The following is a 72,089-nucleotide window of genomic DNA, read 5'->3' as shown; positions in this document are numbered from 1 at the left end:
ACCTCAGGAGGCTGAAGAAATTCGGCTTGTCACCAAAAGCACTCACAAACTTTTACAGATGCACAATCGAGAGCATCCTGTCGTGCTGTATCACCGCCTGGTACGGCAACTGCTCCGCCCATAACCGTAAGGCTCTCCAGAGGGTAGTAAGGTCTGCACAATGCATCACCGGGGGCAAACTACCTGCCATCCAGGACACCTACACCACCCGATGTCACAGGAAGACCATAAAGATCATCAAGGACAACAACCACCGTGCCACTGCCTGTTCACCCCGCTATCATCCAGAAGGCGAGGTCAGTACAGGTGCATCAAAGCAGGGACCGAAAGACTGAAAAACAGCTTATATCTCAAGGCCATCAGACTGTTAAACAGCCACCACGTGTAAAAAATGTATCACTAGCCACTTTAAACAATGCCACTAAATATAATGTTTACATATCCTACGTTACTCATCTCATATGTATATACTGTACTCTATACCATCTACTGCATCTTGCCATCTTCATGTAATACATGTATCACTAGCCACTTTAAACAATGCCACTTTTATATGTTTACATACCCTACATTACTAATCTCATATGTATATACTGTACTCGATACCATCTACTACATCTTGCCTATGCCGTTCTGTACCATCACTCATTCATATATCTTTATGTACATATTCTTCATCCCTTTACACTTGTGTGTATAAGGTAGTTGTTGTGAAATTGTTAGGTTACATTACTCGTTGGTTATTACTGCATTGTCGGAACTAGAAGCACAAGCATTTCGCTACACTCGCATTAACATCTGCTAACCATGTGTATGTGTCACGTTCCTGACCTTGTTTTCCTTTTATATTGTTGTGTTTAGTGGGTCAGGACGTGAGCTGGGTGGGCAGTCTGTGTTGTTTGTTCTATGTTTAGTGTCAGGTTTAATTGACCTTGTATGGCTCTCAATCAGAGGCAGGTGTTTTCGTTTTCCTCTGATTGAGAGACATACATAGGGAGGTTGTTTCACATTGTTTGTCGTGGGTGGTTGTCTCCTGTGTCTGTATGTATGTTCGTGCCACACGGGACTGTAGCGTTTGTTTGTAGTCGTGTACCTGTTCGTGCGTTCTTCATGTTGTATGTAAGTTCCATGTTCAGGTCTGTCTACGTCGTGTTTGTTATTTTGTAATTTTCAAGTGTTTTCGTGTTCATTTCGTAATTCAATAAATATCAGTTATGTCATCATACCTCGCTGCACATTGGTCTTCAGATCCCTCTCTCCTCTCCTCGTCCGAGGAGGAGGAGGAATTAGAGAATTGTTACAGTATGTGACAAATACAATTTGATTTGATTTGATGTGTAGCTAGCTATCTAGCCAATCTGTGTATGGACCCTAAAACGTTTGGTATACATATTAGTTCAGAACCTAGCTATGAACCTCCGCTATCATAGCCAGTTGTATCAACTTCAAAACCGTCTGAATGACATAAATGAAGCCTATGGATTGAGCAGAGGATGCAAGTCGTATAGACATGTAGTTATTACCATGCATGAGATCCCCACACTGCAGCCTGTACATTTAATATATTCACTGATCATATTCTCTTCTTTGGCAAATAAAGGTGCAGTTCAGGTATGAATGTCTGTGAGATTATTTTTCAGTCATATCCAATACCAGGAGTATCAAATTCCYGTCTTTGAATGATGCTGTGTCTGCATGTACAGTATGTATTACAATTATACACTTCAAAAGTGTTTATCAATCTTGGTCCTGGGACATCAATGGTTACACATTGTAACTATGCAATAGACTAGAAACATGATTTAACTAGATAAAGTCGGATTTGTAGTTCAAATATACAGAAATAGAATTTWAAAAAACAGTACACTACACTTCCTATGCATCATGTAAATACTCTAAAACTGGTCCATCTCAATATCTAATTTCCTTCATCTGCATTGATCTGATAAACACAGGATAGGTGTAGTATTTCATCAAATGAGAGACTTAATTTCAACCATTAGAGAATGTGAAACGCTTTATTGAAAGAAGTTTATTTTCCAAGTGTTATAAATACATAGCACATGCATTATACATATAATTGTAATATTATAAATACAAGTTCAATCTGTAGTTCAATGCACATCTGTTGTGCATTATAAAAACAAAGGGAGAAAGAGGTAATGAGAGAGGTGTAAAAAACAGAAAGGGAAAGAGGTAAGAACATAGGAGCAGGGAAGGCAGCATATGATTAATGAATCCCAGTGCAACCTTAATATTCTCTCAGTTCATCAAAATTACATAGTGTCTCTAGTGGTGTCTCCTAACCAGCCTTGGGCTCCCAGTCGGCCTGAAGGTTATCTTAAGAGCGGGTGAGGTGGCGATGACGGGACTGGGGGTTGGCATCCTCTCTCACATCAAAACATACCTGCAGACGAGAGACAGATGGAGAAAGAGAGAGCATGTTTAAGCCTTGTGTTTTTTCTTTATTCTAACACTGTCAGTCATCAATCATCAGGAGGTGAAATGAAAAACTGACCTTGAATCATTAACTCTGGGACTAATGCATCTCTATCTGTATTTCAATGTAAAGCATCTCTTTAATAATACTTCCTGTTGACCTGTACAAGTGACCTCTGATCATGCTGTTCCCTCTATGTAGCCAGTTCAGATGCGGGAGGGGTTCACCGACACAGCTGATATACTATAACCTAGAGGATTTAGGGAGAAGGGGAGAGAGGGTTGAAGTGAAGGAGAGAGACCATTATTGAGAAAATAAGTTAGTTAAAGAGACAGTGTTCAACAGGAATCTGTGTGTATGGCCTCACCTGGTGTCCACACTAAGTGGCTGCAGAGTACTTTATACTGAAAAACATGCACAAACACACGAGGACAAACAATATAGCATAGTTATAGAAATAATAAAGTGTCTTACTATTCTCCATGGTTTGCCCTCTTGCCTATTCTTTGAAGGTGGAAGGAGCCACAGTTTTACACATCCATCAATCAGATTGATACATGTGTTTAAGTGTGGGTTATAGGGTGTCTAATTGTTCTAAATTTTTTCAATATGGGTGACTTTAAATAGCCTGTTTTGTTTTTGTACAGACATCACACCCTTACCTAAACAGCACCCTCACCTGAGAAGTTGAAGGAAGAGAAGAGAAACTTCAAAGGAAGAGAAACTGGGAATTTAATAACTGCAGTTGACATAGCTAAGTAAATGTAAGAATACTCTTATTGCAATGTGGATGGCTCTTAAAAGAGGCTTTGGTTGTGCATAGTGTAGTCTATGGTGTTGCCAGGGAACAGCACCCTCTTCGAAAGAGGTAGGAGGTGAAGCTCTCCCGCATACAGATTGCCTCTCTTGCTGCGTTGTTGGACCCCATCCTTGAAACATCCTGCGATCTGCAGATCCCATCCTGGTCCTCGTGTCCATCCTCATGAAGTTATGTTCCCCGGGCGCCAAAGACGGGGATGTCGATTAAGGCAGCCCCCCGCACCTCTCTGATTCAGAGGGGTTGGGTTAAATGAGGAAGACACATTTCAGTTGAAGGCATTCATTTGTACAACTGACTAGGTATCCCCCTTTCCCTTTCACACGGCTGAATTCCCCCAGGAGGCAGTCCCAGATGGCCCTGGTCACCCAACCTTGCAGTGCCCTACACAGTAACTGTAGGCAATTGTTTTGAAGGAAATCTGCAGTGACAAGGTATATGTAGGAATATGGAAGATAATGTCATTATTAGACTTTTACATCACCAGGTCATTGTGGATTACTAAAGTATAATATCCCTTATAACAAATCATGATAACATTGGATTGATAGATGCATGGGCACACACACGTGCATGTGTAGCATGTGACAATAGCAGGATCATATCAAGGATAGCATCACAAATACCACTTGAAGCTTGATGATGAGTTGATCATTTGAAACAGCTGTGCAGTGCTAAGGTAAAAACAAAAATGTGCACCACTTTTAGTCCCCAGGACCAGGACTGAGAACCACTGCTCTTCATTGTGACCTCTTCATCTGCAGACAGGCTTCCACAGCTCTCTGTATCTGCGGACAGAAAACCTCACAAGAAACAGACTTCGTTATACTTAAACTAGACCGCACTGAAAATTATGATAATATTACATCCGTCCTCACTTCTAGGGACTGGAACTACACAAAAGTACTTGCTCTCTCACTTTGATAGTTGGGGCTGCTATCCTTTCACCCTCCTCCATGGTTGTTAGCTAGCTCCGTACAAATGCATTTGGCAGTGATAAATACATCAAGATTGCTGCTAATATGAAGTTAGGTAGCTGGTGACATTTAATTCACTTAGCTAGCTATCTATACTGTCACGCCTGCTCCAGCTCTGGCTCCCCAACGTTATGCACTCCTGCCACCATCATTCCCCCCGTCACGCACATCAGCGATTATTTGACTCACCTGGACTCAATGACCTCGGTCATTATCTCCCCTATATCTGTCTGTTCCCCCGTTCTGGTTTCCTGCTTCAGCATTGATTGTCATATGTCCTTGTATTCCCGTGTGCTGACGCTGTTCCTGTCTTGTTCCATGTCTGTTCCGATTCAATGTTTGACTCCCCGTACCTGCTTCTCTACTCCAGCATCGGTCCTTACATATACAGTATGTAAAGTTGTCTAGATAGCTAACTAGCCACGTTAGCAGCTCATTTGAGTTAACATGCACTGTAGCTAGTTAGCTAATAATAGATAGTAGTTTCTTACATTTTAGAAATGTATTTACTTACTTGAATAGGTTCTCCCAGCCATGTGGAAGATTCGAAACAAGTTTGTTTGTCACCAGAGTGTTTTAGAGCATATTACTATTTAACTATTTACCCATTTAATAACCAGACCTTAATACAAACTTGCTATGCTGAATTCTTGATGCACAATCCAACATGCTGCCATATGTTGCCAGCACACCCACAAGCAAGCCACTCTGGAAGGCCTAAGAGGTACGCAGCAATTTACTGTGTGTGCTATTGAACACGAGTCGTACCTGCAAGGCACCCAACCGCAAGGCGCGACAGAGGTTGGTGAGTACGGCCTAGTACATCACTGGGGCCCACCTCCCTGTCATCCAGGACCTTTATACCAGGCAGTGTCAGAGGAAGGCCAAAAAATCAAAGTCAAAGACTCCAGCCACCCAAGTCATAGACTGTTCTCTCTGCTACCGCACCGCAAGCGGTACCAGTGCACCAAGTTTGGAACCAACAGGACCCTGAACAGCTTCTACCCCCAAGCTATATCAAGGCTGCTAAATAGCTATGCGAATGGCTACACGGACTACCTGCAGTTACCCTTTTTTTTTACGTACTCTCTTGCACTGACTCTATGCACAAACAGTTGTCACACTCACAGATACTTACACTGACACCCCAACACATACGTTCACACTCACCACATATGCTGCTGCTACTGCTCCACATACGATGCTGCTACAGCTGTRTATTATCTATCCTGTTGCCTAGTCACTTTACCCCTACCGATATGTACATACAGTTGAAGTCGGAAGTTTACATACAGTACATTTAGGTTGGAGTCTTTAAAACTCGTTTTTCAACCACTCCACATATTTCTTGGTAGCAAACTATAGTTTTGGCAAGTCGGTTAGGACATCTACTTTGTGAATGACACAAGTCATTTTTCCAACAATTGTGTACAGACAGATTATTTCACTTATCATTCACTGTATCACAATTCCAGTGGGTCAGAAGTTTACGTACACTAAGTTGACTGTGTCTTTAAACAGCTTGGAAAATTCCAGAAAATTATGTCATGGCTTTAGAAGCTTTTGATAGGCTAATTGACATAATTTGAGTCAATTGGAGGTGTACCTGTAGATGTATTTCAAGGCCTACCTTCAAACTCAGTGCCTCTTCGCTTGACATCATGGGAAAATCAAAAGAAATCAGCCAAGACCTCAGAAAAAAAATTGTAGACCTCCACAAGTCTGGTTCATCCTTGGGAGAAATTTCCAAATGCCTGAAGGCACCACGTTCATCTGTACAAACAATAGTACACAAGTATGAAAACACCATGCAGCCGTCATACCACTCAGGAAGGAGACGCGTTCTGTCTCCTAGAGATGAACGTACTTTGGTGCGAAAAGTGCAAATTAATCCCAGAACAACAGCAAAGGACCTTGTGAAAGTGCTGGAGGAAACAGGTAAAAAAGCATCGATATCCACAGTAAAACCAATCCTATATCGACATAACCTGAAAGGCCGCTCAGCAAGTTTGTCACTGCTGCAAAACCACATAAAAACACCAGACTACGGTTTGCAACTGCACATGGGGACAAAGATTGTACTTTTTGAGAAATGTCCTCTGGTCTGATGAAACAAAAATAGAACTGTTTGGCCATAATGACCATCGTTATGTTTGGAGGAAAAAGGGTGAGGCTTGCAAGCCGAAGAACACCATCCCAACCGTGAAGCACGGGGGTGGCAGCATCATGTTGTGGGGGTGGTTTGTTGCAGGAGGGACTGGTGCACTTCACAAAATCGATGGCATCATGAGGCGGGAAAATTATGTGGATATATTGAAGAATCATCTCAAGACATCAGTCAGGAAGTTAAAGCTTGGTCAAAAATGGGTCTTCCAAATCGATAATGACCCCAAGCAGACTTCCAAAGTTATGGCAAAATGGCTTAAGGACAACAAAGTCAAGGTATTGGAGTGGCCATCACAAAGTCCTGACCTCATGCTATAGAAAATGTGTGAGCAGAACTGAAAAAGCGTGTGCAAGCAAGGAGGCCTACAAACCTGACTCAGTTACACCAGCTCTGTCAGGAGAAATGGGCCAAAATTCACCCAACGTGTTGTGGGAAGCTTGTGGAAGGCTACCCGACACGTTTGACCCAAGTTAAACAATTTAAAGGCAATGCTACCAAATACTAATTGAGTATATGTAAACTTCTGATCCACTGGGAATGTGATGAAAGAAATAAAAGCTGAAATAAATCATTCTCTCTCATTCTCTCTACTAATAAATCATACTCTCTTCTGACATTTCACATTCTTAAAATGAAGTGGTGATCCTAACTGACCTAAGACCGGGAATTTTTAGGATTAAAATGTCAGGAATTGTGAAAAACTGAGTTTAAATGCATTTGGCTAAGGTGTATGTAAACTTCCGACTTCAACTGTTTATCTTGGTATATATTTTTTTAATTTTAATTTCTATTATTATTATTATCATCATTATTGTGTTTTGTGGTTGAGGGGTGGGGGGAGGTTGATGGGGATGGTGGAGGTGCTGGGGGTGTCCTATTGAGGGTGAAGAGACCTATTGGGGAGGGGATTCTGCATGGAATGCAGGGGTTCCAGCAGGGTGTGAGTTTAAGTAGTCAAATCAGTCATAGTTTTGTTTATTATACTTTTTTTTTTCCAATAATTCTAACAGTTTACTGTGATTATGGATATGCACTCATGTTGACTTATATATTTGAACTTTCTTTTTCGCCCAGAGTACAAATGTTTGATTTATTATTGTTATTATTACTACTGTACCTACATTCTTAAAAACTAAACAGAAAAAGTGTAAAAGGAAAAGCCCTAAGAGGGAAAATCACGATGGGATGGAGGTTTSAGGGATAGGTAGAGAGAACAGTAGAGGGCTCTGAAAACTATTACTGCTGAAATAACCACTTCCTTTTGTGACGAGAGTCTAATAATATAGCCTTGCCAAAATCACCCCCCTCCCCCTTCTAATTTCCTTAATTTTGTGGCTAGAGTCAAATACTTTCTATTGAACCAACTTCACGTCAGGATAGGCAACAGAAATGAATACTTAATGTATGTGTGTTATATTAAACATAGAGGGAGTAAAATGTAGGCAAGCAATAAACATTTCAGAACAACTACTAATCGAATAAGACATGGGAGAGATGACGAATTTTGGCAAAGAGATTTATTTATAGACTTATACACTTGAAACAAATAGCTAAACCGAAAACTGCCGACATTACTAGTGCCTCCCCAGCTATCAAAACGGCATAAAAAATGTAATGAAACGCAGCCAAACATGATCAGAAATCTCAACTAGCAAGCAAGTCGCAGCAATGAAGAATTGAGTGCGTGCGCGTTCACGCGAAGATGGGGGGGAATTTTTCTTGTTGTGCGGGATTGTTTTATGTCATGTTCGGTAATGTTGGTGACTGGTTATTTCGAGGGGTGCTGTTTCTTGCCCGTGCGTAAAAGTTGATGTTTGTGTGTTTGTGTTTGGGCAAGTGTATTGTTTTACCTTGCACCAWTCCTTATTCTGAGTAAAGTTACATTGCTCCCAATTCTCTGCTCTCCTGTGCCTGACTGCATACACCAGCTACACCCACCATTCTGACAGAATCCCGCACCTCTTGAGGATATGAAGTCAGCAGGAGCAGACAACCCCGTATTAGGGGTCGAGGAGCGCGTCCAGCAGCATGCGGCCATGCTGCAACATCTCGGCACCGCCATGGATCGAGTCCTGCAGACGATGGATCGCTGGGAGAGAAGAGGAGTGCCTCCAGCGCCTCCGCCTACACCACAAATGGCATCACTAGCCACCCCTCCTTCACCTGATCCCAGTGGGATTCGGCTCGCTCTTCCGAGGGAGTATGATGGGACAGCTTTGGGATGTCAGGGGTTCCTACTCCAGCTGGAGCTTTACCTGGCAACCATTCACCKYGCTCCCTTTGYGCCGTGAGAYCMTGTCCGCCCTTGTCTCCTGCCTCTCAGGGAAAGCCCTGGAGTGGGGGGAAGGTGAAGCGGTGTTGGACCAATTCAAGGAAACGGCTTTTCACCTTAGCCAGGGGACGAGGAGCGCAGAGGTGTTTGCGTTGGACTTTCGGACCCTGGCCGCCAGCGCGGGATGGAACGACAGGGCCCTGATCGATCACTAGCCTTGTAGTTTGCGTGAGGACGTCCATAGGGAGTTGGCCTGCAGGGACACCACACTCACCTTTGACCAGCTGGTGGACATGTCCATCCGGTTGGATAACCTGCTGGCTACCCGCGGACGTCCAGATCGGGGTCTGTTGGATCCATCCCCCAGCACCATCGCTGCAACGCCCATGGAGCTGGGAGGTGATGCACTTAAGGCGATCGGAGGAGGGGCCGTTCCATGCACCATCTGTGGCCACAGAGGGCACACTGCCGGTCGGTGCTGGGGAGGTTCCTCTGGGAGTCTGAGTGTCATCCCAGGTGAGTCGGCACCAGGCTCACCCAGAGGCCCCTGTTGCTCACATGCTTTTGTTGATTAATTTTCCAGATTTTTCCCCGCATTCCCAGCATAAGGCGCTCATAGATTCAGGCGCAGCTGGGGATTTTATTGACAGATCATTTGCCCATAGTTTAGGGATCCCCATTGTTCCTGTGGACATGCCCTTCGCTGTGCACGTCCTAGATAGTCGACCATTAGGATCAGGGCTAATTAGGGAGGCCACCGCTCCACTGGGCATGGTTACGCAAGAGGGTCACAAGGAGAGAATCAGTCTCTTCCTTATTGATTCTCCTGTGTTTCCCMTGGTGCTGGGACTACCCTGGTTGGCCTGTCATGAAACCACTATTTCGTGGCAACAGAGGGCTCTCACGGGGTGGTCACGAAAGTGCTCGGGGAGGTGTTTAGGGGTTTCCGTCGGTGCTACTACGGTGGAAAGTCCAGACCAGATCTCCACCGTGCGCATCCCCTCTGAATATGCCGATTTGGCTCTCGCCTTCTGTAAAAAGAAGGCGACTCAATTACCACCCCATCGACGGAGGGATTGTGCGATAAATCTCCTGGTAGACGCAGCACTTCCCAGGAGTCACGTGTATCCCCTGTCGCAAGAGGAGACGGCGACTATGGAAACATATGTCTCCAAATCTCTGGGGCAGGAGTACATTCTACCCTTTTTTGTGAAGAAGAAGGATGGTGGTCTGCGCCCGTGCATTGACTATCGATCAATGCAATCAAATCACGGTGAGGTACAGTTACCCGCTACCTCTTATCGCCACGGCGATTGAGTCAATGCACGGGGCACGCTTCTTCACTAAACTGGATCTCAGGAGCGCGTACAACCTGGTGCGTATCTGGGAGGGAGACGAGTGGAAGACGGCGTTTAGTACCACATCAGGCCATTATGAGTACCTCGTCATGCCATACGGGTTGATGAATGCTCCATCAGTCTTCCAATCCTTTGTAGACAAAATTTTCAGGGACCTGCACGGGCAGGGTGTAGTGGTGTATATCGATGACATTCTGATATACTCCGCTACACGTGCCGAGCATGTGTCCTTGGTGCGCAGGGTACTTGGACGATTGTTGGAGCATGACCTGTACGTCAAGGCTGAGAAATGCCTGTTCTTCCAGCAGGCCGTCTCCTTCCTAGGGTATCGCATTTCCACATCAGGGGTGGAGATTGAGAGTGACCGCATTTCAGCCATGCGTAATTGGCCGACTCCAACCACAGTAAAGGAAGTGCAGCGGTTTCTAGGGTTTGCCAACTACTACCGGAGGTTTATCCGGGGCTTTGGTCAGGTAGCGGCTCCTATTACGTCACTGCTGAAGGGGGGACCGGTGCGTTTGCAGTGGTCGGCTGAGGCGGACAGGGCTTTTGGTCACCTGAGGGCTCTGTTTACCTCGGCTCCCCTGCTGGCGCATCCGGATCCCTCTTTGGCGTTCATAGTGGAGGTGGACGCGTCCGAGGCTGGGATAGGAGTCGTGCTCTCTCAGCGCTCGAGTACGCCACCAAAGCTCCGCCCCTGTGCCTTCTTTTCGAAGAAGCTCAGCCTGGCGGAGCGAAACTATGACGTGGGGGACCGGGAGTTGTTGGCTGTCGTCAAGGCCTTGAAGGCGTGGAGACATTGGCTTGAGGGGGCTAAACACCCTTTTCTCATCTGGACTGACCACAGCAATCTGGAGTGCATCCGGGCGGCGAGGAGACTGAACTCTCGTCAGGCAAGGTGGGCCATGTTCTTTACCCGTTTTGTCTTCACCCTGTCCTACAGACCAGGTTCCCAGAATGCTAAGGCAGACGCACTGTCCCGGATGTATGACAAAGAGGAGCGGTCCATGGATCACACTCCAATACTCTCGGCCTCTTGCCTGGTGGCACGAGCGGGCGTTACATGCAGAGCCCACTCCCCTCCAGTGTCCAGCTGAGCGTCTGTGCGTTCCGTCTGCTGTCCGCGACCATTTGATCTATTGGGCCCACACGTCACCCTCCTCTGGTCATCTGGGCATCGGTCAGACAGTGCGCTGTCTTAGTGGGAAGTACTGGTGGCCCACCTTGGCTAAGGACGTGAGGGTTTATGTTTCCTCCTGCTCGGTGTGTGCTCAGTGCAAGTTACAACCCTTACCCGTTCCACAACGGCCGTGGTCGCACCTGTCGGTGGACTTCCTAACGGATCTTCCTCCCTCACAGGTAACACCACGATCCTGGTCGTTGTGGATCGGTTTTGCAAGTCCTGCCCTCTCCTCCCTTTGCCCGGTCTCCCTACTGCCCTGCAGACTGCGGAGGCTCTGTTCACACACGTCTTCCGGCAATACGGGGTGCCTGAGGACATAGTATCTGATCGAGGTCCCCAGTTCACGTCAAGGGTCTGGAGGGCATTCATGGAACGTCTGGGGGTCTCGGTCAGCCTTACCTCAGGTTTTCACCCCGAGAGTAATGGGCAGGTGGAGAGAGTGAACCAGGATGTGGGTAGGTTTCTGCGGTCCTATTGCCAGGACCGGCCGGGGGAGTGGGCGGCGTTCATACCCTGGGCAGAGATGGCCCAAAACTCGCTCCGCCACTCCTCCACTAACCTCTCCCCCTTCCAGTGCGTACTGGGGTACCAGCCGGTTCTGGCGCCGTGGCATCAGAGCCAGATCGAGGCTCCTGCGGTGGACGACTGGTTTAAGCACTCAGAGTAGACATGGGACGCCGCTCATGTGCACCTTCAGCGGGCAGTGAGGCGTCAGAAGGCTGGCGCAGACCGCCACCGCAGTGAGGCCCGGTGTACGCACCGGGGGACCGGGTCTGGCTCTCGACCCGAAACCTGCCCCTCCGCCTGCCCTGCCGGAAGCTGGGTCCGCGGTTTGTGGGGCCATTCAAAGTCCTGAGGAGAATAAACGAGGTGTGTTACAGGCTACAGCTTCCCCCCGATTACCGTATTAACCCCTCATTTCATGTGTCTCTCCTCAGGCCGGTGGTGGCTGGTCCGCTCCAGGAATCTGAGGTGCGGGAGGTTCCTCCGCCCCCTCTGGACATCGAGGGGGCTCCGGCGTATGCAGTGCGGTCCATACTGGACTCGAGGCGTCGGGCGAGGGGCCTTCAGTACCTCGTGGAGTGGGAGGGGTACGGGGTACTGTCACGACTTCAGCCGAAGTCGGTTCTTCTCCTTGTTCGGGCGGCGCTCGGCGTCGCCGGTCAAATAGCCAACACCAATCCACTTTTCATTTTCCATTTGTTTTGTCTTTGTTTCTACACACCTGTTTTTCATTCCCCTAATTATMGTTAATATATTTAACCCTCTTTTTCCCCCATGTTGTTGTGCGGGATTGTTTTATGTCATGTTCGGTAATGTTGGTGACTGGTTATTTCGACGGGTGCTATTTCTTGCCCATGTGTTTGTGTTTGGGCAAGTGTATTGTTTTACCTTGCACCATTCATTATTCTGAGTAAAGTTACGTTGCTCCCAATTCTCTGCTCTCCTGCGCCTGACTGCATACACCAGCTACACCCACCATTCTGACACCCACCCGTTGTATTATATACACAAAGACGATGTACCAGCATTGACTTATTAAGACAAAAAAATAAAGTCAAAATAATGGTTTATTTCTCCCGACAGGATCCGCAGAGAGGATTTGGCCTTCACCTCAGGTTTATGAGAGAACTGCCTTACCCCCCTATGTTCATCATTTAGGACATTTCAAGTCTTAAATGGGCGAAAAGGGCATTACCTTTTTTGGTTAAATGAGGTTAAAACGAGATACCTGTCTGGTGACATCAGTCTATTCCAACCATTAATTTCTCCAATCCAAAAACATCAGGGCACCTGTTTTAGAAAAATTAAGATGTCTTAGCATAAATTCAATCATCAATGGTTGGTTCCTATATCTGTTACGATTGTCAAAGGGCAAAGTGCAGTAGTGCACATCCTTCACAGCCATTTTAGGTGTGTTTGCTGTCCTTCAGACGAGTGTTTTCCTCTCAACAGGTCCAGAGCCAGCCTCTGTCCCCCAGATATGGCCACTTGTGGAACAGGCACTAGTAGGTAAAGAGAGAAAGGGAAAGGGGGATACTTAGTCAGTTGTCCAACTGAATGTATTCAACTGAAATGTGTCTGCCGCATTTAACCCAACCCCTCAATCAGAGAGGTGTGGGGGGCTGCCTTAATCAGAGTGGGTCTCAAGTCACTTGTCATGGCCATACTCACCTCACAAGGTCTTTCACATGACCACTTGCACAAGCCGTCCTCTGTCCCTTTGCATTTGATATGTGCCTCAGTGAGTAGACAGAAAGCTGTCAGAACACATCTTGAACTTTTAAGCACCAGTTATGAAGACGTTCAGCTGCATGGCAAATATCAAATTGTGTTCCTCCTGACAGGATCTGCAGAGAGGATGTGGTCTTCACTACAGGTTTATGAAATAACTGCTCTACCCTGTGTTCACTATTTACGACACATCGGGTCTTAAATGGGCAAAGAAGGTTCTTGTGGTGTCAGCAATACCTACATCACATGAAATTGTATGACTAGACACCACGTGACTGTAAACCATGGGATTGGTTATGCCATACTGCTGAACAAAATCAAATACTTGACATTCCAACCAGAACTTAGTCAATATCTCATGCGTACCTGGGCTGGGCCATAATTGACTAGTAACTGTACTGAATGAATGCACACTGACTCTGACAGGTCAAAGTCATTCTACTGTGTGGTCAACCCATAGACATAGACCTTATAAATAAAGGGTCAACCAGCTGAATGCTTGCAACATTGTAGAAGTTCACGTGTCGTGCACAGCACAGCTGGGGAAAATCTCTGATAAAAGGATCCAGCAGACAAGCATATCAAGACACCGTGGCAACCATTGACTGAAACATTTGCAGATATGGCCGTAACGATTAACGAAATCAAATATTTGTGTATGCCTAATTCAGCTGCTTCAACTGGCTACCCTTCTTCACACAGTTCTGAAACTTCTTCTTCGACATTGGGTTGGCGGATCGCATCCAACTTTTAAGGTGCATACACCGCCACCTACTGTACAGGAGCGTAAGGCCAGTCAAGGCCTACCTACATTAAATTCTCTTCATGAGTCCTGTTCCTTTAAGAAAGTGAAACAGATCCCTAAACACCACTTCCCTCCACTTTCCTCCCCCCGTTACATCACCCAAACCCCGTCACACAATCTCTCCCTATCAACGTCATACAGTTCACAAAATATCAAAACATGCTCCATCGTTTCCTCCACTAAACACTCATCATACAGACCTGCTTCATGTCTCTCTATCATCCACAACTTGGCATTCAAACCTGAGTGCCTAAACCGTAGTATACTCCACACAACTTCCTCTCTCGTACATCCCATACTCCCTGCCTCTTCCTTAACTGACCGGTGCACGCAATAAAATTGCCTCCCCTTACTACTAGTATCCCACTCCCTTTGCCAAAGATAGAGCCCTTTCGCCCGGATCAAGTACTTGACTTCCCTGCGGCCCAACAGGACCTGAATATCTACCCCCTCTCTTCTCACAGCACTCTTAGCCACCACCTCAGCCTTCTCACTACCCTCCACACCCACATGGACGGGAACCTAGCAAAAGCTTACCACCATTCCTGTTCTCTCCAGTCCCATTAACATCACCATCATCTCCACAAACAAGTCTCCCCTATCCGACCTGCCCGTATTCACATTACTTAACACTGCAGCCCAATCAGAGCAGATCCCCACCGAGTGGTTTCACCTCCTACGCCCATCTCAAATCTATAATCATGGCCATCAACTCGGCCGCATACACTGACACATTATCATTTAACCGCTTACATACAAAATCTGGGTTATACACCCCTGCCCCCACCCTACCGCTGACTGGATCCTTTGAACCATCTGTATATATCCTTAAAATCTCTCCACACACAGTCTCAAGTCCTCACCCCATTCTCTCCTACCCTCAATCATTTKGGAAAAAGCCCCACTATACACCTGCAATGCCTCAACAGGTGCCGTCCTGAAGGCACCCACACACAATCTCAGGGCCCTTGACTGTATCCTGTCCAGGCACTGTAGTACCATTTTGGCTGTCGATCCATATACCCATAATCATATACCATATACCCACCCATAATCCTAAAATGACCTGATCAATGCCTGATACATAAACAACAGTGTTTGTCTATCCGACCCCAATCATATCCTACCACTGCCCTCATGAGGTTCAGCACCTTCCTACACTTCATTTCAATATACTCAACATGTCTCTTCCATGTAAGCCTGGTGTTACAAACAGCAACACCACTTCATGTTTCCACCCAGCAGGTATCACCCCAGTCTTCCACACCTTATTATACAACCCTAACACTGCTTCTAACACACTGTTCCGTGCATGCTTAAACATCACATAACACACCCCATCTTCTCCAGGAGCATTCCGCCCGCAGCCCTTCAACGTCCTTGTCATCTCAAACATAGAAGAATCTGCATCCATAGCTTCTCCTGACTCCCCTTTTTCTTTAAAACAGCTCCTTCCTCCTTTAACTTTTCCCTACGTCTCTTACTCTCATCACACAGGTGCTCATATCTATGAACTGCTGCAAATGCACCACCTAGGACATTGCATTTTTTTTACTTGGCACAGCTGTGACGTTTCCTTCTACCAGCACTGGAATTCCAGCATTTTTCCCTTTCCCATCATTTTTAAAAACATTTTCCAAACCGCACAAATGTCGGTCCCTCTACCAATAGTAGAGCAAAATTCCCGACATGCTTCCCTTTTCGCTGTCACGGAACCCAAACCGGCTGCGCTTGCGCCATCGCGAATAAATGTATTTTGTCCACCCACACCAAACGCCATCACGACACGCAGGTTAAAATATCAAAACAAACTCTGAACCAATTATATTAATTTGGAGACAGGTCGAAAAGCATGAAACATTTATGGCAATTTAGCTAGCTAGCTTGCACTTGCTAGCTAATTTGTCCTATTTAGCTAGCTTGCTGTTGCTAGCTAATTTGTCCTGGGATATAAACATTGAGTTGTTATTTTACCTGAAATGCACAAGGTCCTCTACTCCGACAATTAAGCAGATTAAGCAACAATGCAGATAGCCCGGTTAGCCAATGTGTGGGAGCACTGGTTGGTCGGGCCAATTGAGGTAGTATGTTCATGAATGTATAGTTAAAGTGACTATGCATATATGATAAACAGAGAGTAGCAGCAGCGTAAAAGAGGGGTTGGGGGGGGTCACACAATGCAAATAGTCCGGGTAGCCATTTGGTTACCTGTTCAGGATTCTTATGGCTTGGGGGTAAAAACTGTTGAGAAGCCTTTTTGTCCTAGACTTTGCACTCTGGTACCGTTTGCCATGCGGTAGTAGAGAGAACCGTCTATGACTGGGGTGGCTGGGGTTTTGGACAATTTTTAGGGCCTTCCTCTGACACCGCCTGGTGTAGAGGTCCTGGATGGCAGGCAGCTTAGCCCCAGTGATGTACTGGGCCTTAAGCACTACCCTTTGTAGTGCCTTGCGGTCAGAGGTCGAGCAATTGCCATACCAGGCAGTGATGCAACCAGTCAGGATGCTAAGCAGCTTGCTTAGTTCAAATTAACAGACTCATTTATTCAATATGAATAGGGAGACAATTTTGAATAAGAAGTGCTTGTGTTTCCCAATAGCCTGCTGGAATAGGCTACTGTGGATGGCGTCATAATGTCAATCACTGAATTAAATAATAATATGTATATGAACTGAAAATGCTTGTCAACAACAGCCAGTGTTTATTTTTCAGAATGAGTTTTACCTGTAGCCTAATCTGACTACTGTTACCGTTAATCTAATCCCTTCATAATAACACAAGGCTACAACAACAAACTGAAGTTATAGGTTATTTGCTTAGTCAGCTCTCGGTAGGCTACACAATTCACACAAATGGATTTGCAATGACTCTAGTGATATCGTCATTTCAACAAATGGAATTGAATTGTAARTTCCAACTGGAAGCGTACAACGGAATATACATTAATAGGCTACTTGATGGCCAACAGAGGCAAATGTATAATTCCCCATAAAAAGAACCATGCGAGGGAGTTCCATAACTTCCATTTCACATGGCCACTCGGCAGCCCCCGAGACCCAAGAACTCAACATTAGAATGCTGTTTAAACCCCCTAATGTAATGCGCTCTAGTGCTCCCAAAGTCATTTTCAGTGCTTTTGTCTCCATTATTTATTGATGTGCGTCAGTTCTAGCGTATTAACATGTTTTATGTTAAAAGGTTTGGAAATAGGTGTCTTCATAATAACAATCTAAATAGCCTACCTACAACTGGTAAAAAGTTGTCACCAAGTGAGTGCATGCTGCTATCCCTCCTCTAGCTCACATGACTCATGAGCCAATAACTGTAGTGCTCAATACAGACACACACACACACACACACACACACACACACACACACACACACACACACACACCCACAACACACACACACACACACACACACCACACACACACACACACACACACACACACACACACACACACACACACACACACACACACAGAGGAGGTTGGTGGCACCTTAATTGAGCAGGATAGGCTCATGATAATGGCTGGAATCAGTGGAATGGTATCAAAGACATGGTTTCCATATGTTTGATGCTATTCCATTTACTCTGTTCCAGCCATTATTATGAGCCGTCCTCCCCTCAGCAGCCTCCACTGACCTGGATAAACAAAAGTGAAATAAACAATAAAAAGTCACAAATATTGCTACTGTACCGCACACACTGGTATTTCACCCAAAAGATTTCACCCAATTATTTGTGGGTCTGTGTAATCTGAGGGAAATATGTGTCTCTAATATGGTCATACATTTGGCAGGAGGTTAGGAAGTGCAGCTCAGTTCCACCTCATTTTGTGGGCAGTGTTCTCTTGAGAGCCAGGTCTGCCTACGGCGACCTTTCTCATTAGCAAGGCTATGCTCATTGAGTCTGTACATAGTCAAAGCTTTCTTTAATTTTGGTTCAGTCACAGTGGTCAGGTATTCTGGTACTGTGGCACTCTCTGTTTYGGGCCAAATAGCATTGTAGTTTGCTCTGTTGTTTTGTAAATTCTTTCCAATGTGTCAAATAATTATCTTTTTGTTTTCTCATGATTTGGTTGGGTCTAATTGTGTTGCTGTCCTGGGGCTCTGTGGGGTCTGTTTGTGTTTGTGAACAGAGCCCTAGTATCAGCTTGTTTAGGGAACTCTTCTCCAGGTTCATCTCTCTGTAGGTGATGGCTTTGTTATAGAAGGTTTGGGAATCGCTTCCTTTTAGGTGGTTGTAGAAGTGAACGGCTCTTTTCTGGATTTTGATAATTAGCGGGTTTCGGCCTAATTCTAATCTGCATCCATTATTTGGTGTTTTATGTTGTACATGGAGGATATTTTTGCTGAATTCTCCATGCAGTCTCTCAATTTGGTGTTTGTCCCCTTTTGTGAATTCTTGGTTATGAGCGGACCCCAGACCTCACAACCATTGAAGGGCAATGGGTTCTGTCAGGTTTTGGCCAGGACTGTTCAGGTTTTGGTCACTAGATGTCCCCATTGCACCTTTTTTGTACCTTTTGTTTTTTCCTTGCTCTAATTATTATTTGCACCTGTGTGTCGTTCCCTTGTTAGTATTTAAACCCTGTGTGTTCCTCAGTTCTTTGCTCAGTGTTTGTATGTTAGCACCCAGCCCCAGCCTTGTTGTGAACATATTTCTCTTATTGGATTTTCCAGAGGTTCTCTGGTTTAGTGCTTGTGTATTTTTGAGTAGTCTTTTGAGGTTTGTTTTTCCCTGCTGTTTTTACCACTTTGTGGAGTTTCTTTGTATTTTGGAGGATATCCATTTTGTGCCTCTTGGCTTTATTTTTGGACGTGGTGGATTTATATTCTTTGCCTGAAGATCTTGTCCTTTTATTAAACCACCATRTCTAGTACTGCTGAGTCTGCCTCATCTTCTGGGTTCTGCCGACTATTAGTGACTGTTTCTCTCACCGGGTCCTGACAGGGTTCTATAACTGATTCAAGTATTTTTAGCCAGATCCTATTTGGTATGTCAAATTTATGTTCCTTTTGATGGCATAGAAAGCCCTTTTTGCATTGTCTCTCAGATCGTTCACAGCTTTGTGGAAGTTACATGTGACGCTGATGTTTAGGCCAAGGTATGTACAGTGGGGAGAACAAGTATTTGATACACTGCCGATTTTGCAGGTTTTCCTACTTACAAAGCATGTAGAGGTCTGTCATTTTTATCATAGGTACACTTCAACTGTGAGAGATAGCGAATCTAAAACAAAAATCCAGAAAATCACATTGTATGATTTTTAAGTAATTAATTTGCATTTTATTGCATGACATAAGTATTTGATTCACCTACCAACCAGTAAGAAATTCCGGCTCTCACAGACCTGTTAGTTTTTCTTTAAGAAGCCCTCCTGTTCTCCACTCATTACCTGTATTAACTGCACGCTGTTTGAACTCGTTACCTGTATAAAAGACACCTGTCCACACACTCAATTCAAACAGACTCCAAAACTCTCCACAATGGCCAAAGACCAGAGAGCTGTGTAAGGGACATCAGGGATAAATTGTAGACCTGTACAAGGCTGGGAATGGGCTACAGACATTAGGACAAGCAGCTTGGTGAGAAGGCAACAACTGTTGGCACAATTATTAGAAAATGGAAGAAGTTCAAGATGACGGTCAATCACCCCGGTCTGGGGCTCCATGCAAGATCTCACCTCGTGGGGCATCAATGATCATGAGGAAATGTGACGGGATCAGCCCAGAACTACACGGCAGGACCTGGTCAATGACCGTGAAGAGAGCTGGGACCACAGTCTCAAAGAAAACCATTTAACACACTACGCCGTCATGGATTATAAATCCTGCATGCGCACGCAAGGTCCCCCTGCTCAAGCCAGCGCATGTCCAGGCCCGTCTGTGAGGTTTGCCAATGACCAATGCGATGATCCAAGAGGAGGAATGTGAGAAGGTCATGTGGTCTGAAGAGACAAAAATAAGCTTTTTTGGTCTAAACTCCACTCGCCGTGTTTGGAGGAAGAAGAAAAGGATTGAGTACAACCCCAAGAACACCATCCCAACCGTGAAGCATGGAGGTGGAAACATATTCTTTGGGGATCGCTTTTCTGCAAAGGGGACAGGACGACGCACCGTATTGAAAGAGGATGGATGGGGCCATGTATCGCGAGATCTTGACCAACAACCTCCTTCCCTCAGTAAGAGCTTGAAGATGGTCGTGCTGGGTCTTCAGCATGAAACGACCCGAAAACACACAGCCAGGGCAACTAAGGAGTGGCTCCGTAAGAAGCATCTCAAGGTCCTGGAGTGGCCTAGCCAGTCTCCAGACCTGAACCCAATAGAAAATCTTTTGGAGGGAGCCGAAAAGTCCGTATTGCCAGCGACAGCCCCGAACCTGAAGGATCTGGAGAAGGTCTGTATTGGAGGATAGGGCCAAAATCCCTGCTGCAGTGTGTGCAAACCTGGTTCAAGAACATACAGGAAACGTATGATCTCTGTTAATTGCCAAACTAAGGTTTCTGTACCAAATATTTAAGTTCTGCTTTTCTGATGTATCAAATACTTATGTCATGCAATAAAATGCCAATTAATTACTAAAAATACTTACAATGTTGATTTTCTGGATTTTTGTTTTTAGATTCCTTCTCTCACAGTTGAAGTGCCACCTATGATAAAAATTACAGACCTCTACATGCTTGTAAAGTAGGAAAACCTGCAAAATCCGTCAGGTGTATCATAATATCTTGTTCTCCCACTGTATATATTTGTTGTTGGCTCTAGAGCAGTGGTTCCCAAACTTGTTATAGTCCTGTACCTTCAAACATTCAACCTCCAGATGCGTACCCCCTCCAGTACCAGGCGTCAGCGCACTCTCAAATGTTGCTTTTTGCCATCATTGTATAACCGCCACACATACACTACTGTATATGCATACATTTATTAAACATAAGAAGAGTGTTAGTTTTTGTCACAACCTGGCTCGTGGGAGTGACAAAGAGCTCTTTCGGCCATCCAGGGCACAATAATAATATAAAAATATTTATTAATTTTGCTCTTTATTTAACCATCTTACATATAAAAGCTTATTTGTTCATCGAAATTTGTGAATAATCACCACTAGTATATGAGAAGGCGTGTGCTTTGAAAGGATGCACATAACTCTGCAATGTGGGTTGTATTTGGAGAGAGACTTCTTAAATAAGTCTTGCTGGCTATTTAGTTTTCATACTACTGAGGGCGAGAATCCACTCTCACATTCAGGTTGAAGTCGGAAGTTTAACATACACCTTAGCCAAATACATTTTAACTCAGTTTTTCACATATGTCCTGACATTTAATCCTAAATATCCCTGTCTAGGTCAGTTAGGATCACCACCTTCATTTCAAGAATTGTGAAATGTCAGAATAACAGTAGAGAGAATGATTTATTTCAGCTTTTATTTTCTCTTTCATCACATTCCCAGTGGGTCAGTAGTTTAGCATCCACTCATAAGTATTTGGTAGCCTTGCTTTATATTGTTTAACTTTGGTGTAAACGTTTCGGGTAGCCTTACCACAAGCTTCCCACATATATTTGGGTGAATTTTGGCCCATTCTCCCTGACAGAGCTGGTGTAACTGAGTCAGGTTTGTGGCCTCCTTGCTCGCACACGCTTTTTCACTTCTGCCCACACATTTTCTATAGGATTGAGGTCTGGGCTTTGTGATGGCCCACTCCAATATCCTTGACTTTGTTGTCCTTAAGCCATTTTGCCACAACTTGGATAGTTATGTTGGGGCTCATTATCCATTTGGAAGACCCATTTGCGACCAAGCTTTAACATCCTGACTAATGTCTTGAGATGTTGCTTCAATATATCCACATCATTTTCCTACCTCATGATGCCATCTATTTTGTGAAGTGCACCAGTCCCTCCTGCAGCAAATCAAATCAAATCAAAGTTTATTTGTCACGTGCGCCTAATACAACTTACCAATAGTGCAAAAAAGGTGTTAAGTGAATAATAGGTAAGTAAAGCACCCCACAACATGATGCTGCCACCCCCGTGCTTCACGGTTGGGATGGTGTTCTTCAGCTTGCAAGCCTCACCCTTTTTCCTCCAAACATAACGATGGTCATTATGGCCAAACAGTTCTATTTTTGTTTCATCTGACCAGATGACATTTCTCCAAAAAGTATCGTCTTTGTCCCCATGTGCAGTTGCAAACCGTAGTCTGGCTTTTTTTATGGCGGTTTTGGAGCAGTAGCTTCTTCCTTGCTGAGCGGCCTTTCAGGTTATGTCGATATAGGACTCGTTTTACTGTGGATATAGGTACTTTTGTACCTGTTTCCTCCAGCATCTTCACAAGGTCCTTTGCTGTTCTTCTGCGATTGATTTGCACTTTTCGCACCAAAGTACGTTCATCTCTAGGAGACAGACCGCGTCTCCTGCCACAGCGGTATGATGGCTGCGTGGTCCCATGGTGTTTATACTTGCATGCTACTGTTTGTACAGATGAACGTGGTGCCTTCAGACGTTTCGAAATTGCTCCCAAGGATGAACCAGACTTGTGGAGGTCTATAATTTTTTTCTGAGGTCTCGGCTGATTTCTTTTGATTTTCCCATYATGTCAAGCAAAGAAGCACTGAGTTTGAAGGTAGGCCTTGAAATACATCCACAGGTACACCTCGAATTGACTRAAATGATGTCAATTAGCAGAAGCTTCTAAAGCCATGACATAATTTTCTGGAATTTTCCAAGCTGTTTAAAGACACAGTCAACTTAGTGTACAGTACGTAGACTTCTGACCCACTGGGATTGTGATACAGGGAATTATAAGTGAAATAATCTGTCTGTAAACAATCGTTTGAAAAATTACGTGTGTCATGCACAATGTAGATGTCCTACCTGACTACCTGACCAAAACTATAGTTTGTTAACAAGAAATTTGTGGAGTGGTTGAAAAACGAGTTTTAATGACTCCAACCTAAGTGTGTGTAAACTTCCGACTTCAACTGTAGGTACGTGGTTGCAAAGTGCATCAGTTTCTTAACAGCGTSATTTGCCAAGGCTGGATTCTTCTTAATCATAACCTCAATTTCGTCTCGCACYTTGAATATAGTTGCGGAGAGTCCCAAGATTCAGATCATTCAGGCGAGGAAAAACATCACGCAGATAGGCCAGTCGTGTGAGAAACTCGTCATCATGCAAGTGGTCAGACAAGTGAAAATTATGGTCAATAAAGAAAACTTTAAGGGGCAAAGTATTGCATGGTCGCTGGCCATATCATTGCATAGTGTAGAAAATACATGAGGGTTCAGGGGACTTGCTTTAACAAAGTTAACCATTTTTACTGTAGTGTCCAAAATGTCTTTCAAGCTGTCAAGCATTCCCATGGCAGCAAGAGTCTCTCGGTTGATGCTGCAGTGTACCCAAGTGGCGTCGGGAGCAACTGCTTGCATGCGCGTTACCACTCCGCTATGTCTCCCTATCATGGCTTTTGCGCCATCGAGTACAGATACCAACATCAGCAGCAGCTACATTTGGCTACATTTGGACCATTCGTGGAATTCTCACGAGAGAGTAATGGTTAATGTGATTGGATGTTAATAATTTGACTTGGCTACCTGTATTTGACATTGTGTTATGATTTCGCTGAACACGAGATGGTTTCATTTTATTTTTGGCAGTGAAACGAGGCTACTCAGGTGAGAGAAAAAAACTCTACCAAATGTATAGCCCCGTTAGAAAATACAAATGGACTGTTTGAAAATGTGAATAAAACGTGTACCCCAGTTTGGAAATACCTGCTCTAGGGTAATGGTGTCTAGAAGGAATTTGTATTTGTGGTCCTGGCAACTGGACCTTTTTTGGAACACCATTATTTTTGTCTTACCCAGATTTACTATCAGGTCCCAGGTCTCAGAATCTGTACAGAATATCTACTGTAGGCGCTGCTGTTGGCCCTCCTTGGTTGGGGACAGAAGCACCAGATCATCAGTAATGTAACGTTCGTCGTTGGGAGAAAGAGAGGAGGACCAAGGTGCAGCGTGGTAAGTATTCATTATCTCTTTTAATAAAAACGAATACTCGAACAAAAACAACAWAACACYAGAARGAAACGAAACAGTCCTGAACGGTGAAAATASAAAACKCAGAACAGAAAATAATCACCCACGAAACACAGGTGGAAAAAGGCTACCTAAGTATGATTCTCAATCAGAGACAACTAACGACACCTGCCTCTGATTGAGAACCATACCAGGCCAAACGCAAAACACAACATAGAAAAACGAACATAGACAACCCACCCAACTCACGCCCTGACCATACTAAAACAAAGACATAACAAAAGAACTAAGGTCAGAACGTGACAAGTAAACAGTAGACATTTGACTTCAGATTCTAGTAGGGTGAGGCCGGGTGCTGCAGACTGTTCTAGTGCCCTCGCCAATTCGTTGATATATATATTGAAGAGGGTGGGGTTTAAGCTGCATCCCTGTCTCACCCCACAGCCCTGTGGAAAGAAATGTTTGTTTTTTGCATATTTTAACCGCACACTTGTTGTTTGTGTACATTGATTCTATAATGTCGTATGTTTTTTCCCCAACACCACTTCCCATCAATTTTATAGCAGACCCTCATGTCAAATTAAGTCAAAAGCTTTTTTGAAGTCAACAAAGCKTGAGAAGACTTTGACTATGTTTTGGTTTGTTTGTTTGTCAATTAGTGTATGCAGGGTGAATACATTGTCTGTCATACGGTAATTTGGTACAAAGCCAATTTGACATTTGCTCAGTACATTGTTTTCACTGAGGAAATGTGCAAGTCTGCTAATGATAATGCAGAGGATTTTCCCAAGGTTGCTGTTGACGCATATCACACGGTAGTTATTGGGGTCAGAATTTGTCTCGACTTTTGTGGATTGGGGTTATCAGTCCTTGGTTCCAAATATTGGGGAAGATGCCAGAGCTGAGGATGATGTTAAAGAGTTTAAGTATAGCCAATTGGAATTTGTGGTCTGTATATTTGATCATTTCATGTCAGATACCATCAACACCACAGGCCTTTTTTGGTTGGACGGTTTGTATTTTGTCCTGTAGTTCATTCAATGTATTTGGAGAATCCAGTGGGTTCTGGTAGTCTTTAATAGCRGATTCTAAGATTTGTAATTGATCATATATATGTTTTTGCTGTTTGTTCTTTGTTATGGAGCCAAAAAGATTGGATAGATAACTATTTGTGTTGTTGTTTGTTTTGTGTGTTCCAATTTTCCCAGAAGTGGTTAGATTCTACAGTGCCTTGCAAAAGTATTCATCCCCCTTGCCGTTTTTCCTATTTTGTTGCATTACAACCTGTAATTTAAATGGATTTTATTTGGATTTCATGTAATGGACATACACAAAATAGTCCAAATTGGTGAAGAGAAATAAAAAATAACTTGTTTCAAAAAATTCGGAAAAGTGGTGAGTGCTTATGTATTCACCCCCTTTGCTATGAAGCCCCTAAATAAGATCTTGTGCAACCAATTACCTTCAGAAGTCACATAATTGGTTAAATAAAGTCCACCTCTGTGCAATCTAAGTGTCACATAATCTGTCACATGATCACAGTATATATACACCTGTTCTGAAAGGCCCCAGAGTCTGCAACTCCACTAAGCAAGGGGCACCACCAAGCAAGCGGTATCCCATAGAGGGATCCCACCAAGCAAGCGGTATCCCATATAGGTATCCCAACATATCCCATAGAGACTTGCAGCTGTAATTGCTGCAAAAGGTGGCTTTACAAAGTATTGACTTTGGGGGGATGAATAGTTGTTTCACAATAAAATATATTTTGCATCTTCAAAGTGGTAGGCATGTTGTGTAAATCAAATGATACAAACCCCCCCCAAAWTTTATTTTATTTTATTTTAATTCCAGGTTGTAAGGCAAAAAAATAGGAAAAATGCCAAGGGGGTGAATACTTTCACAAGCCACTGTATGCATTCTTCAATTACATCGAGCTGATTTCTGACGTGCTGTTCCTTCTTTTTCCATAGTGTATTTCTGTATTGTTTTAGTAATTCACCATAGTGAAGGTGTAGACTCAGGTTTTCTGGGTCTCTATGTTTTTTGTTTGGATAGGTTTCTCAATTTCTTTCTTAGGTTTTTGCATTCTTCATCAAAACATTTGTCATTGTTGTTCATTTTCTTAGGTTGTCTGCTTGAAATGTTTAGATTTGATAGAGAAGCTGAAAGGTCAAATATACTGTTTAGGCTTTCTACTGCCAAGTTTACACCTTCATTATTACATTGAAATGTTTTGTCCAGGAAGTTGTGTAAAGGGGATTGAATTCGTTGTAGCCCCCCCCAAAATTGGTAGGTTTTTACACTACTTTCCTTCCATCTATAGCATTTCTTAATTTTGTATAGTTCCTTAGGCTTTGATGCCTCATGATTGAGTATTGCTCTGTTCAGGTAGACTGTGATTTTGCTGTGATCTGATAAGGGTGTTAGTGTGTGTGTGAACCCTCTGAGAGACTCTGGGTTGAGGTCAGTGATCAYGTAATATACAGTACTACTGCCAAGGGATGAGCTGTAGATGTACCTACCATAGGAGTCTCCAACAGCCTGCCTCACAGTAAGCAGKAGGTCACAGTTAAATGTGTATTTTTTAAGAGAAACGCCATGGCGGCTGCGGTGCAACTTAGAAATAGCCAAAATACCCGCTACTGGTGACCTATAGCTTTTTACCCGTGACATCGTTTTCAAAATGGCACAATGTGTCAAAAAACCGAGAACATGGCAACACTGCTGGAAAATTATGGGTCTCCTATAGTTTCTCAAAGACACAGGCAGCATTTATGYCAAATATGTCTGTAAATTAAGTTTCAAACCAGTATAACGCGAGCAACATCAGCCTTTAGTTTCATCATATGCCCGTCCAAACGTTGGTGTAAAATGTGACGTGAATATTTGGTGCAAGTAAATGATGAATCAGTGACTGTCCACTAGTTCTCGACTGTCCACTAGTGCTAACTGTCCACTACAACTCCCAAAATCCATTGCTTCATGCAAAACCCAATCCGATTAGTCTGTCTGTTATGCCAATCAAACAGCAGAGGGCTCCAATCGCTTGCAATGCGGTAGTAGTTTATTTGTGATGGGCGGGTTGAACATTGCGTTACGTAGCTGCTTGTTGTAATCGTTCATATTATAGCCCAGTGTTTGTAATCCGTTGCTATCAACCTGACGCAACTTCGTGTGTTTACTACTCTCTCATCTGTTATTTTAGATAAATTATACGGTAGTATTCTGCGACAATGAAGTGAAAACAGCGTTAAATGTTGCTTTATTTTTTATTCCGTGCTGATTGGTCTCTAGTCCAAACATTCATTGCCTGTTTTTTACGCCTGGGGAGTGGGGTTGAAGTCTGGCCTCTAGCTGCGAATTAGCTGAATCTTTTCTCAGTYTCGTCCTGCATTGAAACATTTTTATTTTGTAAATATGACGGTGAGGGGGACCCTGTAAACTAAATGACTGTCAGAAATATCGCCTCCATTTGTAATATGGTAAGTAGCCAAACCGCTATATTGACTGCTTCAGTCACTGTTGGGAACCTTGTGTAATGACGATGAGAGAGGGTCATGGTCGAAATCCTCCTGGGGGCTCGAGCTGATCGGCGGTAGCAATCAATCCACCGGTCCTTGCTTGACGGGGATGCAAAGGGTGCGAAAGGTTCCAACATTTCGGAAATGTAGCTCTATCTTGAATGAATCATCAATCAAGTACAAGGGTGGAGCAAACCCCCAGACAATCTGCCCTCCCTGGAATGAGTTTGACACGTGATCTAGAAGGTCCCTATATCACACTTTACATTCGTAAGCCATTATAACTGTGTAATTAGGCCTAAGTACAATGTAACAAGTAATTATAATACTCCTAGTTGTTGCACTGTGCATGAATATTTAGTCTACACATTAATAAGGACAATAATGTAAAGTGTTACCCTTTTTTACTAACATCACCGCCACAAAATGGAATGTGTTTATTGAATCTGGCTGTTGATAAAGATTAAAAACTTGAGGAAAGTGTCAAGTTTTAAAGTTCAGTAGTGTTATTGTGACAGAGCATTTGATTAGTGATGAAGGGATGGACCTATATTGTTATCATCTGGTCTTTGTTGTTTTTCTCCTTTGTTCTAATGTTTGTATGCTTTGATTGAACAGTATTATTTAGATGAGACAAGCAAGTGTATGTTGTCTAGTTTGATAAAACACTTCATGTATCTTTTGGGATGTGTGTGTGTGTGTGTGTGTGTGTGTGTGTGTGTGTGTGTGTGTGTGTGTGTGTGTGTGCGTAAGTATGAGAAAGTGAAGCTTGAGAACTCAGTCAAAATGAATATCAGAGACAACAAAGCAAAGTATTCTGTTCTGCTTTGACTGAGAGAAAATGACAGTGATTTAAAGACTAAAGCAACTTTAGCAGAAATCTCTCAACAAAGCCACTGCTTCATCTGGAACCTCTGAGCTCTGGTTAGTCAATGGGCTCTGTCAGGAGATAAGTGGCCTGTCTCTACACTCTGAGAATGTTAAATGCTCTTGAATCTTTACATTGTAATAGGCCTACTTATCCCCCCACCCCCCACCCCCAGTTAAGAGGTTGGTACTGAGTTTCTCAGACGATGAAACCAAAGGATTCCTGACTTCCAGTAGTATGAATAAGCAAGGTTTGTGTTTGTGATGGGAAACTGCGAGCTTTATGAAAGCCATAAAAGGCTGGAGTCGACTGCCAGTCAATGTCAGAAATAATCTAGGCATTTATCTGAAGCAAAGGTTAGGCTATTATGTGAAACATAGACATGTGCAGCATGTGACCTCTATAAAGAGGTTTTGGTTTGTCAGTTCCCTGCTATATAGTTGCCAAGATGACTTCCAGGAGATAGAACAGACARGTGTGAGTGGGACACTCCAGATGATGATGTGTAGCCTATTTCATGCATAATAAGGATGTTTGACAGTGCACATTAGAGCTCGTGTTCTCTCTCTGGTCTCCCTTAGGGCACAAATGCCTCTGCTCTGGAGAAAGACATTGGTCCGGAGCAGTTCCCAATCAACGAACACTACTTTGGATTGGTCAACGTAAGTGTCATTCACTCGGTCACCTTCTGGATGATCATTAAAAACACTGGCGTCCTTTTTAGAACAAGCTGTCCACTAGGTCACTACTGAGTTATGTTTCCCATTGGACAGGTGATTGGTGTTGACGCTTTGTATTAGAAGCAGGTTGTGTTTTGTCTGTTTCACTGCTATTTTATTTCAGTTAGCAAAACATTTTATCTTTGAGGAGCTTCTGTTACCAACAGGTTTGTTTGCCAACCCTTCAGATGGAGATTGTTGATACTCAAAGCAGAGTGTGGCTGCTTTATATTCATTCATCTATCTGGCTCTTATATAATATTTAGGTCTAAGAACTAGGTTAGCAAAATTCCTGGAACTTTCAATAACTTCCCTGTTTTTCCTGAAATCCCGGTTGGAAGATTCCCGGAATCGGAAGGGAATAAGCAGGAAATCCGGAATCCTCAAACCAGGATTTCTGGAAAACCATGGAATTTGTTGAAAGTTCCCGGAATTTTGCATCCCTAGTAAGAACACAAAGCATCTCTCCTTGTGTATACAAACAGTCTCTGTTGGAGGTTACGGTCATGCTGCTTGCATCTTTTCTCCATGTTTACAATCTTAAGTTTACCGTTCCTCAAACACACTCATAAGAATCTCACCCCTCTCTCTTTCTGTTTGTCCCTGCCGGGGTGGACCCTCAGTTTGGGAACACTTGTTACTGTAACTCGGTGCTTCAGGCCCTGTACTTCTGCCGGCCCTTCCGGGAGAACGTGCTGGCCTACAAGGCCCAGCAGAAAAAGAAGGAGAACCTGCTCACGTGTCTGGCAGACCTCTTCCACAGCATCACCACCCAGAAGAAAAAGGTGGGAGTCATCCCGCCCAAGAAGTTCATCTCACGTCTGCGCAAGGAGAATGGTGAGACAGACTAAACCAAACCTAAATACAATCACTGTCTGCCCTGGACTGAGTGGGAGAGGGCTGAGCCTAGGGACAAATCAACTAGAGGACTATACCATCATAGCTACCATGTTATATAGCTTTAACCTGCCATATGATTGGTGTTGGTAGTAAGTCAAGACTGCTGAGACCAGTTGTCTTAAATCAAGTTTTCAGCTCAGATAGGCATGTTTTGAGCTGAGGGTAGGGATAGGGCTAGAGGGGCAGTGGAAGTGTTTTTGTCAGGTGGTTGTCACTGTCGGGTGAAGGGGCAGGTGCATGTTGTGGTGGCGGTAAGGTCATTCAGAGCATGGAACTAGAATAGAGGCAGATTGTTCTCAGTAGTCTGACTCCAGGAAGCACTCTCTATGAATGAACAATGAACATCTCTGTGTGGACTAGGGACTGGTCAGCTGCCTTCTCTCTTTCATTCTCACTTTCACATTCTCTCTCTCCACTTTCACTTTTCACACACGTATCTGATTTATGTGTGTCCATGTGCATCAATGTGCCCTGATTCACCTTGAACACGACTGTCGACTGACTGACCACCTCTCCACACAGACCTTCCAAGTGTTGCCCTAACAGCCCCTGTCCTGTGTCTCCCCCTACAGACCTGTTTGATAACTACATGCAGCAGGACGCCCATGAGTTRCTCAACTACCTGCTGAACACGGTGGCAGACATCCTGCTGGAGGAGAAGAAGCTGAACACAGTGGCAGACATCCTGCTGGAGGAGAAGAAGCAGGAGAAGCAGAACGGACGCCTCAAGAACAACGGAACGGCCATCACCACGGAGACCGAGCTTGAGAACAAGAACACGGAGCCCACCTGGGTGCATGACATCTTCCAGGGCACGTTGACCAATGAGACGCGCTGCCTCAACTGTGAGACGGTGAGTCCATCAGGGCCGTTGTTTCTGTGGTAGTGGGTTTTATGTTCTCTGATAGTGGTCATAATTCCACCAAGTCATGTGAGACATAAACACTTATGTAAGAATACTTTATTGATCCATTTTCCTTACAGTCCACAAAAATGTTTACTCAACCCCCAAGACCCTTCCTCAGCAGTGTTGGTAATGCTTTGTCAGTACCCTAACAATCCATCTGTTCCTCTGAATCCCTGTGAGTGTTGTCCCTGTCCTCCCTCCCTGCGTCCCACAGAGGGATTAGCTCTGTCTGTAATGAAGGAGGAGATGAGGAGATTGTGAGCTGAGCTCTGACAGAGATCCTCCACACAGCTCCCAAAGGCTGTGTCACCGGCCTCCCATTATGCCACTCTCAGAGCGGAAGAGCAGAGGGAGGAAGGCAGAGATTGGCCCCTAACAATCGTCTTCATCACGCTACAGGCACTCAGCTTCTCACTGATACATCCTTACAACCCTATCACAACACATCAAAGAGACCTGCTCTCTCATCTCGTGTGCCAGCGTGTGAGCTGGTCTCGGAACAGGGCAGCATCAGTGCCTTTCAGCCCGTAAAGAGGCCAGTGCACTGATTCATCTCATCTCTCTGTCTGTCTCTCTCCCTGTCTCTGTGTATGTGGCAGGTCAGCAGCAAAGATGAGGACTTTCTGGATCTTTCTGTGGACGTAGAGCAGAATACATCAATAACACACTGTCTCAGGTAATATTTACAGTGCCTTAGGAAAGTATTCACACCCCTTTTGTTGTGTTACAAGGTGAGATTAAAATGGATTTAATTGTCATTTTTTGTAAACGATCTACACAAAATACTCAAATGTCAGTGGAAGAAAAATTCAAACATTTGTAAAAAAATAAAAAAATAATATATATATATAAAAAATGTAATACTAATAGACACTGGGAGTATACAAAATATTAGGAACACCTGATTTTTCCATGACAGAATGACCAGGTGAAAGCAATGATCTCTTATTAATGTCACCTGTTAAATCCACTTCAATCAGTGTAGATGAAGGGGAGGAGACAGGTTAAAGAAGGATTTTTTAAGCCTTGAGACAATTGAGACGTGGATTGTCCAGGCCCAAGTCCTAAGAATATGTTGTGGGCACTCACGGCCTCCCGGGTGGCAGGAATGCACGTAGAGTTGGGAGAGATGCCGTTAAAGTTAAGAAGACTTTAGCTGACCATGACATATTGGGTAAATCTACAAGGACACATGGTTACACATCCTACTAAAAAGGTACTCCTAGAGTGCTGGTAACATMAACTAAATCTGAATACAAGTTTTGGGTGGTTCAGCAATGGCATGGCGATAGAGATGGGGTTGTTTGGGAGGGAGTTTAGCCCCTCTGTGGTTCTTCCTACTATCCCACCTTGGTGTCTCCCTCAGCCAGTGAGAGATCTAGGGTTGCTTGAGAGGGTAAAAGATGTTGAGGAAGGAGTAGATTCAGTTGTAAGTGAACATTTTAGGAACACAATACTATGCTTTCTTGAATATATTCACATATGTCTAAGGAACATTAAACAGGGAGGACAGGTGCAGCTTTTAGTGTTCCTGACTAAGGTGGCAGTGACGAAAAGAGCAACAGATCATTTATCTGTTTACACAATGGAGTTGATGGCCATACTCCTGGCTGCAGAGTGGGTGGAGGAGATGAGACCAGACAGGGTAGTCATCTGCTCTTGACTCCTGTGCAGCACTGATGAGCTCAAATTATTTTGTATCTCATGGTAGACAGGATGTATTGTATGAGGTTTTGCTGTGCTTGTATAGGGTGAGACAGATGGGGTGTATTTGTGATGTTCCTCTGGGTACCAGCTCATGTGGGAGTAGAGGGGAATGAGGAGGTGGATGTTATTGCCAAGCAGGCTGTTGAACATCCTAATGTTGGAATTGTCAATCAGTAAAGCAGAAGCCAAGGGGTTGATGAAAATAGTGGTTAAAAACAAATGGCAAGAGTTTTTGAAACCCTTATTTTACCAGGTAATTTGGCTGAGAACACATTCTCATTTACAGCAACGACCTGGGTAATAGTTACAGATGAATAAGCCAATTGTAAGCTGGGGATGGTTAGGTGACCGTATGAGGGCCAGATTGGGAATTTAGCCAGGACACCAGGGTTATCACCCGGTGCCATGGGATCTTTAGTGACCACAGAAAGTCAGGACACCCGTTTAACATCCCATCCGAAAGATGGCACCCTACACAGGGCAATGTTCCCAATCACTGCTTTGGGTCATTGGGATATTTTTTTTTTTAGACCAGAGGAAAGGCTGCCTCCTACTGGCCCTCCAACACCTCTTCCAGCAGTGTCTGGTCTCCCATTCAGGGATCAACCAGGACCAACCCTGCTTAGCTTCAGAAGCAAGCCAGCAGTGGGATGCAGGGTGGTATGGTGCTGGCAAAAGGAAGACACCTGTATAAGATTCAGGAAAAGGTGGGGGCAAGGAGGTCATCAGGCCGAGAGAGAAGGGAGGAAAGTGTAGTCACAAGACTGAGACTGGGACACACAAGGCTCAATAGTACATTGAAATTGGTGGTGAAACATCCGACTGGGAGGTGTGATCATTGTTAGTAGGAGATGGAGACAGTGGAACACGTTCTATTTCAGTGACAGAAATATGGGAGGGAAAATAAGTGATTGTTATTAGATTTGAGGAGTAATGGTTAAGATTAAGGTGGTCAAGAATATGGTCAAGATTAAGTGAACTGCTGGGGAAATCTTCAGGGGATGTAGTATTTAATTATCTATTTCGTTTCCTTAGGGACACAATAATATTGGGTAGGATTTAGACCTTCCCTGTCTCTGGTCCACACTCCAGTCCAGTTGTTGGCAGTAATGCATCTTAAAGTTGGTTGCCAACTGCCATAAAAATCCACACAATAATAAMAAGAAGAAGAAGACATGGATTGTGTGTCCCCTTCAGAGGGTGAATGGGCAAGACAAAATATTTGAGTGCCTTTCGACGGGGTATGGTATTAGGTGCCAGGAGCACRGGTTTGAATGTGTCAAGAACTGCAACGCTGCTTAGTATTTTACGCTCAACAGTTTCCCATGTGTATCAAGAGTGGGCCACCACCCAAGGGACATCCAGCCAACTTGACACAACTGTGAGAAGCATTGGAGTCAACATGGGCCAGCATCCCTGTGGAACGCTTTCGACACCTGGTAGTCCATGCCCCGACGAATTGAGGCTGTTCTGAGGGAAAAAAGGGGTGCAACTCAATATTAGGAAGGTGTTCCTATTGTTTTGTCCACTCCGTGTATCTTGATTACATAAGTATTCAACCCCCTGTGTGTGTCAATACATGTTAGAATCAACGTTGGCATTGATTKCAGCTGTGAGTCTTTCRGGGTAAGTCTCTAAGAGCTTTGCACACCTGGATTGTAAAATATTTGCCCATTTATTATTTTCWAAATTCTTCAAGATCTGTGAAATTGGTTGTGTTGATCATTGCTATACAATCATTTTTCATGTCTTGCCATAGATTTTCAAGCAAATTTAAGTCAAAACTGTAACTCGGCCACTCAGGAACATTCACTGGCTTCTTGGTAAGCAAGTCCAGTCTAGATTTGTGTTTTAGGTTATTGTTCTGCTGAAAGGTGAGTTCATCTCCCAGTGAGCAGATTGAACCAGGTTTTCCTCAAGGATTTTACCTGTGCTTAGCTATTTCAGTTTATTTTTATCCTGAAAAACTCCCCAGTCCGTAACGATTACAAGCATATCCATAACATGATGCAGCCAACACTCTGCTTGAAAATATGGAGAGTGGTCCTCAGTATTGTGTTGTATTGGATTTGCCAAACAACATTTACATTTACATTTAAGTCATTTAGCAGACGCTCTTATCCAGAGCGACTTACAAATTGGTGCATTCACCTTATGATATCCAGTGGAACAACCACTTTACAATAGTGCATCTAACTCATTTAAGGGGGATGGGGGGGGGGTTAGGAGGATTACTTTATCTTATTACTTTCTATTCAGGAAAAAAACTGAATTGCTTTGCCATTTTTAGCAGTATTACTTTAGTGCCTTGTTGCGAACAGGATGCATGCTTTGGAGTATTTTTTATTTTGTACAGGGTTCCTTCTTTTCACTCTGTCAATTAGGTTAGTATTATGGAGTAACTACAATGTTGTTGACCCATCCTCAGTTTTCTCCTATCACAGCCGTTAAACTCTTTAACTGTTTTAAAGTCACTATTGGCTTCATGGTGAAATCCCTGAGCGGTTTCCATCCTCTCCGGCAACTGAGTTAAGAAGGACGCCTGTATCGTTGTATATATTGATACACCATCTAAAGTGTAATAACTTCACCATACTCAAAGGGATATTAKATTTCTGCCAATATGTTCCKTTCTTTGTGAGGCATTGGACAACCTCCCTGGTCTTTGTGGTTGAGTCTGTGTTTGAAATTCAATGCTCCATTAAGAGACCTTACAATGATCTGAATGTGTGGGGTACAGAGATGAGGTAGTCATTCAAAAATCATGTTAAACACTATTATTGCACACAGAGTGAGTCCATGCAACTTATTGAGTGACTTGTGAAGCACATTTTTACTCCTGTACTTATTTAGGCTTGCCATAACAAAGGGGTTGAATACTTATTGACTCAAGACATTTCAGCGTTCAATTTTTTATTAATTTGTAAAAAAAATAAAAAAAAATGAAAAACATAATTTCACTTTGCCATTATGGGCTATGGTGTGAAGGCCAGTGACAAAAATCTCAATTTAATCCATTTTAAATTCAGGCTGCAACACAACAAATGTGGAAAAAGTCAAGTGGTGTGAACACTTTCTGAAGGCACTGTACCTGTTACCTTTCTCAACTAGAACTATTGTACACTTGCCAACCCTGCTGTAGCATCCTCTACTCTGTGTATCAGCCTGACTGACACAGTCCCCTCTGTGTGTTGTGTTCCCCAGGGACTTCAGTAACACAGAGACCTTGTGCAGTGAATACAAATACTACTGTGAGGCATGCTGCAGCAAGCAGGAGGCCCAGAAACGGTCAGTACACACTGTCTGTCTGTCTGTGTGTGTGTCAGTCTGTGTATAACTCCTCTGTGTGTCCCTATAGGATGCGTGTGAAGAAGCTGCCTATGATCCTGGCCCTGCACCTGAAGCGATTTAAGTACATGGAGCAGCTGCACCGATACACCAAACTGTCCTATCGCGTTGTCTTCCCTCTGGAACTACGCCTCTTCAACACCTCTGGAGACTCTGTCAACCTCGACCGCATGTACGACCTGGTCGCTGTGGTCGTCCACTGTGGCAGGTAGGCCACACACACACACACACACACACACACACACACACGACATTGTATCCAAACTGAAATGTACTGTACCTATAGACACCATATTATTCTCATATCACTGCTTCCCCTTCTTTCTTCCTCAGTGGACCCAACAGAGGACACTACATCACCATAGTGAAGAGTCATGGCTTCTGGCTGCTGTTTGATGATGACATCGTGGAGGTGTGTGTCTCAGTTAGGGTTGTTATGGTGACTGTATTACCGCCACACCGGCGGTCATGAAGGCAGTCAAWTTCCACGTGACCGTTTAGTCATGGTAATTAGGCTTCTCCAAGCTCTGATGCTGCTGATGGTCATTAGTAGCCTACCAAACTTGCTAACTGCCTGATACTCAGCACTCTATTGTCCCTCTAATCACTCTGACATCAATGTAAATGTAATTGAAAATCTAATCAAACACTTCATGAGCTCATGTTGCTCCACATTTCTATAGGCTGTGCAATTGCGTGAGAAAACGAGAGCGGTAGCCTCTATTAAAAAGAGGAGGACCCCATCAGCTTTCTATAGGCTAGGCCTACTATATTTATTCATATTTCATATAAGCACATTGCTTATCTTATTCGCTATTTAAGTGCATAGACAACATTTATCTTTTCCCCTTCCCCTAAATCAAAACAAATTCCACACATATATTATTTAGTATATTTGAAGACAAAATTAAATTAAGAATAGTCTGATGGATGACAATTATTAGCCTAWCACTTGTGAATTATATATTATCACTTGTGAATGATGCCCAACGTAAGACAAGAAACAATGCCTTTTTTTGTGTGACTTTTTCGTATCATTGTCGCACACCTCATGTAGACTAACCCATAGGCCTATATGTTTTGATATGGTTGCTATCACAACTAAAGTGGCRAAATAACTTCTTAAAATGAAGCACATTAATCCACTTTACAAGGGGTGTAGAGCCTAACTGGCATACATAAGCAGCGTTTCAACTTTGTCGAAGATCATTTTCACCATAAAAATGCACCTTAATAATAAAAGCATTACATGCAGAATCACATTTGTGGTTACTTTTGATAATGGTGTTTTCCCGCTAATGGAAGGTTCGCACTTATAGCCTACTGCCATGTGCGCATTGCTGCGCTTATAATGTGAAGAAATAGCCTAATAGAGTATCAACATTTTAAGCTAAACGTTCTCTTCTGTTACGTCAGCCTCATTGCATAACTTTTTTTTGATGCTAGTAGGTATATTCATTTGGGATCTATCGCATCCCACAACTGTCCCAGACTATGTTTGGATTATTTATTTCTCGCACAGAATAAAATAGGTCTACTTTTGTACTATGGGGATAGTAGATTGACATAGGCTAGTGCTTTTGTTGTTCGTTAGGCCTACTCATCTTGTTGGCTGACAAAGTAAATGTGGACAGTTCTTCCAATATCTTCAATATGCACCTCGGAATTGGATGAGGATACGCGCAGTTGCGTCCCCGATGTGTCTCTTCACTTGTAGCCTGTGAGAAAGACCCGATCACGTGATGGAAAACCATGTGAGTGAGAGGTGCTTCGGAGCACGCAGCACTCCGGGAGATGGGAATTATAATTATTATATTCAGCCCAAGGGCACAATGGCCACTGGCTGCAAAAGGCATGGATTGTTTTAGGGGGCATTACGGCCACACAAAGGGGATGCCGCCGGGAAATTCGAGGCATTATCAAGTGCTTGTCAAATTGTAATTGTGAATGAGAGACTGATGAAGTGTGTACAGCCTGCGCAAAAAACAAAGCGGAGCTCATGCCAGAGCTCATGCATTTTTCAAATCATCATTAGAGTCGCATCATGCAGCTTTACAATGTATTAAACATCCAAACATATAGCCCAACGCTTATAGAACAACTAATGTTACATTAATAACTCAAATAATTTTTTCTTAATTTAATTTGTTATCTGCTCAACACAGAATAGCCGCATGTGCTCACTCCCTCAAATCAATTGGAGAAAATATTCTTTCCATTTTATTCAGCTTGGTTCAATTGTATTCGTCATACTATAATATAAAATATAATGCCACGAAGTTCTAAGCAAATCTTGTCTGCTAAATTAACTAGTGTAGCCCACAGCCATACGGTATAGCCAGATCAGGACCTAACGTAAGGACAATGAAGAGTATGCTATTCTATTCTTCTGAAATAAAATACATTTTCTTCATATCATGTTTCTTTAGACCTATCTAAATTAAATAATGATTTATTGTGAAGGTGTTGGCTATATTACATTGATGTATTAGACTTTAAAATGTAGATGTTCCAAAGATCTGCATCAGTGGCTTGTAGGCTGTGTGTGGAAGCCAGGAGATGCTAAATGTGTTTATGTTAATTAACTGTCAATTACCGATGTTTGTTGGCCATCAGACCTGTTTATATGGCTGATACAGAATGTTTCATCATTTGTTGTCTCACTCTCTGGTTTGCTCAGAAAATCGATGCCCAGGCCATCGAAGAGTTCTATGGGTTGACGTCAGACATCTCCAAGAACTCAGAGTCTGGATACATCCTCTTCTATCAGTCCAGGGAGTAACTGGAATAAACACCCAGCCAGAGAGAGAGAAGGATTGGAACTCTGACCCCTCTCAGAGTCGTGTGCCAACGCCATTCCCTGTCTCACTGCCTTCCCTGGGTCTGCCTGGACTTCATTTCCCATAACCCCATTCTCTCCCTCCCTGCGTTCAGCATGCTGGGAAGACTGTGTAAACTGCTTTTTGTCCTTCAGCATCTGGACAACACTTTAGAACAACAACAACAACAAAAACAAACAGTCACAACAACAAGGAGCAGGAAACATAAAGAAGCTACAACGGGCTGGTGTGTGATGCCCGTTTGTCTCCGCATGGGGCCAGGTCTGGAGGTCTGAAGACCCACCATGGGTCACTCTCCCTGGGTCTGCCTGGCATACAGAGCTGGCTGGACTGATACAGGTACAGACTGCTATGGGAAAGAAGATTGTATTATTTGTATATCTGTATAGTATGTCTATTTTCATGTAATGTCATAAGTTCATAAATACTTTTAGTGGGGTTATTCCGTGACCTTATATTTACAATGTCCAGCCCATAGATGTCTTCTACCTGGGGAATGGCTAGAGCTGGGATGGAATGGAAGTTTTAGGGAGAGATATAAACTAGTTGAAAGAGGGTCTATGCATCTAGTGTTGCTGAACTGCATGTTTCGGTGTTCACTGTTTGAGCTGGTGTAGATTCAAGTTGACTTGAGTTGTGACCAAGCCAAACCTATTCATTGTAATGCTGAGATATTGTAGTTCTACAGAAGACCAGGATGCATGTAGCTCTCTGTCTGCTGCTCCCGTCCTCTAACATAGAGACTGGCCCAGGCCCTAATGCTCCTCTCCCAAGTTATAACCATGTTATGATCCAGCCACCACTCTAGAACATAGTCACTCACTGACACAAACTACATCTCTACTAGTCTCTAGACTAGTTTGGTTTCTGTTTAATCCCTGTTTTGTAAAACGCTATTTATTGCTCTTATTTATTTATAATGTTGACTGTGCTGGTAGGTGTAGGAGATTGTGTCTCAGGGCTTGACTCATCTAGACGCCATCTTGTCTTGTCTTCTGTATGTAACATCTTCCCCCTCACTGAGTCCGGTAGGTCAGTGTTTCCCAACTCCGGTCCTCGAGTACCACCCAATGGTACACATTTTGGTTGTATCCCAGGGCAAACATACCTGACTGAACTCATCGAGGGCTTGATGATTAGTTGACAAGTTGAATCAGGTGTGCTTGTCCGGGGCTACAATTAAAATGTGTACTGTTGGGGGTACTGGAGGACCGGAGTTGGGAAACACTGGTGTAGGTAATATACATACAGAGCTCTATGGGGTTGACAACGTCTTTAGTAGCTTTACTTTGAAGCATGTGGATAGCTGGACCCGGTTGAAAGAAGCACATAATCCACAGTTGTCAGGTATCATGAAAAGGAGTGCTTCTCACAGTGAGATTGGTGCAATAGGAGGTCAAGTGAGCTGATAAGATGTCGACTTCCCTTTGAAGAAAATATAGATGTTGATATTAAATGTTGGTCTGCCTTGCTACCAGCTAGTCTCCTCCCAGTCGGTAGTGTGTATCTGTGTGAGATGATCAAAGGAAGTGGAACTCTTTTGCTAGATGCATTATGGGGCAGCGGTCAACATAATGTTGGTATGATGACATAGAACGTTCCTGTTTATTCTTCTTCCTATGTTGAAATATTGGTGTCTTTACATGTGTTTTTGTAACACCTTGTTATTTTGCATAGTTGTCCCCCCCATTGTTAGGTACTTGACTTGGAACCAATGTTCTTTACTTAGAAGCTGTGCCTGGCAGACACTGACAAGTTGTGTTAAGGTGACCAGTGGTTCATAGAGACAGCTGGTTTACCATGCCATAAGGTTAGGACCATGTACTGTAGACTATAACCATATCAAAGGTCCATATAGAGGTATATGAGGAAGAAATGCTGCTCACTATCCTGTGGCACTCGAATTCACTGTGATACTGGAAGAATACCGACTCAAATGCATCTCGCTAAGTGTGAAATAGAGATGATTTGGGTTGTTATGTGTGTGTTTCTGTGCCCTCCTTATTATGTGAGTCAGTGTTTTATGTAATGTGTGAGAGAGTGCATAACTGCCRATCTCCTACTGTTAGTATAACTGGTGAAGTCTATGATTAGTAATATGTGCCAAACTGGAGTCTCTAATGACCTTGCAAAACTGGAGAAGAACTGTAACAGAACACTATTTTCTCTGCTAGGATACAAGTGTATATAAACATTATGTATAAAAGACTAAAACATATATTTCCTATATTTTATCAACCTAGGAGCTAAAGCACTGAGAGAGAGTAGTTACTTAAAAACAAACCCTGTTTAGAAATATGATGCTGCTTTACAATAAACCAGTCAGTCAATCACATAACCAATTAATCACACAATAGTAACACAATCGATGAGTCACAATCAGTCAGTCACATTGAGGTTTTGTTCATTACAGGCTTAACAGAACCATGGTAGATGAAGAGGACACTAGCCAGCACTGTTTGAGGAATTTTAAATGGGTTATGATGAGCAGATATATTGTGTGTGCTAATCTTCCAATTATTGTTCTGCACACACCGTTATACTAACTTTAAACAGGCAGCCCAATTCTGATAATTTTTCCACAAATTGGTCTTTTGACCAATCAAATCAGCTCTTGTTCAGACCAATTATTGAAAAGAAAATCAGAATTGGGCTACCTGTCTAAACGCATCTCTCTCAAGAGCTCTGTCAATGCACTCAATGTGGTCTTATCAATCTATAACAAGACTCTGGTGTAGTGCCTAGAGATGGAGAAGTAGTGTTATAGCTTGGTTTGATAAGAGTAGAAGTTAAAGGGAGATCCAGGCACTAGATAACTCGCAATTCTAATGAATTGTTTGTAAACTGAAAGTGCACTTTACTAGTGATATTCTTTAATGAGAACCACAGTCTGAGTACTTCTTGGATTTCCCTTTCCTCTGTTAAATAAAAAGACTATTAACTGAGGCACTGGGCTTTTCAAAGATTTTGTTAGTCATGTTCTTTGTATTTGTATTTTCAAAGAGTTCTCAACCCCCTCACCAGCTAGTCATTCTCCCTTTGTCCTCTTTTCCTCCTTTACCCACTCCTCCTTTTCTCATTACCTCTGTTCACCCCAGTTCTTTCACATTCTCCACAGTCATTGTTTTCCTTTACCCCTTAGTCACACACACACACAGTTCATTTCCTTGTTCTCAAGCTTGTCAGTTCCTCTGTCACATCATGCTTACCAGGCAGGGTGTGCATGAACGCAGCATCACAGAACACAACAAACTGGACAARAACAGCCTGTGGGGGGGAGACAGAGAAAGACAATGTTCCTGTACTATTAGAAACCTTGCTTTATCCTCCTCCTCTCCTTCCTTCATCTGCTCTATATTACAGCAGTCACAAAGGAGAGGAGGAAGGAATGCCTTTGTTTTATTCATATTGGAATGTGTTTAGTGAAGCCTGCAGAGAAGTTCTGACCCGACAGCACATCTTGTAGATTCTAAAGTCAATACGTCATGAGTTCTAGCAGACAGTCTTTACGTTGGGGTAGCATTTGCATCAGAAAAAGGCTATTCAATGTTTGCCATTGTGATTGTTTCAAGGGTTATAGTATTATATGTGTGTGTGTGCATGTGCCTGGCTGTGTGAATGTACCGTATGTTTGTGCACATGGACATTTGTCAGTGTTTTTSAGTGTGCAGAGACTTGTATTTGTTTTGTGTGTATCAGTGTTGGTAAACTCTGACTGTCCTTCCTCAGCTCTGACATTGAGTTACCCTCCTAATCATCTCCAGCTTTGAGTTAATTCTCTCCCACAGAAAAACAATTCTGACATGCTGGAACACTCGTACGCTACATGACCAAAAGTATGTGGACACCTGCTCGTCGAACATCTCATTCTAAAATCATGGGCATTAATAWGGAGTTGGTCCCCCCCCTTTGCTGCTACAGCAGCCTCCACTATCCTGGGAGACTTTCTACTGATGTTGGCACATTGCTGCTTCTATTAAGCAACATGAACATTAGTGAGGTTGGGCAATGATGCTGGCTCACAGTCTTCGTTCCAATTCATCCCAAAGGTGTTCGATAGGGTTGAGGTCAGGGCTCTGTGCAGGCCAGTCAAGTTCTTCCACACCAATCTCGAATAACCATTTCTGTATGGACCTCGCTTTGTGCACCGGGGCATTGTCATGATGAAACAGGAAAGGGCCTTGCCCAAACTGTTGCCACAATGTTGGAAACACAGAATCATCTAGAATGTCATTGTATGCTGTAGCGTTAAGATTTCCCTTCACTGGAACTAAGGGGCCTAGCCCGAACCATGAAAAACACCCCCTGACCATTATTCCTCTTCTACCAAAATTTACAGTTGGCACTATGCAAATCAAATCAAACTTTATTTGTCACATGCGCCAACAGGTGTAGACCTTACCTGGAAATGTTTACTTACAGCCTTTAACCAACAATTATTTGTGGCAAGTAGCGTTCTCCTGGCATCCGCCAAACCCAGATTCATCTGTCGGACTGCCAGAGGGTGAAGCATGATTCATCACTCCAGAGAAAGCGTTTCCTCTGCTCCAAAGTCCAACGGCGGCGATGAAAAATGATGGTGCTGATGTTGCTTCCAGAGGCAGTTTGGAACTCGGTAGTGAGTGTTACTGTCACAATGGCGTGTATAAGTGGCAGGGAAGTCAGGCGCAGGAGAGTCAAATAGAGTGTAGAATGGAGTACTTTAATTAAAGTCCCAGTAATCTGCTCCATAACACTCACGGGAAAAACATAAAACAAATCTGGGTACGAAGACCCGTCGCACACCTATACACAATCAACACAACACTTGACAACGAACAATCTCTGACAAAGACATAAAGGGAAACAGAGGGTTAAATACACAATAGGTAATGGATGGGATTGAAAACAGGTGTGTGGGAAGACAAGACAAAACCAATGGAAAATGAAAAATGGATCGATGATGYCTAGAAGACCGGTGACGTCGACCGCCGAACACCGCCCGGACAAGGAGAGGCAACGACTTCGACAGAAGTCGTGACAGTTACAACCAAGGACAGACGACTTTTACGCGCTTCAGCACACAGATGACCGGGGCCACACTAGCAGGGTGGAAATTTCACTGACTTATTGGAAAGGTGGCATCCTATGATGGTGCCACGTTGAAAGTCACTGAGCTCTTCAGGAAGGCCGTTCTACTGCCAATGTTTGTCTATGGCGATTGCATGGCTGTGTGCTCGATTTTATACACTTGTRAGCAACAGGTGTGGCTGAAATACCCGAATCCACTAATTTGAAGGAGAGTCCACATACTTTTGGATTTATAGTGTCTCTCTTTACTCATCCACTCCTCTCTGTTCTCCCCTTCTCCATCCTCTCTCCCTCCTGTTACTGAATCTTCCCTCTCTCTCTCTCTCTCTATCCTCTCCTCCCTCTCCCTCCCTGCAGATCAAGTAAATGCACTCTGACAGCCGACTGTGTATTCTAGTTGCTAGCACACTGCGCCAAACAATGCAGTACAGAGGGCTAGTAGGCAAGCCAGGCTCCTTTAGCTCGACACATAAGAAGAAGAAGAATTTGTCCTATTTCACACATGTACAAGTGTGTATTAATACACATGTGTGAATTGGAAATGTGTTTTTTGCTTATCCCAACTCTCCCTGAGACACCCTCGGAGAGTGGAGTCACTGCCAGGGTCTGCCTTTATCAACGGCGACCCTGGAGCAATTCGAGTTATGTGCCCCTCAAGGGCCACAGACAACAATGTGGGTGGGTACAGTATGTGTGTGTAGTTATGTGGAATGACTGTGTAAATGTGTATGTCCGTCCGTCTGCCCATCCTTCCGTCCGTTTGTCTCTGTGAGAGCATTAGAGCATTACTAGGGCAAAGTAGTGCAAGTTATCTGGAATCAGTGAAAACAGCCAGAACAGGGTGCCTAGCCAGGCCAGATCTGATCTGAGATCATAGTTAGTGAGGTCAGAGGTTCTGCCTCATCATGATTACAGCCCTGAGTGTGTCTGCATCTGCCACATTATTGTAATTACACATAATTATAATAATTATCTGCATATTTAGCTTTGTAGCAGCAGAATGATGCTAATGATGAATATCGAAAGGGCAAGAAACACATCACTAATTAAATAACTCCATTAAATAACTGATTAAATAATTACATAAATCCCTGCTATCTGGTAAGTGATGCATTTTTTCCCTCATCAATCTACACACAGTACCCCATAATGACCAAGTGAAAACTATTTTTTAAAATATTTTTGCAAATGTATTAAAAATTAAAAACAGAAATACCTTATTTACATAAGTATTCAGACTCTTTGCTATGAGACTTGTGCATCCTGTTTCCATTGATCATCCTTGAGATGTTTCTACAACTTGAATGGAGTCCACCTGTGGTAAATTAAATTGATTGGACATGATTTGGAAAGGCACACGCCTGTCTATATAAGATAAATTGACAGTGCATGTCATAGCAAAATCCAAAGCCATGAGGTTGAAGGAATTGTCCGTAGAGCTCCGAGACAGGATTGTGTCAAGGCACAGATCTGGGGAAGAGTAGCAAATAATTTCTGCAGCATTGAAGGTCCGCAAAAACACCATGGCCTCCATCATTCTAAAATGGAAGAAGTTTGGAACCACCAAGACTCTTCCTAGAGCTGGCCGCCTGGCCAAACTGAGCGATCGGGGGAGAAGGTCCTTGGTCAGAGAGGTATAGCTGTGCAGCAATGCTCCTCATCCAACCTGACAGAGCTTGAGAGGAACTGCAGAGAAGAATGGGAGAAATACAGGTATGGCAATCTTGTAGCGTCATACGCAAGAAATCTCGAGGCTGTAATTGCTGCCAAAGGGGCAGGTAYCCTAGGGGTTAGAGCGTTGGGCCAGTAACCGAAAGGTTGCTGGATCGAATCCCTGAGCTGACAAGGTAAAAATCCGTCGTTCTGCCCCTGAGCAAGGCAGTTCCCTGGGCACCGAAGACATGGATGTTGATTAAGGCGGCCCCCTGCATGTCTCTGATTGAGGGGTTGGGTTAAATGCGGAAGACACATTTCAGTTGAAGCCATTCAGTTGTACAACTGACTAAGTATCCCCCTTTCCCTTCAACAAAGTACTGAGTAAAGGGTCTGAATACTTATGTAAATGGTATATTTCAAATATATGAAAAAAAAATCTAAAACCTGTATTAGATTTGTCATTATGGGGTACATTTGTTAAATCAGGCTGTAATACAACAAAATGTGGAAAAAGTCAAGGGGTTTGAATACTTGAATACAACCGAATGCATTGTATGGATAATCAGATCAAAATTACCCACAATGAACACCATAGGAAGGCTAGCAGATGATGCTGCTGTTTCATCCTGTTTCATTGGAAAGCATCACACTGACACTGAACCTTTCTCACAAATAGGCAGTAGGTAGCCTAGTGGTTAAGAGCGTTGAGCCAGTAACCGAAAGGATTACTAAGATTGAATCGTACTACATCGGCTCTGACGCTCATCAGATGTGGCAGGGCTTGTAAACCATTACAGACTACAAAGGGAAGCACAGCCGAGAGCTGCCCAGTGACACAAGCCTACCAGACGAGCTAAACTACAATACTCGCTTCGAGGCAAATAACACTGAAACATGCATGAGAGCACCAGCTGTTCCGGTAAGACACTCTCCGCAGCTGATGTGAGTAAGACCTTTAAACAGGTCAACATTCACAAGGCCGCAGGGCCAGACGGATTACCAGGATGTGTACTGCGAACATGCGCTGATCAACTGGCAAGTGTCTTCACTGACATTTTCAACCTCTCCCTGTCCGAGTCTGTAATACCAACATGTTTTTTGCCCAAGAACACTAAGGTAACCTGCCTAACTGACTACCGACCCATACCACTCACGTCTGTAGCCATGAAGTGCTTTGAAAGGGTGGTCATGGCTCACATCAACACCATTATCCCAGAAACCCTAGACCCACTCCAATTTACATACCGCCCCAACAGATCCACAGATGATGCAATCTCTATTGCACTCCACACTGCCCTTTCCCACCTGGACAAAAGGAACACCTATGTGAGAATGCTATTCATTGACTACAGCTCAGCATTCAACACCATAGTGCCTTCAAAGCTCATCAATAAGCTAAGGACCCTGGGACTAAACACCTCCCTCTGCAACTGGTTCCTGGACTTCCTGACGGGCCTCCCCCAGCTGTTAAGGGTAGGTAACAACACATCCGCCACGCTGATCCTCAACACAGGGGCCCCTCAGGGGTCCGTGCTCAGACCCCTCCTGTACTCCCTGTTCACTCATGACTGCACGGCCAGGCATGACTCCAACACCATCATTAAATTTGCTGATGACACAACAGTGGTAGGCCTGATCACCGACAACGACGAGACGGCCAATAGGGAGGAGGTCAGAGACCTGGCCGTGTGTTGCCAGGACAACAACCTCTCCCTCAACATGATCAAGACAAAGGAGATGATTGTGGACTACAGGAAAAAGAGGACTGAGCACGCCCCCATTCTCATCGATAGGGCTGCAGTGGAGCAGGTTGAGAGCTTCACGTTCCTAGGTGTCAAAGACCAACAAACTAACATGGTCCAAGCACACCATAACAGTCGTGAAGAGYGCATGACAAAACCTATTCCCCCTCAGGAGACTGAAGAGATTTGGCATGGGTCCTCAGATCCTCAAAAGGTTCTACAGCTGCACCATCGAGAGCATCCTGACTGGTTGCATCACTGCCTGGTATGGCAACTGCTCGGCCTCAGACCGCAAGGCACTACAGAGGGTAATGCGAACGGCCCAGTAAATGCACTGGGGCCAAGCTTCCTGCCATCCAGGACCTCTACACCAGGCGGTGTCAGAGGAAGGCCCTAAAAATTGTCAAAGGCTCCAGCCACCCTAGTTATAGACTGTTCTCTCTGCTACCGCACAGCAAGAAGTACCGGAGCGCCAAGTCTAGGTCCAAGATGCTTCTAAACAGCTTCTGGCACCAAGCCATAAGACTCCTGAACATCTAGTCAAATGGCTACCCAGACTATTTGTATTGCCCCCCCCCCCCCCCTTTACACCACTGCTACTCTCTTTTGTCATCTATGCATAGTCACTTTAATAACTCTACCTACATGTACATGCTACCTCAAGTAACCGGTGCCCCGGCACATTGACTGTGTTTCAGTACCCCCCTGTACATAGTCTCGCTATTGTTATTTTACTGCTGCTCTTTAATTACTTTGATCTCTTATTCTCATTCATATTTTTTTTAACTGCATTGTTGGTTAGGGACTTGTAAGTAAGCATTTCACTGTAAGGTGAAATACCTGTTGTATTCAGCGCATGTGACTAATAAAATTTGATTTGGTCAACTAAGTGAAAAATCAGTCGATGTTCCCTTGAGCAAGGCACTTAACCCTAATTGTTCCTCTAAGTTGCTCTGCTAAAATAGTATCATGTAAGTGTTCTTCCGCACAAATACACATAAGGATAAATATACAACCTTCAAAGCAGAATAATACATTTAATTTCTTGGAACAAACCAATCCCAGAAGCAACCTCTTCCCAGAACATGTTATGGCAACAAACAAATAAACCTTGCAGTTCCTAAGAGTTGGAACCGAGCATATCTTTTTTTAAAGGTCCCCTGTGATAAGTAGGCTATTATGCATCATTATCTAAAATTGTCAGATCTATTTTTAAAGAGAACAGCAAAGAACTGTAATTGAAATGTTGCAGATTAGGTGTAACAGGTCCTTATAGTGTATCTGCATTTATATGGCAATACCAAGGAGTACTGAACAACATTAAAGATAACACACAGGTGACATGCTATTTGTCCCAGTGCTGACCACCCAAACACCAGAGAAATACTTGCTTGAGTTGTGAGGTAGACTTATGAAACTGAACATTTACAGTAATTTGATCTGGCCAAACAAAAAAAGTTTTTGTTGATGCACTCTTGTTTGTAAAATGTCCATTAGTGAAGTTGCTTGGAAATGGATGCACTGGATGACATAATACCGTGTGATTATCTTCCCTAATTCAGAGGCACTAGAGTCTGTGGTGCTTAGTCAATTATATTTTAGGGACATTCATATCAGAACCAAAACAAGCCCATGGATTCCTTGTCGCTCTTAGGACAGAGGTTTAAAAATAGCAGGCAGTTTAATTGGATTTAAATTCCTGGGCATGGCCAGACATTGGAGCTGAAATAATGCACTGCATGAAAAGCAGAGTTTCTGGGTGAAATCGGATCTGCTATATTCCCATGAAATTTGAGGTGCACGGTTGTGGGTGGGAATTTTCTATGCCTTCCTTCACACTCCAACACATCCACGAACACTTATGTGATATGTGAATTTCTGTGATAGTAAATACCCAATTGTGCATTATAATGTACATTATAATTATAATGTAATTATAATGTAAGTGTTTTGACCATGTGAAAACGAGTGGGCTAGCTATCTAACTTTGTATGTAAAACAAGATGGTATCTCAGGTAATTTTTATTTCTGATATCTTTTTTTTCTTCTTCACAAAGCATGGATCAAATTAGGTGTTTTTAGATGTGCTCATATGAACCAATCAAATTCGATGTATTTTCTAAGTTTACTTTTCATGAAAAGTCTATCTTACTGCTAAAGTTAGCTAGCTCAACGCTAGGTGCTACTAACTAGCGTATGTTGTTGTTAGCTAGTTCTTCATGTTTGTTTTATCCCATTTAATACACAGGCCTCTTTCATAATTTGCTTGTACAGGTAGCTTCTGTGTAACACTAGGTTTATTACTCTTGTATTACTCCTGGTCTTTGGAATAAAAAGTACATACATGGCCCTATTATATGTTTCAAGTTATACTGTATATATGAGTCTAGAAGAGTAGAATGAAAACAGACGCTGAATTCCACCCACCTGGTGTAGAGTGGCTGCTATTGCCACCAAAGTTCCATTATAATCACTGATTGCTGTACTTTGTCGTAACACTAAATGCCTCTGTATCAGAACTGCATTGACTGTTTTACAGAAAATAACAGTATTCATGAGCTAGGTACACGTTTTGCCAAAAAATATGTGTCCTAATCTAGTCCACATGCCTGTAGCTCTGGACATTGCCAGTATCACATGCACAATTTGCATATCTTGTTTGATTATAATGACCTTTGGGTAAGTGTTTGTGGGTGATACATCCAGTGCACAGAGCCAAAGGCAAGGGAAGCCCCTTTCAACCAGGTGGATGGAATTCAACTATTGTTTTCACAATAGTCCAATAATCTCTGTAATTTCACAAGATATCAAACATTTTGGGGGGAACTACCATCAAGGTCAGAGTGATATATGTCAAAGGTTAGAATTCCACTTTAATATCTCTCAATCTGGGGTTGGTGGGGCTTTAAAGTAAAGTTCAGACTTTAATTATATGAATATGCATGACTTGAGACTGATGCATTTGTTTACTGTGTTCTATTGTTTTCTCAGTTTTTTGCTTCTAGAGGCACGGTCCAGAGTGCTTGCAGAAGATGAGAGACATTTGGACTGGAGTTAATGTTGACCTGATGAGCGATGAGGAGTACGGCCTGCAAATGGCAAACCAGTGTGGTTTGTCAAGCCCCCCCCTACTTCCGGAGTGAGGTGCTCTCAGCCCTTTGTCAAGAACTAAGCCCTTGTCGAGTGCCGCTTGGAGAGGGACCAGAGCTACTTGGAGAGGGACCAGAGCTACTTGGAGAGGGACCAGAGCTACTTGGAGAGCCACACGGATCATGGCAGGGGAGTATTCATCAAAACAACCTAGATCCCATGGACCCCTCAACACTATAGCACCCCAGTAACCCCAATGGAGGCTCTCCTTGGGCCAAGCTGGATGACGTCTGTCATTACTGTGCTTGATTATTTTTAAAACACTTTTGTTTGTCTTAGAATTTTGAATAGACTCGTTCATATTTACTTCAGTACTGGCAGGAGTCATCTAGCTTGGCCCAGATCGAGTCTCCATGGGGGTTACTTTAGTTTTTAGGCTCTGCAATTCTAAATGCAGGTACTATTACCTGCCTTCCCCTGCTCTACTGAAATTAATTATCATCCTTCAAGAAGAGATTAAGTGGATTTGTGTGTTTTATTCAAGGAACTAAGAGATACTTAGTTATAGTATAGTTTAAAGTATGGGAGAGATGTGGGCGGACATGAACAGAGATGTCAAACGTACACTGGAATTTCAAGATGTGTCCTGGTACGTGGGTGAATGTGTGGTCATTTCAGGGGATTTACTGAACCGTTTCCGGAGATATACATGCCAGTGCATGTCCACGCACATGCAGTGTTATCTGTTATCGGATGGGGAGAAGTCTGTCCATAATAAAGCGCTGCTCTGCATTCTTAACAACACTATCAACAAGGCAGGTCTTACAGGCCCTGGTTTTGTCGCACCTGGACTACTGGTCAGGTGCCACAAAGAGGGACTTGGGAAATTTGCAGTTGGCTCAAAACAGGGCAGCACGGCTACCCCTTAAAAGTACACAGAGAGCTAACATTAATGACATGCATGTCAGTCTCTAATGGCTCAAAGTGGAAGAGAGATTGATGTGTTTTCGTAAGAGGTGTTGACAAGCTGAAGGTACTGAGCTGTCGGTTTAAAAATACTAGCACACAGCTCGGACACCCATGCATACCCCACAAGGCATGCCACCAGAGGTCTCTTCACAGTCCCCAAGTCCAGAACAGACTATGGGTGGCGCACAGTACTACATAGAGCCATGACTACATGGAACTTTATTCCACATCAGGTAACTGATGCAAGCAGTAGAATCAGATTTAAAAAGCAGGTAAAAATACACCTTATGGAACAGCGGGGACTGTGAAGTAACACAAACATAGGCACAGACAGGCCTGGTCTGCATCGCAGTGCTAGCTGTGCCACCAGAGACTCTGGGTTCGAATCCAGGCTCTGTCGCAGCCGGTCGCGACCGGGAGGCCCATGGGGCGGCGCACAATTGGCCTAGCGTCGTCCGTGTTAGGGAGGGTTTAGCCGGCAGGGATATCCTTGTCTCATTGCGCACTAGCGACTCCTGTGGCGGGCCGGGCGCAGTGCACGCTGACCAGGTCGCTATGTGTACGGTGTTTCCTCCGACACATTGGTGCGGCTGGCTTCCGGGTTGGATGCGCGCTGTGTTAAGAAGCAGTGCGGCTTGGTTGGGTTGTGTTTCGGAGGACGCATGGCTCTCGACCTTCGCCTCTCCCGAGTCCGTGCGGGAGTTGTAGCGATGAGACAAGACAGTAACTACTAGCAATTCGATACCACGAAATTGGGGAGAAAAAGGGGGTAATTTTTTWAATTTTTAATAATTTAATAAAAAAACATAGGTACAGACACATGCATACACACTATACACACACGTACACATGGATTTTGTGTTGTAAACTCAGCAAAGAAAGAAACGTCCTCTCACTGTCAACTGTGTTTATTTTCAGCAAACTTAACATGTGTAAATATTCGTATGAGCATAACAAGATTCAACAACTGAGACATAAACTGAACAAGTTCCACAGACATGTGACTAACAGAAATGGAATAATGTGCCCATGAACAAAGGGGGGGATCAAAATCAAAAGTAACAGTCAGTATCTGGTGTGGCCACCAGCTGCATTAAGTACAGCAGTGCATCTCCTCCTCATGAACTGCACCAGATATGCCAGTTCTTGCTGTGAGATGTTACCCCACTCTTCCACCAAGGCACCTGCAAGTTCCCGGACATTTCTGGGGGGAATGGTCCTAGCCCTCACCCTCCGATCCAACAGGTKCCAGACGTGCTCTGACATTACACTGACATTCCTGTCTTGCAGGAAATAARGCACAGAACAAGCAGTATGGCTGGTGGCATTGTCATGCTGGAGGGTAGTTGTTGTTGCCATCCTATACCTGTCCCGCAGGTGTGATGTTCGGATGTACCGATCCTGTGCAGGTGTTGTTACACGTGGTCTGCCACTGCGAAGACGATCAGCTGTTCGTCCTGTCTCCCTGTAGCTCTGTCTTAGGCATCTCAGTATGGACATTGCAATTTATTGCCCTGGCCACATCTGCAGTCCTCATGCCTCCTTGCAGTATGCCTAAGGCACGTTCACGCAGATGAGCAGGGACCCTGGTCATCTTTCTGTGACCTTAATTGCCTATCGTCTATAAGCTGTTAGTGTCTTAACGACCGTTCCACAGGTGCATGTTCATTAATTGTTTATGGTTCATTGAACAAGCATGGGAAACAGTGTTTAAACCCTTTACAATGAAGATCTGTGAAGTTATTTGGATTTTTATGAATTATCTTTGAAAGACAMGGTCCTGAAAAAGGGACGTTTGTWTTTTTGCTTAGTTTAGATATGTGGTAGTGGAGTATGGGCCTGAGGGCACACACTTAGTGTGTTGTGAATTCTGTAATGAATGTATTGTGATGTTTTTAAATTGTATAACTACCTTAATTCTCCTGGACCCTAGGAAGAGTAGCTGAGCTAATGGGGCCCCATAATAAATACAAATATAAAATATACAGGACATGTGCAGGGCCGTACATGTTGGACACTTGCCCGCAAATTTCCAGAAAATGTATTTTTTCAGAATTGTGCACTGGAGTGTTCAACCTTTAAATGTGCCTTTTCATGCTTATCATCTGGAACAAATTCCACCACCTTCCAGTTATCCTCAGCTCTCCCTGTACTCTCCAAACTGGCAAAGGTTCTCTAGTGAGAAGAGTGGCTGAATCACTGCAAAGAGAGTGTGTCACTCTATCTGCCGTTAGACAATTACATGCACATCTTTTTGGTGCAGCTTTATTCATCACTGATAAGTCAAGACAAAGATGGTCCATTCACTCAAGGGATGTTTCTTTTTTAGGTTTGATTGCCCTCCAATGGCCATTTGCTGTCATCACTACTGCAACCTGAGAAAGCTGTTCAGCACTTTCCATTCTTATAACTTTCCTAACCATCACTCTGAGTCCTGTTAATACGGTTCTATTCTAAGACCAGGGTCTGTGTGCCTTTCAGAGGCCTTCTAGACCGATTTGATTATTAAATAATAATCACAGTTTCGATTTTTACATGAAATGCACTTTGCATTATGTGAGTTGAATGCTGTAACAACACATAATAAAGCAATTAATAAAAGTCCCATGGTGGTAGTGACTGCCCATTACTGCTTATCACTTATTAACTATTATTTATTCACTTTACTTTAATGTAAAAAATAATATCATCTCTATTGACTCATCTCATCTCTATAGAGCTGCTGCCTATGCTGTCTGACAAAATCACAATTTTAGTCATTCTTCAAAGTAAATAAGGCATACTTTTATGACTGGTGATTACCAACTACGATCATGTATTTTCAGGTAGAGATACCTCGCGAAGCAACTGCTCTCCATCCCTCTCGATCATGGCAACTGACATTTACTCCTGAGGTGCTGGCCTYTTACACCCTCTACAACCACTGTGATTATTATTATTTTTAGACCCTGCTGGTCAACTATGAACGTTAGAACATCTTGGCCATGTACTGTTATAATCTCAACCCGGCCCAGCCAGAAGAGGACTGGCCACCACTCAAAGCCTGGTTCCTCTATAGGTTTCTTCCTAGGTTCTTGCCTTTCTAGGGAGTTTTTCCWAGCCACCGTGCTTCTACGTCTGCATTGCTTGCTGTTTGGGGTTTTAGGCTGGGTTTCTGTACAGCACTTTGACATCGACTGATGTAAAAAGGGCTTTATAAATACATTTTACTGATTGGTTGATGTGTCTTCTGTCTCTTCTCTCTTCTGCCCCACACAGACTGGACAAGTAGGTGCGCAGTGGATTATGTTCATTGTAGTTAATTATGAGGTTTTCTACACTAAACTATGTAGAATATTGGCCTGTTGGAAACTACAACTCTCTACTACATCGCACAGTTCGGTCTTGATCTGATTTATCTCTAGAGAAACTGCACTGAGCTCACACAAAAAAAATGGAATTCAAATTATTGAACTGATGTCGGTCAATTTCGTTAGTCACTCAGCACTAGTCTGTGAAATCCTAAACATACACTGTGAAAACGGCTCAACAGGCTTTGGCTGCGACATTTCCATCTTTCATTGGCAGAAAATAAATGTAGTCTTAGAGGCAGATCAGCAGAATATAGGAAGCAATTAAAAGGGAGACACTATTATTAATACAAGCATCTATAATTGTGACTGTGTGTGCCAGGTATGTGCAGGGAGAAGAACAAGGACTCCACTGTGCTATTCAGAAAATGAATGATTCAGATGGGGAAAAACCTTTGTAAGATGGATTCATTTATTTCAGAGGATTGTAACGGTTCAGCAATTGCTATGAAAGGAGGGCACGTGGGTTGCTATGGCAACATCGGACGCAGAAGGCAAAGATGTCGATGAAGGACAAATTAGGTTTAGGCATTATATGATCACAAAGTGGACCCTATATAGATCATACCAATTATGTTTATGTACAGTTGAAGTCGGAAGTTTACATACACTTACTTTGGAGTCATTAAAACTTGTTTTTCAACCACTCCACAAATTTCTTGTTAACAAACTAGAGTTTTGGCAAGTCGGTTAGGACCAATACTTTGTGCATGACAKAAGTAATTTTCCCAACAATTGTTTACAGACAGATTTCACTTATAATTCACTGTATCACAATTCCAGTGGGTCAGAGGTTTACATACACTAAGTTGACTGTGCCTTTAAACAGCTTGGAAAATTCCAGAAAAAGATGTCATGGCTTTAGAAGCTTCTGATAGGCTAATTGACATAATTTTAGTCAATTAGAGGACCTGTGGATGTATTTCAAGGCCTACCTTCAAACTGACATCATGGGAAAATCTAAAGAAATCAGCCAAGACCTCAGAAAAAGAATTGTAGACCTCTACAAGTCTGGTTCGTCCTTGGGAGCATTTTCCAAACGCCTGAAGGTACCACGTTCATCTGTACAAACAATAGTACGCAAGTATAAACACCATGGGACCACATAGCCATCATACCGCTCAGGAAGGAGACGCATTCTGTCTCRMAGAGATGAACGTACTTTTATGCGAAAAGTGCAAATCAATCCCAGAACAACAGCAAAGGACCTTGTGAAGATACTGGAGGAAAAGGGTGCAAAAGTATCTATATCCACAGTAAAACGAGTCCTATATCGACATAACCTGAAAGGCCACTCAGCAAGGAAGAAGCAACTGCTCCAAAACCACCATAAAAAAGCCAGACTATGGTTTGCAACTGCACATGGGGACAAAGATCATACTTTTTGGAGCAATGTCCTCTGGTCTGATGAAACAAAAATAGAACTGTTTGGCCATAATGACCATCTTTATCTTTYGKGGAAAAAGGGGGACGCTTGCAAGCTGAAGAACACCATCCCAACCGTGAAGCATGGGGGTGGCAGCATCATGTTGTGGGGGTGCTTTGCTGCAGGAGGGACTGGTGCACTTCACAAAATCGATGGCATCATGAGGCAGGAAAATTATGTGGATATATTGAAACATTTCAAGACATCAGTCACGAAGTTCAAGCTTGGTCGCAAATGGGTCTTCCAAATGAATAATGACCCCAAGCATACTTCCAAAGTTGTGGCAAAATTGCTTAAGGACAACAAAGTCAAGGTATTGGAGTGGCCATCACAAAGCCCTGACCTCGATCCTATAGAACATTTGTGGGCAGAACAAATTTTTACTAGTATTAAATGTCCGGAATTGTGAAATGCTGAGTTTAAATGTATTTGGCTAAGGTGTATGTAATCTTCCGACTTCAACTGTATACTTTAAGTCAGTGGTTCCCAACCAGGGGTACTAGGACCCTGGGGGTACTTGGCCTAACCACAGGGAGTACTTGAGAAGACTCATGAGATCATAGGCCTACTGGTAAAATGGGCATGAGGAGGTACTTCAGGGGCAAAGTTCAGTTGATGGTACAGTAAGCCGAAAAATGTTGGGAACTACTGCTTTAAGTGATATAGTGCATTGAGTCATGTGAATGTGAAGTTACATGGACACAACACGTGTTAGGCTTTGTGCACTTTAAGTGGTCTGGAACAGGCAGCTGTAGACACACTGTGCTGAAGCACTGAACGGGAGGAATAACATTCATGGATAAATGGTTATTAAGAATCATGAGTCATGCATTCTCACAAAGGAAAGCAGAGGTATGAATACTGTGGGAGCGGAAAATGTGTGACACACACACATGCACGCACACTGGCGCATGTCTAGAAACGTGTTCCATATGAGCACACAAGCCTACTGTACAATTAATCTATCTTAGAGACACACAAGTACTGTACACACACTGGGAAAGGGCTGCTGCAGCTAAGCATTTCATGATTGCAATGACAAATATACACTGAGTGRACAAAACATTATGAATACCTGCTCTTTTCATGACATAGACTGACTAGGTGGATCCAGGTGAAAGCTATGATCCCTTATTGATGTGATTTATTAAATCCACTTCAATCAGTGTAGATTAAAGGGGGAGACAGGTTAAAAAAGGATTTTGAAGCCTTGAGACAATTGAGACATGGATTGTGTATGTGTTCCATTCAGAGGGTGAATGGGCAAGACAACATATTTAAGTGCCTTTGAACGGGGTATGGTAGTAGTTGCCAGGCTCACTGGTTTGTGTCAAGAACTGCAATGTTGCTGGGTTMTTCACGCTCAACAGGGATGCAACTCAATATTAGGCCACGTACACTAAATTTAAAAGCCTTTCCTCAGGAAAGGTGACCTCCCACCCCCTCTCCACCACAGAGAGACCCTGTCCAGTCGTCCCCTCCCCTACCCGCCCTCCAAGTCACCAGGTTAGGTCAGTGCCTCAGTCAAACATAGCCATTGATCACAACCACCGTTGCCGTGAAGTCGGTCTGGGTCAGAGGAAGTCACCGTAGCTTTCCTGCCATCCACACTCCCTCACACTCCCCCCGTTTCATCCCAGCAGAAATATTTATCTTCCTGTTCCTGCTGGGGACGAGATGCCGGGGCGAGGGGCAGAGTGGAGGGGCACATGGCTGGACACAAGTCACAGAGCTCCCCAAACATTGTTGCGTTGGCTTAAGTGCCCCAGTGAGAGGGGAATAAAGCAGAGTACATCAACCACAATGCCCCTTTCCCAGCTCAGCCATTAACAAGTTCAAGTGTGAAGTCCACTGTTACTTTAGGCATTATGCTACATCAGGCAATGTTCTCTCACAACACATGGATTTATGAGTCAAATAAACGTATATAACAAATGTCAGCRCTCTAAACTGCACCAGTTTGACTTGGAGTATGTAATAGTGTACAATAACTTCAAAATATAGTTCATGGCTGTATTTATAACTGCAATCTAGGTCCAGACTTTCTCTGATGGGGTCTGTCGGGCTAGCCACTAGCCTCTCTTCACTGACATAAAACAGAAGTAGACAGTTTTATGGCTCTTGAGTGGATGGAGTGCGTGGTGGCAGTGCTGGGGGCAGTACTAATATCAGTGTACTGTAGTATAATGACCCCCCCCTATGAAGTCCTGTCCAGACTCTGGAATGAGTTCAGCAGATAGAGGAGGGAGGGGGGAAGGAGGGAGGGAGGGGCTGTACAATCTCAGTTCCCCAGGGGACTTCCGCTCAGGTACACACAGGGGAAAGATGTATCATCCCGCACTGTGTGCAGTTTTGCAGCTGTGTGGTAGGCAACTGTAATGTTTGTGTATGTTGGTTTGTGTTTAGGAGAAAGAGGGAAAAAWAAWAATAATGGAAGTTTGTTCTCTATAGAAGTTGGCTTTTTGCTGTACTATACATCGCAGGGCAACTCAGGTAGTGAAAAGTCCTTACTACAGTGGGCTAAATCAGGGTCACACAGAGTGTTTCTTGGTAGTCTTAAACAAATCTACTTTTAAACAAAAGTATACACATGGTTAAGGGATTAAAAAAAGAAGCCACCTGTACCATGTCACATATAGAGTTGACATGTATTACATGAGTTTGTATCCCAATATTACACTTTATATACATCTTATTTTAGGGCGCTGACTGAAGTATAACAAAACCGTTTGACATAGAAACAGGATTTTCAGCAGTTTTTTAAAATTATGTTTATTAATTTGGAAATGACATTCCACCCATGAGGCCACTAGAGGGCGATTTGGTCAGTTGATGGCAGAAAATGGTTTTAATAGTGCTGAAATAAACTTTTCATGAGTAGCTACACCAATTCAAAAGTATTTAGGAATATTTTCATAGAAATATTAAGTGAAAGGGATGATGATGAAGGATCAAAGAGAAGAGTGTAGGGAGTTAACTTTATTTAGAATAAGGGTTACATGGAGAAAATCGGACCTCTGAAATGAAAATGGATGTCCCCCCCCCTTCAGCAAAATATCTTACATAAACCCRCACTGAAATCTTGGAAAAAAAGTGACCCTCCCCTAAACCCAAAATAGTAAATCAAACAAAATGGATAGAAAATAACATGTCTTCTGTATCCCCTCACTTCTTGGACAGACCAGAGCCTTAGATACGCAGTTTGAGAAACTGAAATAGAACTCAAGGTTGGGGGCCAGAAGGGAGTGGGTTCGCAGACCACCAAGGACACGAGTAGGGGTGGAATGATCTCCTGTATAGTAAAAGCATTGCATGTCATTTTACACATTAGCAGAKTATTTTTTATACCATACAAATCACCGAATTACAGGCTAAGAATGGACAGACAGATAGGCGTACAGTATGTGTTAGTTTTATCAGTGTATCTTGTTTGCAACGAAACTCTCCCTGTTTGCAAATAATACAATCGGAGACATCATTAGGATTCTGAGCATGGTACTTTCAAAAATTAGGACTACCTTTCCACCCCAGACAACGTAGAAAAGATGTGAGCTTTAACTACTGACTACTCTTCGTCCGTGGCTAAACTGAACCAGAGGTCACAGGTGTTTCCCTAAAAGCTCTGGGTTTAAACATCTTCTATTGTACATAAACTGAATGTCTCCTCGGCTATAGGTTGTAGCTCGGTTTCTGAATGTCGAAGAAACAAACAAATTATATTCCCATTTGCATCACGTCTTTCCCAGGTATTGTACGGCTTGTTTCAGACCAAAGTGCTGTTATAGATCACTTTCTATAATTTTATTTTCTTAAGCTAACAAGATAGGCATATGTCATACCCTCTCATGCACCGTTAATTTCAGTCTTGGTTTTAAATTAACCGCCCTTCACTGACATGGAGGTAGACTATTTAAAAAGGTGCATGGTGGGTGGAGGACTTGACCKKAAAAAATCTATAAATATATCTTGTGTTGCAACACAACACAGCAATATAACAGCCTATAGCCTAATTTCATCTGTCAAAAAGGTAGGCCTTTCTTAAATATGAAAAAATAGTCTCCAACACAAAGCCTTCTTGTTGTTAGTAACGTCTAATTACAATGAAGAAGGTTGAAATCATTTATGCCGACTCGAATTTCCCTACCTTCAGCACCATGAGCTGTCCTTTTCCGACTGATTGTGCAGCAGTCGCTGCTTCAAGTTTCGGCACTAAAATGTAAGTTACTTGAATCTGGTTTATTGTGATGTCAGTAACTCTGATAAATACATAATTGTCGCGATCTCCTTCTGAAACTGCAGAATATAGGCTATAGGATAGTCCGCACGCATTTTTTGGAGTAGGCTTAATACAAAATTATTTTCGCAAGAAGCCTTTGACTCCTACTGAACTGCCACGGTAGGCCTACACAGCACAACCATTTGTTAGGCAGCACACACAAAAAGTGAAGAGCAGAGAAGAGCAGGCAGGGGCTCACTCAGGGTTGGAATGTCCATTCCATTGTGCAATGCAGCCTAGTTGTATTTACACCATCCCATCAGCTGTCTTAGAAATATAACTTTGCTCTGTTCTTCTCCTAGAATGCACTTGGTCGCCTATAGACTATGGATAATTTGATTGAGACCACACTAAATAGCCTATGGATCATTTGATTGAGACCACACTAAATAGCCTATAGGCAGCATTGGGCACACATTGATATATAGCCTAATAAGCAACTGATTATAAAACACTGAGAAATATAGAAATGCCATCAATTACAAATATATTGACCCTCCCTTGGACTAGATTTGAAAAGAACAAAACTCTTCCCTTGACTGAAATTGAAAAATCATGACCCTCCCCCATTTTCCTCCAGGTAACCATTCTGTAAATGTCGATCCATCCCTTACAGCAGACAGAGGTTTGGCTCAGGGAGATGCAGTGGTTCAAAGGTTCACTCTTCTCATCATGGAGATTCAAAATGTGAATGTCTTAGAAGTAGAACTCACAAAACATACAGTAATCCTAGAACAGTCATCACTAAACATACAGTAATCCTAGAACAGTCATCACTAAACATACAGTAATCCTAGAACAGTCATCACTAAACATACAGTAATCATAGAACAGTCATCACTAAACATACAGTAATCATAGAACAGTCATCACTAAACATACAGTAATCATAGAACAGTCATCACTAAACATACAGTAATTCTGTCACCTTGCTGACACTGAATGTAGACACTTTTAGTTTAGGTCTACTGGAAAGACTAAAGAAGCTGTGTGATGGTGGATAGATACAGTTGTATGTGGCCAGACTGCCATCCAGTGGTTATGTCTGGTAATTTATTGTGAATTCAGAGTCCTGAGGGATGAAAGTGAATATTGGCACAGATTCTACAATTTGTGTTCTTAGGCACCCTAAAGTTGGCCATGCTCCCAAAACATGTCCACAGTGCTCCCTCAACCCTCCCGAAATGCTCCCTCACCCTCCCGGAATGCTCTAGATCTTCAGAATCCAACAGAAATAATCAGACAGATTGGCCCCTGTCTCCCATGGCAGCCTGGAGGAAATGCCTTACTAATGTATGTGTGTGTGTGTGCATGTGTGGGCGTGTGCGTGGGTGCGTAGCGTGCATGCATTTGTGTATAACACACGTGTATTATTTTGTGTGTTGGTACAGCTTGTGCCCAATACCTTTCTTGTTTCCCTGTTCTCTCTCTCTCTCTCTTGGCACGTATCGAAGCTCCATGAACCCACCAACAGCACAATGGAGGTTATTCTCACAACTCAGCATCTTGGTGACAGAGCATAGTAAAACAACAACAAGGAGCAGGCCTGAGACCAGAGAGACCACAATCCTAAAATTAGCATTGAAAACCACAGCAAGCGGATTAACATCACAGCACAGCACATTGTTCACATGTACTCTTTCAAATCCTTCACCATGCACATAGGAAAAAAACCAAATTGCTCTTGAAAGTGGAATATTTTTGTTCTATTATTAAAAACATTGTTGAGGCTAAAACAGCAATAAGGAAAGCTGCTCATTGAAGTACTTTTGTGTGTATCAGTGTGTAAATGTGTGTGTGTGTGTGTGTGTGTGTGTGTTTGTGTGCGTATTTGAGAGAAAGCTAGAGTGTGCAACTGAGTCAGTATAAGATCTTTAGCAGCTGCTCCATAGAGTATTTTGTTTTAGCATTAGACCAGGGGCTCAGAGAGGGCAAACCACAGCTTTGAAAGACTTTCTATCTATTGAATGTGACATGGTGTGTTACACATGCCCCCAGTGAGGCCACAGTTACTCCATCACTCAGGTCCACACATACTCCCTACGACAAACATCAGACTCCCAGATGTACCTCTTCCCCTCTCTCGCCCTCCCTACCTCTAGCTGTGGGGTGGAGCTGTTATGCGTTGAGTTAGGGCCAGTCGGACGTAGGATTGGCACCGTTTTTTAATTGCCGGTTTCCGTGAGAGTATCAAATCAGGCTTCGATGTAAAAAGRCTCCAGGGTCCAGTAACACTGGGAAACACCTGCACAAACTGCATTCTACCCAGAGCTGCTCCGTAATGGATGTCTGCTATAGTCATTAAACAAATCACCCAGATGTTTTTTTATAAGTTACATTCCAGAGTCCAGGCAGACAGGGCTCCCTGGTCTGAAGCACATAGGCCAGAGCTCCGTAGATGGCTCTGGTTCTGTACCTGGCTAGTTCCTGACTGTTGATGTAGACTCTGCAGCTCAGACCACCTGTGAAGAGAACCGGATTGTTCATTGAAGTTAAATATTTTTGCTCCCTTTTAATTTTTTTTTATGTTTAAAAAATCTATGTATATTTCACCTATATTTAACCAGGTAGGCTAGTTGAGAACAAGTTCTCATTTACAACTGTGACCTGGCCAAGATAAAGCAAAGCAGTGCGACACAAACAACACAGAGTTACACATGGAATAAACAAGCGTACAGTCAATAACACAATAGAAAAAAAGAAAGTCTATATACAGTGTGTGCAAATGGCGTGAGGAGGTAAGGCAATAAATAGGCCATAGTAGCGAAGTAATTACAATTTAGCAAATTAACACTGGAGTGATAGATGTGCAGATGATGATGTGCAAGTAGAAATACTGTTGTGCAAAAGAGCAGAAAAGTAAATAAGAACAATATGGGGATGAGGAAGGTAGATTGGATGGGCTATTTACAGATGGACTATGTATAGCTGCAGCAATCGGTTAGCTGCTCAGATAGCTGATGTTTAAAGTTAGTGAGGGAAATATAAGTCTCCAGCTTCAGCGATTTTTGCAATTCGTTCCAGTCATTGGCAGCAGAGAACTGGAAGGAAAGGCAGCCAAAGGAGTTTTTGGCTTTGGGGATGACCAGTGAGATATACCTGCTGGAGCACGTGCTACCGGTGGGTGTTGTTATCGTGACCAGTGAGATGAGATAAGGCGGAGCTTTACCTAGCATAGACTTATAGATGACCTGGAGCCAGTGGGTCTGGCGACGAATAGGTAGCGAGGGTCAGCCGACTAGAGCATACAGGTTGCAGTGGTGGGTGGTAAATGAGGCTTTGGTGACAAAACGGATGGCACTGTGATAGACTGCATCCAGTTGCTGAGTTGAGTCTTGGAGGCTATTTTGTAAATGACATCGCCGAAGTCGAGGATTGGTAGGATAGTCAGTTTTACGAGGGTATGTTTGGCGGCGTGAGTGAAGGAGGCTTTGTTGCGAAATAGGAAGCTGATTCTAGATTTTATTTTGGATTGGAGATGTTTAATATGAGTCTGGAAGGAGAGTTTACAGTCTAACAAGACACCTAGGTATTTGTAGTTGTCCACATATTCTAAGTCAGAACTGTCCAGAATAGTGATGCTAGTCGGGTGGGCGGGTGCGGGCAGCGAACGGTTGAAAAGCATGCATTTGGTTTTACTAGCGTTTAAGAGCAATTGGAGGCCACGGAAGGAGTGTTGTATGGCATTGAAACTCGTTTGGAGGTTAGTTAACACAGTGTCCAAGGAAGGGCCAGATGTATACAGAATGGTGTTGTCTGCATGGAGGTGAATCAGGGAATCACCCGCAGCAAGAGCGACATCGTTGATATATACAGAGAAYAGAGTRGGCCCGAGAATTGAACACTGTGGTACCCCCATAGAGACTGCCAGAGGTCCGGACAACAGGCCCTCCGATTTCACACACTGAACTCTGTCTGAGAAGTAGTTGGTGAATCAGGCGWGGCAGTCATTTGAGAAACCAAGGCTGTTGAGTCTGCCGATAAGAATGTGGTGATTGACAGAGTTGAAAGCCTTGGCCAGGTCGATGAAGACAGCTGCACAGTACTGTCTTTTATCGATGGCGGTTATGATATCATTTAGTACCTTGGTGCAGCCATTGACCAGCTCGGAAACCGGATTGCACAGCGGAGAAGGTACGATGGGATTCGAAATGGTCAGTGATCTGTTTATTAACTTGGCTTTCGAAGACTTTAGAAAGGCAGGGCAGGATGAATATAGGTCTATAACAGTTTGGGTCTAGAGTGTCTCCCCCTTTGAAGAGGGGGATGACCACGGCAGCTTTCCAATCTTTAGGGATCTCGGATGATACGAAAGAGAGGTTGAACAGACTGGTAATAGGGGTTGCAACAATGGCAGCGGATAATTTTAGATTGAGAGGGTCCAGGTTGTCTAGCCCAGCTGATTTGTATGGGTCCAGGTTTTGCAGCTCTTTCAGAACATCTGCTATGTGGATTTGGGTGAAGGAGAAGCTGGGGAGGCTTGGGCAAGTAGCTGCGGGGGATGCGGAGTTGTTGGCCGAGGTTGGGGTAGCTTGTTCATTTAGTTTGAAGGTTACAACATACACCTATATTTTTTGTTAATCAGAAAAACAGAACACTTTTTCCATTTCCGTTTGGAACTGGCACGACACTGCTATGAAAAAATATTTGAACCGAGCTGATTCTGCACTCCTTCAGAGAGAAATGATCATGACAGCCTTCACGGCTTTAACGACGTGTAGTCGCTAGTCTGTGAAAAACATGAACCAATTCACCTCACTCCTTGGGCCCCTCATGTGTCGATGTGCTTTTAAGAACATTTAAGAGGAACATTTTTATTCAAATGATTATGTGACTGTTTGAACAGGCTAGTAGAGCCACAATGCTCTCTGTATTCTGAGCCCTGAAAGTCAGCCAAGTTTGTCATTTCAAAGACTTGGTTACTGAGAGCTTTGATTGGCACTCTGGTGGCACTAACCAGTCACCCATCCTAGTTGATGACATCATCTTATGAAACCTGAGCTCCAGCGGGCCAAACATTGATCTTATGCCTCCATGTTTTAAAAGACAGGCTTTTCTTTTGATCAAACGTATTGAGGCTACACAACTCAGTCACTTTCATTGGTCATCGTTGCTTGTGAAATTCCAGATGTGCTACAACAGAACAGGGGAAGGAAAGAAACATTGACAAATCTCTGCAGAGGGAGATGCAGAGGCCAAAACTATGAATAAAGCCTAGTTGATGTGAGGTAGGTTGATCTTCAGAGAGAAGAGTGGAAGGAAGTGTTTGGCCATGGAATCGCTGGCAGTGGTCCAGCCAGTCTCTGACGTCTGGAGCGGAGCTACGGAAGTGATGTTGTGTCACGGTTGTTCGAACTGCCCTCTTCAGGGTCCGGAAGTCTGGCCGGCCGTTAATCAAGCTAACAACCTCACACTGACCTCACAGACTCAGATTTCACCACTGGCCAACTGGGAAATAGAGAGATACACTACATCCACTCCCACACACTTTATACTCCAACAAACTGTACTATGTTTGAATAAAGGTACACACATATACTGCACATGCGCTATATCTTTCTAACATACATTCTCATAACTATCCCTCTCTGCCTGCCCTGGTCCCTGGTGTCATAAACAGGTCCCTCCTGTGCAGTGGTCACTGTGTCCTGCTCTGGTCCAGATGTGTTTTTATGGCCCTCCAGGACCACACAGACCCAGAGTCTTGCTGAGCGTCCAGGGGTTTCCTGACTGACTCCGCCAGTGAGGCATTACTCCATCAGAGTACAGAGTAAACCTGCCACACCCTGCCTCTCATCACCACAGCTATGGATCACTGCCCCAGTCTGTTTCACATGGACCAATATCCACAACCCTATCAACAGTTTAATAAAGTTTGTCTGTGAGAAAGTATAATGTAATACAACTTTGGATACAATGCAACGTGTAATCATCTCTAGAGTGAGCATATTACAAGTTCCCATGTTCAGAAAGTGTTGTTGATTGGGAATTGGGAACTGTTCTTGACAGTCGAAACACACAAAACACCTTGCTTTTGTTCAGTCTTGCGAGTCTAGTCTGAAACTTTTCCTCTAGATCTTTTTGGTTTTAAGCTTAATTTCTTGCACTTCTTTCTTATGCCCCTGCCTTGCCTCTGCCTTCCACCTCCATCACTCCTCCCTCCCTCTCTTTTTTCCTCCATTTTCATATTCTCTTTGATTTATGCACTGTGGTCCGGTCACCCGTAACGTGTCATCATGTGCAGTGATATACGACCCTATTAATGTTCCCCTATTCATCTGGCAGGCTGCAGAGCCTGGAGCTGGGGGCCAGAGGCCAGGGTGGGTACTCACTCAGACCTTCACTTGTAGGAGAGAGAGAACCTCAGGGCTGGCCAGAACTGAATACAACCCACTGAAAAGGGAACAGGCGAATGAGAGGAAGCATCATACGCTCCATCGATGTTGAAACAGAGCTCTGAGACTGAACTGGCCCAATTTGGACTCATCTCTGGATCTACCCAGGAGGAGGTCCAACTATAACAGAGTTCCTCCAACTAGTGCTGTGAATGAATGTCTCACTTCTCTCTACAGCTGCTCATCCATGTTTTCCCCCTTGTTCAACAAGACACAGTAGTCCCATCTTGTTTATTCCTGACTATGTAGTGTTTACCGTTAATGAAGTCTCCACTAACGCAAGAATATTGCCTTTAAATTTCAATCAACCTGTAACGCTGAACCTACGCGACAAGGATTGAATGATGCCCTAAGTCTTTAAATTCAGGAAGTGTCCATTAGTCTGTGATTTGAGGGCCTATAAAAAAAATGTAGATCTCTGGGACACTTTGATGGTTTTTAATGCAGATGACAGAAGCAGGCCTGAATGGTTTTGTCACATGTAGAGCCACAAGAGGGCAGGAAGAGGGGGAACTACCTGACCCCAAAGGTTCAGCCTGGGCCCAGGAAAAACACACCTGTAACTAGAGCAATAGATCACATGTGACCTGTGACCAGGGAGATAAATCCCAGGTGACCAAACAGGAGTAACAGATGGGTTCTGTTTTGTTCTGCCTCCCCTTCCTTCCTCAGGCAGCTTCTCCGCAGATCTCTCTCTCTTAGAAAGCAAAATGACTCATACGGTTCCAGTTTATTTATATATATATATATATATATATATATATCCACCAAATGAAAATGTAAATAGCAAAGAATAAAATCTCCCACTTTTTCTAAGCTTCTAGATTTACCAGCACAGGTGTCAGCTCCTCTGTTCCAGTCAGCCATAAAGAATTTCAGAAAAGTCAATCTGCACCGTGATAGGAGTTATTAAACAATCTACTAGACAAGTCTCAGGTATGGGACAAGATGAGGTGGAGGATGAGGTGAGGTGGAGGATGAGGTGGAGACAGGAAACACCAGAGAGAGAGAGAAAAAGAGAGAAGGAATGTACAGTGGCAAGAAAAATTATGTGAACCCTTAACCCCCATAAATTGGTCATACAATTTGATCTGATCTTCATCTAGGTCACTACAATAGACAAACACAGTCTGCTTAAACTAATAATACACAATTATATGTTTTCATGTCTTTATTAGACACACCGTGTAAACATTCACAGTGCAGGGTGGGYAAAGTATGTGAACCCTTGGATTTAATAACTGGTTGAGCCTCCTTTGGCAGCAATAACGTCAACCAAATGTTTTCTGTGGTTGCGGATCAGACCTGCACAACAGTCAGGAGGAATTTTGGAAAACTTTACAAAACTGTTTCAGTTCAGCAATATTCTTGGGATGTCTGGTGTGAACTGCTCTTGAGGTAATTCCACAGCATCTCAATCGGGTTGAGGTCAGGACTCTGACTGGGCCACTCCAGAAGGCATATTTTCTTCTGTTGAAGCCATTCTGTTGTTGATTTACTTCTGTGTTTTGGCTCATTGTCCTGTTGCATCACCCAACTCCTGTTGAGCTTCAATTGGCGGACAGATAYCCTAACATTCTCCAGCAAAATGTCTTGATAAACTTGGTAATTCATTTTTCCTTCAATGATAGCAAGCTGCCCAGGCTCTGAGGCAACATAGCAGCCCCAAACCATGATGCTCCCTCCACCATACTTTACAGTGGGGATGAGGTTTTGATGTTGGTGTTCTGTGCCTTTTTTTCTCCACACATAGTGTTGTGTGTTCCTTCCAAACAACTCAACTGTAGTTTCATCTGTCCACAGAATATTTTGRCAGTAGCGCTGTGGAACATCCAGCTGCACTTTTGCAAACTTCAGARGTGCAGCAATGTTTTCTTAACCAACATCTCGTATCTCGTTTCATTGATTGGACTCCAGGTTAGCGGACTCTTGACTCCAACTAGCTTTTGGAGAAGTCATTAGCCTTGGAGTTCAAATACTTTCCCCAACCTACACTGTGAATGTTTAAATMATGTATTCAATATAGACAAGACAAATACAATAATTTGTGCATTATTAGTTTATGCACACTATGTTTGTCTATTGTTGACTTAGACGAAGATCAGATCAAATTTGATGACCAATTTATGAAGAAATGTAGGTAATTCCAGAGGGTTCACATATTTTTTCCAGTAGAGACCCCCTCTCTCTCACATCTGTCCCCTCAGGGCTGCTGAGCTCTGTGCTTAACCCTTCCATGACCACAGCACACCTGTGTAAACATTCCCCCAGCTCAGAGGAGAGCTCTCAGCTCTCACTAGTGTGGTGGACCAGCAGCACAGCCTCTGTAGGCCCAGTCCCATCTACGCCATGGTAACAGCTGATTGGACCAGGCCAGCTAGGTCAGAAAGGACACGCTCAGTGTGGGAATGCGGTGAGTTAAAAAGGCTGTAGTTTCCATGACATCCTGGAGGGAGGGACGGAGGGTTTCTGCACGTTCCAGAACACACAGGGTTTTTCCATACATACAGAATTACCCTGGTCTCCAGGATTCATCAGTTCACTAACACATGGGTTAAATGAGGATATCTCAGTTCATGTGAGGAGACTTTTCAAACTGCCTGATTGCTCCTGACATAACGCCTGACATAATATTTCAGGAGTGTTTGTTTATGTCTAACTGTTTCACTGTCATGTCAAACCCATGTCACACAATCTACACACATCCATATGTATTAGACACTGATGCTACGTTTCTAGTTGCTCGCATGTCAATCATTTGGGTGTGAAGTGAACATACTGCACTCTGGAGACTTTGATTGTTTTGTGAAGACAGCAACAGTTACACTCTAACAACAATAAAGTGAATCCACATCCTCTGATCTATGAGCACAATCACTGCAGCCACAACACCACTGTCTAATCTCCAAACAACATCTACTCCCACTGAAAGGGAGGCAATTCTAATCAACAAACAACAATTACAACCCAGGAACATAGAACTCTTAGAATCTAATCAACAAACAAGGACAACATCTCATTAACTTACAGGCAGCTCATTGCCAAACAAGCACTGTGACCAGCGAGCTGCTATCATCAACAGTGCTGTTAAATCAACAAACAGGCCCTGGAGGGTGGAAGTAGACCTAATGCCTGTTTCAGCTTGGTGTCTGCTCTGTGAAGCAGGGGTCCAATTGTGTGCACTGGAGAGCATTTAAACAGCCAATTGTGTCATGTGTTTGGCTTGTGAGGGGAGCAGGGCAGGACTGGGCAAGGCATGAGGAGATGGAACGCTAATTAGACTGTGGTAATTAGGGACTGTGAATGCRGGATCATCACGAGGCTGGCATCACCACTGAGAGTGTGCTTAGTAAGTGCATTCATATGTACACACAAAGAAAGACACATACATACACCCGCATACACATGTGCGCTGCAAGTACACACTCTTCAGCATGGTTGGAGACTCTTATCCTCAATAATTGCTCTCGTCTTTTCCTTCTCCCCGTTCCTCTCTCCATGGCTCTGTGTCTCTTGATGGAGAGTCATAGTTTAGGCCCTACTTTAATTACAGACATACAAACTTAGTCTTGCTCAAAGTTCCTGATGTGCAGTGACTTTGAGAGTCCAAGGACASMCCCAAATTWWTWTTTTTATTTTTAACAATTCAGAAACCTACAGTATTTTTGGCTCTAGAGAAAACCTTGTTCCTTCTGGAGCCACTCTTTTCCTCTGCAGAGTCTAGCCTCTACAGTAGAACAACAGTGCCCTCTAATGTCTTACTTGCAGTACTACCYGAACTCTCAGCTTTTAACATCAGTGCAGACCCACTGAGATCAATATCCAGATAAAACTCTAACCCTTTGGAATGGTGGAGCATACCTTCAATTGACAACTAACTCACCCATAGGGAACAGGACCGTTTTTTCTTTCATGCACTATGGGGGGCACTGGTACTGTAAAGGGTGATGGAAGGGTAATTTGCTATAGTCGGGAGAGAGAAGAACATTGCGGTCCAAAAAGTTCCCTGCAGTAAGAATAACTTCGACCAGGGTTCTTTGAGAACACAAAGTACAGCATGAGTAAAATAGAGTAGGGCTTTCATGCTGAAAATAAAAGGTCTGCTGCTTATGAATTCATAGCACGGTCTGCATGCATTATACCAAACAGTGCTTTCTAATTTTCCTGTCGGCTTGAGTCCTGAGCCATTCTGTAATTACATTGCTGTAGTCTCTGTACTGTACGTATAGCCAAGGCCAAGGCTGGGGGAGGTTATGTGATACCCTGGCAACGGCAGTTTTATTGTTATTTGTCCTCKTGGTCAGTGAATCAGTCTTTCTAAACATCTCAGTAACTTGTTTGGTATGTTCCCTGTTGGCCTGTCTCTGCTTGGTCTCCAGACTCCGGCAAGGACATGGAACAACATTGAACAAACCAAAACCACATTGTTAATGGGATTATTTGCCACACAGGATGTCCTACTCCCATCTCCAAATGGACCTGTCCATAGCCTACTTTATAGTTAACATATAGTACATACTTTATAGTAAAATAATTTTGTATTCTGTACTCAGTGACAAATGCAAAGATATTTAAGCTCAAATATTTTTTGTTTACCACTAAATTTAGCACACACACACACACACACACACAACACTCACACACTGTTTGGGGCTAAATTAAATACTATACTGCACAATGATTCCAGCTGCCAAAGACACGTTTCAAAATAGTGATTTTCCTAAATGCATGTTGTTTTGGGATCGTGTGTATATATAGTAAGCCACATACTTAGGACAAAAGGAATATTTTCTCAAGTCAACCATTTCAAGTTTCCAAATATTTTGTGCATCACTTTTTATCAAATATATCGCTCCAAATCTTTCCAAACCACACATCTAGCTAATATCACAACACCAACAACAATAAACACACACGGCAACTGATTACTTTACAAACTGCATGCTAAATCATTATTCTCAGCAATACCAAATCTCTGGTTTTTGTTGAAAAGTTCTGATTGAACTT

At 43.4% G+C, this 72,089-nt stretch overlaps 1 protein-coding gene and 1 non-coding gene across 2 annotated transcripts; one reads left to right on the top strand and one right to left on the bottom strand.

Annotated features, from left to right (window-relative positions):
• Nucleotides 1-12,783: 12,783 nt before the first annotated feature.
• On the bottom strand, nt 12,784-12,901 carry LOC111976189 (small nucleolar RNA SNORA26). The gene has a single exon (XR_002878904.1). It is a non-coding gene; the product is annotated as a small nucleolar RNA SNORA26 (small nucleolar RNA).
• A 14,529-nt stretch (nt 12,902-27,430) lies between these two features.
• Nucleotides 27,431-39,301, top strand: LOC111975577 (ubiquitin carboxyl-terminal hydrolase 46). Its single transcript, XM_024003957.2, has 9 exons — nt 27,431-27,780; nt 29,269-29,349; nt 30,030-30,243; nt 30,879-31,159; nt 31,813-31,889; nt 36,125-36,208; nt 36,279-36,476; nt 36,602-36,680; nt 38,949-39,301. The coding sequence occupies exons 1-9, from the start codon at nt 27,745-27,747 to the stop codon at nt 39,048-39,050; spliced, it is 1,152 nt and encodes a 383-aa protein (XP_023859725.1). The 5' UTR covers nt 27,431-27,744; the 3' UTR covers nt 39,051-39,301.
• The last annotated feature ends 32,788 nt before the right edge of the window (nt 39,302-72,089 follow it).

The sequence above is a fragment of the Salvelinus sp. IW2-2015 genome, linkage group LG16 (genome assembly GCF_002910315.2).
Source record: "Salvelinus sp. IW2-2015 linkage group LG16, ASM291031v2, whole genome shotgun sequence".
In the NCBI taxonomy this organism is placed as follows: Eukaryota; Metazoa; Chordata; class Actinopteri; order Salmoniformes; family Salmonidae; genus Salvelinus; species Salvelinus sp. IW2-2015.
This window is presented reverse-complemented; position numbering and strand designations above follow the sequence as displayed.